This window comes from Urtica dioica, chromosome 2 (genome assembly GCF_054948205.1).
Source record: "Urtica dioica subsp. dioica isolate 48M chromosome 2, U.dioica_male_clone48M_v1_H2, whole genome shotgun sequence".
NCBI classification, from domain to species: domain Eukaryota; kingdom Viridiplantae; phylum Streptophyta; class Magnoliopsida; order Rosales; family Urticaceae; genus Urtica; species Urtica dioica.
The window spans coordinates 55,165,306-55,237,045 of NC_142757.1; the positions used below are offsets into that span (position 1 = coordinate 55,165,306).

Here is a 71,740-nt window from a genome sequence, read left to right on the forward strand (position 1 = left end):
GCACTTCACTCCTATCTTGCACCAAACACCATCTAAACTTGGCTGCCGCGTCATCATCATCGGTTATTAGTTCCCAAATTTTCAAAAAATCATGGGGTGGAAGCTCGCACATTATTTGGTTCAGCAACTGTAAAGTTATATACAAGAATGAAAGCCCCAAATTAAAAGAAAACCACTTCGAAAGAAGTTACAGATATGGAGAAATTTACCCGAATTTATAAACCACTTCGAAAGCAGTAAATTCGAGCAAAACCTATATAAAATCTGAAAACCCTATTTTTCAAATTAAATTCGAGCAAAAACCATATCAAATCCGAAAACCCCAAGTTATAAACACTTGTTACCAATCAAACAATTCCAACAAGAAATCCTAAATTAAACAAGATAGAAGAAGACGAGGAGACATAAGCGACGTCGAGATGATGAACTCACCGAGAAGAGGAGCGGAGACGATGTCCGACGATGAAGCGCGAGCCAATAATGGCGGGTGTTTCACTGGCGGCGAAGAGCAACGAAGAAGAAAGAAATAAAACGTACGAAGAAGAAAGAGACGCGAAAGAAGGAGACGCCAGTTGTACGACACCGGAAATAAAACTGCTTGTTCTCCGCCGCCGTCCATCCGCCGCCGCTCTTCGTGTCCTCCTGAAGCCAGTTGTACGGCACCAGAGATATGTACGACAACGAATAGCGGCGGATGGACGGCGGCGGCGAAGAGCGGCGGTGGATGGACGGCGGCGGCGGCGAAGAGCGGCGGCGGATGGACGGCGGCGGAGAACAAGCAGTTCGAGAACGCCCTGGCCGTGTACGACAAGGAGACGCCAAAGAGGTGGCACAATGTGGCGGCGATGATCCCCGGCACGTCCGTCAGCGACGTCATCAGAAAGTACAAGGAGCTCGAGTATGACGTCCGTCCGTGGCGGCGATAAAATCGTGTCTGAATATTGTCCTTCCGATATTTGGAGAGCCACTTGTTTTCGAGGACAATGGACATGGAATAGAACATGCGATATATTTTAGTTTTGAAGGGTATTTGTTGCCATTTGTTACCTACGGAAGTAAACTCACCACCTTCATTAAGGTGACAAGATGTGATATATATTAGTGTTAAGTTAAGTATATCACAACAATAGAGTAGCTAATTTTTTTATTTCTGAGAAACTTTTGTTTGGTAAGAAAAATGCGGTCAAAAAGTAAGTATATCTCTCATTTACTTTAGGTTGGATTTTAAAGATATGAAAAAAAAAAAGATGTTTCACAAAAAAAGTCGTTGGGGCACATTTTTATCATTTCAAAAATATTATTGGCCGAGAAGCGTACACGACTTTTCATGGTATCAATCATATTGTCGTTTTTTTTTATCTGATCAATCATATTGTTGTCAAAAGTCAAAACTCAGTCATGAATTTTCTAAAAAAAAATATTTATCTGTGTATTATTGGTGGGTATAAATTATAATAATAGTCGTTGTAAATATAGACGAGTGGTGGAACAACGACGTTGAAGAGAGAGAGATGGAAATCATATCTCCGGTGCCGTACAACTGGCTTCAGGAGGACACGAAGAGCGGCGGCGGATGGACGGCGGCGGAGAACAAGCAGTTCGAGAACGCCCTGGCCGTGTACGACAAGGAGACGCCGGAGAGGTGGCACAATGTGGCGGCGATGATCCCCGGCAAGTCTGTCGGCGACGTCATCAGAAAGTACAAGGAGCTCGAGTATGACGTCAGCAACATCGAGGCCGGCCTCGTCCCCGACCCCATCTACGCCACCGCCGCTTTCACCCTCTACTGGGTCGCCGCCGCCGCCGCCCACCCCAAGCGCTCCAAGCCCCTCGATCAAGAGCGCAAAAAAGGCGTTCCCTGGACCGAAGAAGAGCACAAGTAAACCCACTCATCAACTTTCCCTGATTTTTTACAGCCCAATTAATGCCGAGAATTAACAACTTTTTTTTATCATGGATATCAGGCTGTTTCTTATGGGTCTGAAGAAGTACAGGAAAGGCGATTGGAGGAACATCTCGCGGAACTTCGTGGTGACGAGGACGCCGACGCAGGTGGCGAGCCACGCGCAGAAGTATTTCATCCGCCAGGTGTCGGGCGGGAAGGACAAGCGCATAGCGAGCATCCACGACATCACCAACGTCAACCTCAGCGATCCTCGCACGCCCTCGTCGGAGTCCGTGAGGCCCTCGTCTCCGGCGCCTCCTCAGCCGCCGGCGTTATAGTGGAACCAGCCGAGCGGCGCTCAGATGGGCTTTCACGTCGGAAGGGCCAACGTCTTCAACGTCTCGTCCAGTCCGTATGGGATTACCTCGTTTGGGCTCAAAATGCAGGGGCATAGCGGTAATAATAACAACGCCAGTGGCAATAATCGCAAGTCTTACTTTGGACTGTCACGATGTAATTCGGGATGTGGAGTTTGATGCCTGAGATTAGCCGAATTTGGGTCTTGTTATTTAATGGTCCCTTTTAGGAAAAGAAAAAAAAAAATACTACAAATTAATAACCTAAATGAAGCCATAACAATTTCATATTATTTTTCTATTGAATTTTACTTTGATGAATACTGGTAAAACTCTTTAACAAGATGTTTTAAGAAGTCATAACACTATTTTATAACAAAAAATTAGCCAAATTATAAGCCACCGAAAGTATAAGAATTGTTAAATAGTCAATTTTTGTAAATTTTTTGTAAATAGGCACCTCAACTCTTTAACGGCACTCAAAATGATAAAAATACCCAAAAACTTTTCGACCTATTTGGTTTTTTTTGTTTGTCTTTTTGAATGCTGTAAATAAATTGAGGTGACTATTTACAAAAAAAATTAACAAAAAGTTGGCTATTTTACAGAATGCTATAAGTTCCAATGACTATATAGCTAAAAGACTTTACCAATTAATATCTATAGTCAAGTTTACAAGCTCACCGAGCTTAATTTTATCGACCAAGAATTGGAGAACAAAAATGATGATCACTCCCTTGCAACATCTACATCCAACAAAAAACCTAGCCTTTGATTAAACTATTTTTTTATCATTATTTTAAAAGAACATCATACATTTTCTTCGTTTTACTTCTTTTCTTTCATATTTTATCGTAGCATTCTGTGATTGCGTGTGTTGATTGAAAAACTATGGGAAACATTTGCTTTATTTATTTATGAATATGAGACTTGTTTTATATTTTTTTTATCACTTAAAAGTATTTAAAGTATGTTAGATAAGTAACTTTGATTAATTTTAATTTTTTTTTTATAATAAATCTTCATTAACCACGTGCGTAGCACGTGCTTTATATATATCAAGTTTTATTAAAGCGTCTCCAATGGGGAGACTCATTTTGAGAACCCTCAAACTTCAAAATGAGAATTTAAATGTCTTTTTTTTTTCAATGGTGACCTTCAAATTTATCCCAAAAATTTATCTACGTTGTATATTAGTCTTTAATATTTAATAATATTGAATTTTATCATACTTCCATAAATAATAATAATAAAACATACAAAATATAGAGTTACATTAAAATAAAACATAGTTGAAAGAATGAAATTGCATACAAATAATAATAAAGCATGCTTTAAAAACATAAAATTACTCAAATTTATTTTGTTATATTGGGTGTTAATATACTATAAGTCAGAATCCGAAATCACTGTTCATAACGTTTTTAACCAATTACAATACGACACGTAAGCTTTTTTTTTTCTTTTGATTTTTGTACGCTCAATCAAAATGTTCATATCATTTTTGACCAATAAAAATACAACACGTCAGCTTCAACAGAGTTGTTTTATTCACACAAATTCCCAGACCGCAATTTAAACACGCTGATTCATTGTTTCTCAATCGATGCATCTTCTCAATTCAAAAAAATAAAAACCGTTGTTGGGATATAAAGAAACTTTACAATTTGTTGCTTGACACATTAATATCGACGGGAACTCAAGTGATTTTTGAATTGAATACTCTGATTTCTCTTGATTCTTGATTTTGAATTGAATTCTCTACACTTCCACGCGCCGATCGTTACTCGGTTCCGAAGATGACGACGAAACCGACGGCACGGGAATCGGAGACGGCGACGAGGAGGAAAAAGAGTCTCGATCAGGATCATCGGCGAGCCGGAGCCCGACGGAGATAGCGCCGGAAACCGTACCGGAAATGCCGGAACAAGTGACGGTGGCTCCGGAAACGAGTTTTCAATTGGAGGTCAAAAGACTCTCAAAATGAGGTTTTGAGGGCATCGATGGGAACTCTCAATTTGAGGATCCTCAAACCTCAAAATGAGGATTTAAAGGCTCTCAACTCCAAATGGGATCCTCAAATTTATCCATAAAAATGTATTTTATTGCATATTAATCTTTAATATTTAATAATAATGAATATTATTATACCTCCATAAATAATAATAAAACATACAAAACATTAATAAAAACATCAAATTACATACAAATAATAATAAAGTATACTTTAAAACTATAAAATTACTAAAATTTATTTTGTTATTTTGAGTGTTAATGCATTTATTATTGTAGTATTCTTATACTGCTTATGTTAATTTCAATATTAATAGTATGTGTTATGATTTTATTTATTCATCTACTAGGAAAAATATCAAATTATTAAATTAAAAGAACTAAATGACAATATATTTATCATTATATACAAAAAAATAAAATATTTGATCAAATTTAAAAATAAAATATTTGATCAAATTTTGGAAAATGAGATAATTTTAACAACTTATATAAAGAATATGACTAATAAATAATTTAACCATAATTTTTTATGATTCAAATAGTTAACCATCAAATATGAAAGTGCACTATTTGAACCCCCATAATGAGGGTTTAGAGTTTTTCATTGAAGATCTAAAAACTCCCAAAATGAAGGTTTGAGGACATCTATTAAAGATGCTCTTAGATCGTTAAGAGACGATATATTACATTAATATATATATATATATATATATATATATATATATATATATATATATATATATATATAAAAGAGATTGGTAAGAACTAAGAATTAAGAAGCAATTGTTTGACAATTATTCATAGATATGTTTTTCATATATATATATATATACAATATTATGTGTATGTTCTCTTCTCTCAATTCTCTAGTGTGTAGATTTTTATTAAACGGAGAGTTCGAAATTTATATTTTGAATGAAAATAATATCTATCTGCTCATAGAATTTAGCATACCCGTGTCAATCATATACAATATGTACAGTACGTATTTACATTTGTGAACAATGCTCCAAGATGACAATTGTTTTATAAGTATGAGGACATAACTTAATCAACATAAGCTCCTATGACTATCAACGTGAGTTTAATTACGTCTATTAAAAGAACAAAAGTTGTAAAAAAAAAAAAAAAAATTCCAATTTTGTTCGTCAGAAATCAATATAAATTAGACACATAAAACAAGCTATACAACTACACATTATACATATAACTAAAAGGAAGTGAAGAAATACTGTAGCAGTAACAGTACTTTTCTTCTCCAATAGAAAAAGTCCACGTTATGTTCTTCATTTATTGAATGCCACGTTAACTTTTCATTCTTTATTAGAATAATGGCTCAGCTGTGGATGCACTTGATTGGATGTAATGTTTCTGATGTCTCACTCACAAATTTCCTTGCAAATTTCTACCGGGAATCAGCCACAACCCACAACTCTCTCTCTCTCTCTCTCTCATGTACACTGATAATGACTTCCACATGCAATTTTTTATAATAATTTTTTTAAGGTCATTAATAAAAGCTTCTCTTCAAGCTATTTTTTTAATGGTATAATTTTAAATCACAGACATTATGGATCTAAATTTTAATTTTATTAGATAAATATAAAATGAATACGTGATATTAATCTAAATTTTATTCAGTATAATAAATTTACATTTTGACATGAGCAAATAGGTATGACTACAAAGAAATGAAATTAAAGAGGATCCTACATATATATTATAATTTTCTTTGTATGTTATAGATTACTGATCAAAAGTTATAACTTTACATAAAAACCAGAAAGATTGTACAATGTATCTATTACTCAATATTTTGTATACCTCTATATATTTCCTAAATTATAAAAAGCATTTTATCATATACATTTGATGAACTCACTATTATAATATTTTAAGTTGATAATTAATTTTTAATCAATCTCTTACCTCTTTTATAAAATCACTATTCGTAATATGAATTACGAGGCAAATACAACTCATTACAAATATAAAATATAAATTATTAGATATAAATTTAAATTAAATATAATAATAAAAGAAAGACGTACGCGTGATATATCTATATATATATATGGATCTATGTTTATCTATGTATGATGTATTAACCAAAATTTAATTAAATATAATAGTTATTATTATTATTATATATATATATATTATATATATATATATATGAATTAATATTATTATCTTTTTTACTTAAAAAATTTTAAAGACTACAAAAAGACTGTTTTAACCCTATCATTTTTTGTTATTTTTCGAATTGGAATTGTTAGACGTAATATTATTTGTTTTCACTATTTTATTAGTAGACCCCACTAATTTCATTAGCAGTCTTTCCCTCTCACACGCACATTGGTGATAAAATTTTTCTTACCCATTGAGAAATTTATGTGAATAACTGTGAACAATCCAATTACAAAAACAAAAAGCTCTGTTATTATCTGAAGAAAAAAAATTAGCTTATTAATTATCTATCTATATATTCATGTATATGACACAGTATGTATGAGACAAACATATTGCAATTAAAATGTAACCAAATTCCTAAAAATCAATATTTTGTTAGATTACAGGAGATCTCTATTAAATGTAAAAAAAAAAATTTAAACTAATGATAACAATGTATATTTATTTTATACAATCACTAATAAATTATTCTATCAAACACATAAGATGAAATTTGGATAAAAATATTAAGATCCACGCGGACACACATGTTTTTAATAAAAACGAGCCCTATTTAAATATTAAATGTAGTAGTTTAATTTTATTATATATATATTAAATAGCTCAATATTATTATGTTTGTAACAACATTTTAAATATGATTAATTATATGTTTCAATACGAAAATATCTATAATAATATATTGTTATTGTTTAAATTGGAATTTTTTTTTATTCATTCAACAACATATCTTCTTTTTTATAATATGTTATGGTGACATCATTGTTTTTAATAAAAAAAAAATAAATACAACTTACTATAAATATTTGAAAAAAAACTGACTATAAGTATTAAAAATAAAAATTAATAAGAATTAGTTGGAATTTAATATATGTATAGTAATTTAATATAAATAGAATATAATATATATATGAAAATATGCATATATCCACAAAGCTATGTGTTTGTCTATGCATGGTACATATTGAATTCTTATTTTATGTATTGATCAATTATCTTATAATTAGTCATTGTAATCTTTATAAATTTGTAAAATATATTAAAGCATAGTTACTTTTCTTTTGCTAACCCGCGGCAACGACGCGGGCAAACCAACTCGTATAAACTAATCATAAATGTCAATAGCATATGGGCAATTGTGAATGGAGATCGGTTATTACATCACGTGTCCCTCCACTTAAAATGAGGTGGGACCCACTATTAAATGGAGCCGCAAGCTCTCTCGACCGTTGATATTTATCATTTTTTAATTAGTATAGTCATGTCATTAATTTTTAAAACATAAATTTATTATAATAAAATAAAATGATGCAATTTAGAGACGGACACCGACGAAAACACTAAAAGAGGAGAGAGAACTTGAATTCGATAATTGTGTTTACATAGTGAAAAAAGAGTGTGCTCGCATTTTTTTCCCCTATTTCTTAATATAAACAATTCGACTAGGTTTAGATTCTTTCTACTATTCACAAAGCATACCTTATGAGATATTCTAAAATATTATAATTGTAGATAGCTCGATGCCACAAACACTTAGCTAGGCATAGATACATGTAAGGAGGGATCAAATAACAAATCAGTGAAGTTGTTTACTTTTTTCATCTCTTTTTATCCCTCTCGGTCTATTAGGTTTTCATCTATATAAAGCACAATAAATAATTTATCATTAGAGATAAGGCGTTTATTGAGATAGTTCTTAAAAAAAAAATAGTTAGAATTTGGTATCCCATTTTTTTTTATGTGATTCAAAGATCCAACAATGGTCATTCGTAGATCTTATTCAACCAACCTAAGAATAAATAATAAAATGGAAGACGTTGAGTACCATATGAAGTAATTGAGTAAGGTGATTCTTTGTGGATAAGCGAATTTGAAACTCCGACAACGGATTCATTACGAGCTTCGCTTAAGATGTATATAGTTAGTTTCTTGAATAATCAATTTGAAAATCTAAACAATATGTTTATAAGCAAATAAAAACTCTAGAAAATTTGTTTTGGCTCACATTTAGATTTCATTGCATATTTTTTGCAGTCTAAAAACGCAGGTTTATTGCATCATGTGGTACGCTTATTGAAACATTCAAGACTTTTAGAGGTGTGCAAGCGATGCTATAGGACACCTCGTGCGTAATTCAAGCCTAAAACTTTTTTACCTCAAAAAAATTTCCAACAATTATACACAATATAAATGGCTTACTTACAATAATGTAATTAATTGTTTAATGTTTTAGTCGAAATATATGACTTATGAAGTCGTTAGTCTCATAACTTTTGAGACGAAAGACACGGTGACAAAGAAATAAGTTATTTCTAACCAAGACCATTTAAAAAAATGTTTTTATATTGGAAGAAAGAAGAATAAATTTGATGTGGTCTAAAAATCAGATTTCATTAAGTTAATATTAATCGTTCTAATAGATTATATAAGTGTCTCTATAGCTCTACAATTGGCCAATGTAAACAATCGTAACTTATTATTCGGACCACAATTTCTTAAAACTTGAAATTCTCGACAAGATGATTATTTTAACACCCATGACAACTTACTTCTCGTGCGTGATATATTAGTGATTTATAATAGCGAACAATTGATACATTGCAGTGTTTCAAAGTTCAAATAAGTTTTTGGGTAAATCGTCAATATATCATGATAAATCACATATATATATATATATATATATATATATATATATATATATATATATATATTGTATTATTACGAAAACTGAGCAGTGCAAAAATCAAGACGAAGAACATTCAAATAATGTCCCGGCAAAAAAACATTCAAGTTATGATATTCCATTGAATGTGTGCCGTTGGTGTGAATGAATATCCACCTCAAACCCCTTCATTGAATAGTAATAAGAACTTTATTGGCGAATATGAAAAGTGAGTACTTAAGGCCAAATTTGGCTGGATCTTGGTGCATTGATGTTCATGAAACACAAAGCCAAGATGGCCTCACCAACCAGACAACTTGAGCCCACAAGTTGTGAGTAGCTAAGATTTTTATTTTTTTTAATTTTTTAATTTTTATGATTGGCAAAAAGTACTTTGATTTCCAAGCCTCAAACATCCACATCTAAGATACACGTTCAATCCGGGTATTGCTATCTGATCATCTCTATTTGAAGTTTACAAGGATCACTAACCATAAAGTCATAATGATATATCATCCTTCTTCTGATTATTATTGGCCGTAAAAAAAGTTATTATAATTATTCTTTTTCTTTTATTCATATTATCATATATGACCCTTTACATCAAGATATGATTGTTGTTCTATTATAAGGCAAAAGATTGAACATTTTCAGTTTCCAAAAATATTTCTTTTATAGTATAAGCTTTTGACCCTAGGGATTCGTTATTTAATATATCAAATTAACTTTGCTTGAGAATAAGAATACACCGCTGTATATTCTATATAGTATTTATTATTTAGACTTGACAATAAAGTTGTCCCAAATTGGATCACTCCCTCACAAACATGACTCACACATGCAAATTTAATGCTTAAAGTTATGTAGTTAATTAAACATTAAAAGGTTTGATATCTATTTAATGTGTGCTTGGACCTTGGAGTGAACGGTGGTCCATATCGGAGTAGGATTCACGTAAAAGTGACATGAGATTGAGAGTGAAAAAAAAAAAAAAAATTCGAAAATTTACGGGCTCCAAAACAAGAAGAGAATCAAGCTTCTTTGTTTTGGGATATTTTGTGGCTTACTTGTTGGAATTCTCTTGGTTAGCTTGTGACTGTGACCAAATAAATAATGAATAAATAAAATTGACACAAAAGTTTTGATTTGGAGTGTCAAAGCCAAAGACAATTGATCTACTTTGTTGAGGGAAAACAAAAGCTCAATATAAGTCTATAAATAGATTGGAAAAGTATAACTTGTAGCGTGTGGCTAAAATAAAATCAGTAGAAGAAAACATAATATTTTTGTTTTAATTTTTTTTTTTGGGGTTAACAATGACACGAGGATTATCCATTTTGAGATTAAGACGCCACCTTCCTAGTATGTTTGGATAGTTATTATATTTCGGTTTTGCTATTGAAATATCTTTCCAAATGTTCAGTTATAGCAATTTCAAAATACCGCTTAAATACTTTATTATTATTATCATCATTTTTATTATATGTTCCTCTCACACGAAGACTTGCGTAAGAACGAATCTACATTGATTGGTGACTAACGTCTTAGGATAGAACAAGTTTTTTTTTTGGAAAAATTGTATGAAATAACTATTCAAATTATGATTTTTGCAAAATAGTCATAGTTTTTGTTTTGTTTTTGGAGAGAGTAGGAGGGGTAGATATAGAGATAGTGTGTATAATTCATATAATCTTTGATTCTTGGCTAATTTCATGAAAATAAATATAATCTTAGCTAATAATGCATTGTCATTAATGTATAGAAGAGAAATTTAAAAAGTTCCATATTTTTTTCTCTATAAAGATCAAAGTTCCCATTTTCTCCGCCTCAAACATGGGAAATTAGGAAAAAAGTACCAATATCTTCAAATCCCGACCCTCTTTTCTCTCTTCCTCACTCAACTCATATATATAATATAATATTTACGTTATACATACTTACACTTACATAGACGGGCACACAATACAAACCCTTTCTTTCTTCTCTCGATGACTCATTCATTGGTCTCTCCGAAATGAGAAGAAGAAGCGTGAAACTAGAATGACCTTAGTGAAAGACCACCCAAAGGAAAAGAAGAAGAACACAGACGAGAACAACAAGGGTGGTCAAAGTCAAACGAGCTCGATGAGAGTGATAGTGCCTCTTCAAGGTGTGGTTCAGGGCAGAGGAGGTCTCGTCCTCGGCTCTCTCATTCCATGCGCTCTCTATTACTTCCTTCAGCTCTACATCAAGCGCCGCCCGAAATCCGACCCGACCGAACCCTCCGACCCGCCCCAAATTCCCCGAACCACCTCCCGAACCTCCCTCCTCTCGCCGCGTGGCAGCGGCGTCCACGGCGGACCGGCCCACCTCTCCGCGCGCGCCACGTGGGTCCTCAAGAGCCGAGCCTCGCCGTACTACGACGGCCTAAGACGGGCCTCCGAGGATCCGTACGATTGGTCGGGAAACCCGGATGGGGTTATCGAGCTGGGTTTGGCGGATAACAAGGTTGGTTCTTTTTTATCAAGAAATTATTTTTTTGGGGAAATTTTTTATCTGGGGTTGGTTATTTTGGTTTGAATTTTGGTGGGTTTGTGTTTGATTTTGATTTTGACGGGTTTGGATTTTTTTTTTGGTAGTTGTCGATGGGGTTGGTTAGGGATTGGATTGTTGAGAATGGGAAAGAGGCTATTTTGGGGACGGAGATGAGCTTTTCTGGGATCGCCGGATATCAGCCTTTTGACGGTCTTTTTGACTTGAAAGTGGTAAGCTTTATATGAATCTTGTTCGTTTCTCTTGTTGGGTTGTCAATGCAAAGACTTTTCATCTTGTTCATGAGATTTTTTGCGAGTGAGTTTGGAATGTACTTGAAATCTTTTATCGCTTGACAAGACAAAATTGAGAGACTGCGTGTCTATGGGTCTCAGTGACGAAAGTAAAGATCTTTTTTTTTGTGTGAGATGTGATTTAAGATCTTGAATCTTTGACGACCAAAGTGACATTTTTTTGTTCCATTGTCTTTTCATTTTTGTTGGGGAAAAAAACTTTTGCAGGCTGTGGCGGGTTTCATGTCTCGGATCACGGGGAATTCAGTCACTTTCAACCCGTCGCAGATCGTGCTGACAGCTGGCGCGTCTCCGGCGATAGAGATGCTCGGTTTCTGCCTCGCAGACAGCGGAAACGCGTTTCTCGTTCCCACCCCTTGTTCCCCTAGGTATATGAATGTACTCAAGACTTTAGACCCTCTGTCCATTTTTTGTGCGTTTCTGTTTCAATGTCTCTCCGGTTAAATCACAACGCGTCATCGTGTTCTTTTTAGTCGTGATCTTAGCGGACAGATATGGAAGGAAACATCAAAACTGGACAGAATCCGGGTTCTAGAATCAATTGCTAATGTACACTTTTGTTTTCATTCAAGCTAGCCAAAATTTCTCTAAATTCAGTAAAATAGTAAAAAATTTATAAAACTGTTCAAGTAACTTTGTCTATTTTGCTTAACACTTGAAACATTGGCTATATGTTGTATAACTGTTTTAGTACATATGAGAAAGGTTTTTCGCTAGGTTTTGATTTGTATCTGTATTATTGCAGTCTCGACTGCGACGTGAAATGGCGAACGGGTCTCGAGATAATCCCCGTCCCGTGTCGTAGCACTGACAATTTCGGGCTGAGCGTCACCGCTCTCGACCTCGCGTTCAACCAAGCGAAGAAGCGCGGCGCGAGAGTCCGCGGAATCATAATCTCGAACCCGTCGAACCCGGCCGGGAGCGTTCTCTCCCGCAAAACGCTCCGAGACTTGCTCGACTTCGCCCGAGAAAAGAACATCCACATCGTCTCGAACGAGATTTTCGCCGGCTCGTCCCAAGAAGAGTTCGTCAGCATCGCCGAGGTCGTCGATTCCGAAGAAGACCTCGACCGCGACAGGGTCCACGTGGTCTACGGCCTATCGAAAGACCTTTCTATCCCCGGCTTCAGGGTCGGAGCGATCCACTCCTTCAACACGAACGTCTTGGCCGCCGCGAGGAAGCTGAGCCGATTCTCGTCCATCTCGGCTCCGGCGCAGCGATTGCTCGCCTCAATGCTCTCCGATGAGAAGTTCGTCGGAAACTTTGTCGAGGTCAACAGAGAGAGTCTTTCGAGGATGCGTCGGAGATTCACCTCCGGGCTGGAGGGGATCGGGATCCGGTGCGCCGAGAGCGGCGGGGGTTTCTACGTGTGGGCCGATATGAGCCGTTGGATCTCGTCGTACAGCGAGAGGGGCGAGATCGAGCTCTGGGAGCGGCTCTTGACTGTCGCGAAAGTCAACGTGACTCCCGGGTCTTCTTGCCATTGCATCGAGCCGGGGTGGTTCAGATTCTGCTTCACGACGTTGGACGAGAAGGATATCCCGGTCGTCATGGACCGGCTACGGCGAATCACCGGTGATCCTTGTAAATCTCTCAGCTAAGATAAAGGTTTATTATATTCTTTTTCTGTTTATTATTATTTGTTCATTACTGTACAGGATTTTGATTAACATTAAACAGCCAAAAACCAATGCGAAATTGGTTCAAGATTTTGATTTTTTGTTTAGTTCCCTTCTTTTATTGAACACAAGGATTAAAATGTCGATTATTGATGGTTCCATTTACGGCAGTTCTATAATGCAGATTTTCATTTTTCACTGGAATTTCTGAAATCGTCTGTTTTTCATCATTTCCCGGGTTTCTTTGGTTTTCCCATTGAAGTTTCATGGAAATTAAAAGAATACACAAAAACTAGAAAGTCACTGGAGGATATATAGCAGGAACGAAAAAAACCTCCTTTTCGTGAGCTTATAACTGAAGTTTTGGCGGGTTTTTGGTGGCTTTCTAATCCTTGCGTACAAGTGAGAAGAGTGTCTAAGAGAAGATTGGACTCCAATTCACATCTTTCTTTTCTCTTTATTTTATTGATGAATCATTCAGTGTCAGAAAACAATTGATAAACACAAAAAAGAATTTTTCTATTTTCTTTTCCCTATCTAAAAAGAACAATGCCCTTCTAGCTAACTTAGGTACCCACCACTAGTACTACTCTGGTTTCGATCCCGATTGGATTCCGATCCGTTTCTGACAGATTCGAGAAACTGAACCACCTCGGCCATGTTTGGCCTCCTCGAAGGAAGCTCCGACGTACAGATCAGCCCTAGCTTCATGACCTGGACAAGCTCATCCTCGACGATCCTTCCCAAGCTTCGATCGAAGCAATCCGAGGCCGAGTTCCTCTCCAAGACATCCCTAACATACTCGCACAGAACCACGACCTCGTTGACCCTCGGACTCTCCACGGGCTTCCGACCCGTCACGAGCTCCAAGAGAATCACTCCGAAACCGTACACGTCGCACTTCTCGCTCGTCAGCCTCGAGCTCTGGGCTAGCTCGGGAGCCACGTAGCCCACGGCATAGCCCATTGTCGGAAGCAACTTTCCGAGCCCGTAATCCGAGAGCTTGCACTCGAGATTCTCGTCCAAGAGGACGTTGCTCGACTTCACGTCGAGGTGGAGAATCGGGGGCCGAGAATCGTTGTGGAGGAACGAGATCGCCCTCGCGGTCCCCAATGCGATCTGGAACCTCCTTGGCCAGTCTAAATCCGGATCGGCGACGTTTTTGGCGTGTAGCTTGTCGTACAAGTTACCGTTCGGGACGAACTCGGATAAGATCAGCTGCATCGAGGACGACCAATAGTATCCTTGTAGCGCGACTAGGTTCGGGTGTCGGAGGCTTCCGAGCCGTCCGATCTCGTGCTCGAACTCGTCTTGGGTCCGGACCCGTCCCAAAGTCTCGAGCTTTTTCACCGCGATCGAGATTCCACCTTCAAAGGTCGTCTTGAAGACGGTCCCGATCGACCCGGCCCCGATCTCGCATTCCTTGTCGAGCAAGGCTTTGGTCCCGGACTCCCAATCCTCGTATTTCGACGGCAAGCTCTTGCTGAAGAGGACTAGCTTCCCGATGATCACGTTCGACTCGCTCGATCCGAGCGGTGTTGCCTCGACAATCCCCCGATCTCCATCCTCCTCTCTTCTCCTCTTCCTCCTCCGAGCCGCGATGTTCATGATCGAAACCAAACAAACCCCGACGAGGATCGCCGCTGCAGCGACGATCGCGATGATCGCAGAGACTGTCAGATGTTTCTTCTTCTTCTTCGCCTCGTTCTTCTCGCGATCCGAAGCCGAGCATGAGTTTGGTAACGGGTCGCCGCAGAGGAACAGGTTACCGGAGAAAGAGAGGGATCCAAATCTCCGGAGGGTCACGGGGATGGTCCCCGAGAGATTGTTGTAGGAGAGGTTTAGATCTGCAAGAGCCGTTAGATCTCCGAGCGAAGATGGGATCGAGCCGGAGAGAGAATTCTCCGAGAGATCGACAATCCGCAATCTCGAGAGGTTTCCGATTGTTCCCGGGATGGTTCCGGTTAGGCGGTTCCGATGAAGATCAAGAATCTCGAGGTAAGTCATGTTGTAAAGAGCCTCCGGGATTTTCCCTTCCAAAGCATTACCCGAAACATCCCTGCGGTGATGACACAAAGCCATTCAATCAATGGACTGATTTGGTGATTATATTTGCACATTAATTGAATTAACAATTAAGATTGTGTACATCTCGCAATTGAATTAACAAAAGAGCCACAACTGCCAAATTTTCAAAATTCAAAGATTATTAGTGCATAAAAAGAAAGCCAATCTACCAATATCCGCAGAGTTCATGTATCATAGATATAAATAAGTCTCCTTTCATTCATTTACAGTCTGATTTCCTAAGGAAAAAAAAATGAAGGCTTGAGAAGACTTTACAAAGATTACTCACAGTCCGCGGAGAAAGATGGAATTCGTGATCTCGGCTGGAATTTCTCCGACGAGGTTAAGGTTGCGAAGATCGAGAACCTGAAGCAGCTGAATTGAAGCGATCTCCTTAGGAATCTCGCCTCCGATCATCGAGTTATTCCCCAACTGAACCACCAAAAGCCTCTCGAGCCTCGAAAGCTCAGCCGGGATTTTCCCGCTAAGCTCATTAAACCCCAAGTTCAAGATCTTCAACCCTTTGCACTTCGAAACCCCGACCGGAATGTCTCCCCCCAGACCGTTCCCCGAAGCATCGAAGATCTCTAGCCCCTCGCCACATGTCGCGATCTCGGGAATCTCCCCGGTAAACCGGTTGAAAGAGACGTTGAACCGAGATATGTTTCTCGACCCGAGAACCGAAAAAGGAGCCGAGCCCGTGAACGAGTTCTTCCCAAGGTCCAACACTCTCAATCCGTTGCAGCTCGAGAGCTCGCCCGATACACTCCCCGATAAATCATTCCCTCCGAGCGATACGTGATCTAGCCTCGGGATATCACGGCACAGTCCCGAAGGAATCGGACCCTCGAGCCCGTTGGACGAGAAATCGAACCCCTCGAGCTCCGAGCATTTCGTGAGAGACCTCGGGATCGCGCCCGAGAGGGAATTACGCGATAAAGATACAAACTTTAACTTGTAGCAGCGGTCGAAAAGCTCCCCGGGAATCTCTCCGGCGAAGCCGTTCCCGGAGAGATCAAGGAGCCTCATGTTCGGGAGATCTCCGATGAACTTCGGGATCGTCCCCGAGAGCGCGTTGGAGCTGAAGTTGATCTTCCGGAGGCTCTTCAGATCGCCGTACTCCCTCGGAACCTCGCCGCGGAACGAGTTTCCGAAGAGGGTCAAGGCCCTCAGGCTTTTGAGGCTGGAGAGAGAACGACTGAGTTGACCGGTCAAACTGGTGTTCCACAGGGTGATCTTCTCCACGAAGCCGTCGGAGCCACAGGACACGCCTTTGAAGCCCTTGCAAGGATCGCCATTGACGACCCACGAGCTCAGACTTCCGTACGGATCGTCTGTCACGTTTCCTTTGAACTGAAGCAAAATCTCTCTCTCCTCTCCAACAGAGAAAGCCCGGTGGATTAAGGGGACGAAGCAGAGCAAGCAGAGAGGTAATAGAGCGTGACAAGGACTAGAATAACCATGTGATTTTCTCATACTCGAAAAAAAAAAAGTTTAAGAACTACCCGTTTGGCATTTTGGGCTGAGAGTAGATCCGAGAGCTCTTGCGCTCCGACAGTATGTCGTTTCTGGGTATTGGAATTCGAGTTTGACTTGATCGCGGCAAAAAGATTCCATCTTTGGATTGAAATCTCCGAGATAGAAGCGCATTTCGATCAATAGATTCGGAAACTCAGTGACCCATTTTTGTTCTCTCTTCTGGGTTGGACTTATAGATGGAAAGATTTGATCTTTGGGTTCAACACACGGAGAGAGAGAGAGAGAGAGAGAGAGAGAGAGAGTAATGGGAATGGAAATAGTGGAAAAGATAAGTATGGGATTTAATTGCGACGAGAGGGAAAAACAATGGCTTGGCTTACAAAGTAGAACTTAAATTTTTTTTATTATTTAAAAAAAATCACCAGAGCACAGAATGAAGAGCAGTTTGCCACGACCCAACACCCAAGACTCCCAAGTCATTCAGAGAGACAGAGAGAAAAAAAAAAAAAAAAAACTTAAACCACGTGCATGTCCATCTTAGTTTTTAGTTTTTACAGTCTCTCTCTCTCTCTGAGCACTGTGTATGACCTGTCTCTCTCTCTCCAAAGCATTTATTCTGTCTCACCAACCATACCAATAACAGCAATACACACCAAAAAGACCTTCTTCTTCTCACCATCATCACATTTTCTATATGAACACAAAGTTTTTCCTTTCCTTTTTCTATTATATAAAGTTATGAACCCATCAAATATTTAACTTTAGAAATAGCAATAGAGAAGAGTAAAGAAAGACTCTTTCTTCTCTAAAGAATTTCCTTTTCTTTTGAGCTTTGAACGTTTCTTCTCTTCTGGCCGTTTTCCATCGAGGACACAATTCACTTTTTATTTTTAAATTATTTATTTAATTATATATGAATTTTTGAGGTAAATTTGATTATTTATGTGTCAAAATTATTTTTCCACACATTAAATGCTAATTTTCTAATCACACATTAAATTATTTTTCCTAGATTCTTGTATGTTTCCTCATTTTTATTTTTGTCATTAAATTGAAGAGAAACATTTATGTTCCTGATAAATCAATATTAATTATGGCAGATGAGACATCAATGTAGGTGCTTTCAAGAAAATAGAGACCGACTATATGGTCCATAAGTTTATACAGATTACAAATACAAAACAATTTAGAAAAAAAAAAAGAGTATAAATAAATTACTAAAAAGGAGTGTAACAAGGACATTTATTCCAGTTGGAAAATAAATATAGAATCCTTGTGGGAAAAAAAACACTACAAGGTCCAACAAAACCCAGCTCATTGATGCCACGTGACAACTTTATAATTTATTATATGAAAAACTGTATTTATTTATTCCCCCTTGTAACGTTGCTCTTTTTCCTCATTCAAACCTTTGTCTACATGCATTTGTTGACTAGACATAGATGTGAAGAATCTACTATCAAAATATGAACATATTAACAGTGAACCAGGAACGGCTAGAATGACATTTATTTTTTCATTTATAAAAAAAAACATAAAATAAATGAGTTTTAAAAGAAGTGCAAGAAGAAGAAGCTATATTTATTGAGAGCCGTTGAATGAAAAATAACTGATTGGCGGGTGATGAACACTTAGTTAATTGATCTTCAAGATAAAAAAAATGATCATATTGTCCTATGAAGCAAGGCTAAAATGATTTAATTTTTTGGTTTATTCATATTGAGGTTTGCAAAGCTCTTTATGTGTCGGGTGTTCTTATTCATTTTTATTAAGCGATCAATAAATATGGAAGCTCATAAATTAGCTCGTACTTTTTGTTTTTTCTTCTTCTTATTTCTTAATTTATGCAATTGGATTTGTAAGGAAATTGCATTTTATTTATATTTATTTATTATGGAAGGAAGGAAATTGCCTTAATTCAACGGAGTGAAGCTGTGAAAACACGGCCATTACAGCTGTCAAGGGCTTATTGGTGGTCCCAAACAAGCGTATCACAGCCATACGAATTTTTTTTTTTTAAAGGGCTTTTCCTTTGATTTAAAACTTGTTTTGTTCTCTATTTTAAATCGTCATTAAATTGGCATCAACGTCACAGAACACTAAAAAAAGAAGAGCACTTTGAGGCGCTTTTAATATTGCCCTACGTACCGGGCAACAATACAAACTCCCACTTGTATCTATGTACAAATTGTACTACTAAATAATACACCAATTATTTCTTGGCCAAATATAAATAATTAATGGTTTGAAACCTTGGACGCTAAAGTGTTGTATCACAATTCACAACTATGGTGAAATATCATGACGCGTTGAAATAAGATTGTTATGGCGGTACATATTTTGGTAGAGATTATGGAATCTTTGGTTAGAGTTTTACTTTTACTTTATTTAATTAAATTATTTATGAAAAAAAAATATTAATGATGATTATATAAATGAAACGTCAAGGTTATGTTCTTCTTTTCTCCTTGATTGCAAGTAAAACGGCTACTACTTAGTTATTGACTATCTTGTCTATAAAGTTAAGTTACCAAAAAAAAGAGGGTTATATAATTATTAATTAACCTACAATACTTTAAGAGTTAAGTGAAGGCAAGTCATTTATAATTAGTCAAATGGTTTATACATGCTCATGCGTCATCAACATATCATAGGGGAAGAAATCCGTGAATTTAGACAAATACGATAATATATCTAACAAAGTTGCTTTTTTTTTTTTTTTTTTTTTTTTTTCTGTTTGTTATTATTTACCATAACTCAAGATTCAGCGTAAAGCCTGAGCACAGGATCCGAACAGAAATACCTTATAAGTTTATAGCAAACACTACAAGGCAGATATGAAAATATATGTAAAACTGATAGTTAATTAAGGATAGTAAAGAACATAGAAAGAACGCGGAGACAAAAGTAAATAAATGAAAGTAAACTTATTAGTTTGGTCAACCCACGAATTATAAAAAAAAAAAAAAAAATATTCAGTACATTAAACATATATAAGATCTTCACTGATCAAACATTTATGCCCCACTCATTAATTTTCTGCACAGTAATTAATTTTAGCTATAATTTGTGTATCAACTAGACTATGCTAAGAACCACAACCTCTACTTTGGAGGTAGTGTAGAATTATCAACTATGCTATGTTAGGAACCACATTTTTATGTTGTTGTTAACATTTTTTGACGATGAATATAAGAATTCACCACTTTAAAAAAATCACGTGGTCAAAAATATATTATTGAAACTTGGTACTTGCATATGTTTTTATAAATTTTTTACTTTTTCCATTCATTTTAGACAAAACTTGACTATTTTGCAAATCCATAATTTTTAATTCTTTATTTTAATCATAACAAAATGTCATCTTTTTTGTCGAAGGCGAGTAAGGTATTGCGGCTAGACTAGCCGCCGCTGAGCACTCTAAATCCAAAAAATAAAAAAATTTGTTTAGGATTCTTTTTAAATTTTGGGACTTCTTCGGATACGAAGACAAATTTGAGGATGAGATAATGATTAGGTTTCTTTTTAGGGTTTAATTTAATTTCAAAGATCTCTGCTTTTGGTAAGTGATTTTGATGGGAATCGCTGGTGGTGGAAGTTTCAGATGACAATGAAAACCCCATTGATAGTGCTCGGTATGAATAATTTCATTTGAAAAATTTTGTGCTACAAAATGACGACTCACCCGAATTCATTAAGGGTCTTAGGCGAATTAATATTTTGGGATCCTTCGATAATAGTATAAATTTAAATATAAAAGAAAAAATTTAAAAATTTAAATATTTTGGGCATACACATAATATATGTTTAAAATTTTGGGGACCAACCAAATCAGAGGCTCTAGGCACCGGCCTCGCTCGCCTATAGTCAGGCCGGCTCTGGCTCTCTCTTTGATATGCTCCTAGAATAATTTTTGAGACCTTGGACAAAAATATGAAACATTGATTATCTGTTTGTAAAAAAAAAAAATCTTAAAGAATGATGGTGATTGGTCATGTTTCATAATCGTAAATTTCAAGCTCTAGAGCTTTATTTGTATGTTGGCCAGAGCAAGTTTTGTATAATTATATGTGCACAAGGCTGTAGAGATTCCGATCCGATGGACTTTATTTGTCTATAATCTTTAGTCTTTTGAGGAGATGATATATGAAAAAATAGGAATAATTCTAAAACTATGAAGATTTAATTTTTTTTTTTTTTTACCAAATTCATTAATTATTTTTTTATTTTACAACTATGACAGTTTGTCAGTAAACAATGTTGTTATTGATATGTTTGTAAAAACACAATTATTTATTGACAAATTTTGTCAATAGTTATAGTTTTGAAATTAGAAGCAGTTACTGGATATAAGTAGGAGACGAAACGAATAATGTGTATGTAAATCTGGTTTAGTGACACATAATTATATATACAATTATGGGAATTTTTTTGTAGTAATTTGTCCACACCAACTGAGTCTTAACGTTTAAAAGCTGAAGCTAAACGTTTTCAAATTTGGGGAACACTTTGTTAATTAAGTTAAAATTAGGAAGACTTTTTGTAATTAATTCATTAAATAATTATATAATGCATCACGTATAACTAATGCTTATCGGCCTTCTACATATGCATAGCATAAACATATATAATTCGGCTCTTTTTATCTCTCTCACATACACACACACACACACACAATATATGAAAAATCATTAATACTTATCATTTATATTTCAAAACTAGACCTAGTTAACCACAATAAAATGCGCTGTGTACTTCAACTACAAGGTATTGTAAGTCTATAGGAATCCAACCTGCAAATTCAAGAATATTGATATCTATAAAGATATGTCAATGTAGCTATAAAACAAATTTGATTCCCTACACATAGAGAGAGAGAGAGAGTACACACATTCGTGCAAAACATATTTTACTCCATAGATACATTGTATGGAATGCAAAAAGTATAGAATTAATAGAGGTACCAAATCGCCGAGTCGAAAAAGACGAGGTTTTTAGTGAATTTTGAGTGAAAACGGTCCAACAACTAAAATTGCATATTTTCATCCTATCGTTGGACCTTTTTCAATCGAATTTTTATTTTGGAATATCTAAGTGCTTTGGTTCATGCTTTAATTCTCTTTTAATTTATTCATTTTTCTTTATCGGGGTATCAAGGACTAATTACCTTATATATATTTTATTTTACATTCAGTTTAGAGAAATAAAAAATCAAACCTAGTGATTTCCTCTATTTGAGTTTATTTTATGTCTTTCTTACCAAATTCCGGTTTACACTAATTATTTAGAGAGAGTAAACATATACATGTTCTCAATATAATGGAAAACTAACAAATCGAGAAATATGACATAAAATCATTGGGTGTGCTGTTTCATATATATGGTGAAATCAAGTTTCTCGAAGCAGCATTATTAAATAGAAAATCTATTAAGTTATACACCGTAGCTCACTGATTATGTCAATAAGGTAAACAAAAATAGTGAAAGGAAACAACCCAACACACAGACGTAAATAATGTCTGTAAAAGGACAAAAATGACTTCAAAGTTAAAACATGAATGAGCCAAAAAAAAAAAAAAGAAGCATGATCTGGATGACAACTATTATAGCACATGAGAAAGATCCGAATACAAGTCATTTATGCTTTGACATTATTATCCAATCCAAGGTTTTCTTTTAAAGGATATAAATTTCATGTTATGCTTTCTTATACACCTAACCCAATACATTTATTCTCATCAATCATATTCATACGTACATACATTTATATATACGCACATACATTTTATATTATAGCTTCCTTCTGTTGGTAGTGTTGCGATATAGAATCTGGATATGTTATCTTATTGTTTGAATAACGTGTAGTAACGCTTAGGATATATATCAATTAAAATACTCGGATTAAAAAAATTAAAAATCATAAAAAATGACACCAGAACAAATATTCCTTTGCAAAACTGGAAACCAAAAAAATAATATTGCGTGTATTTGTTTTACTTTTGTCCAAGGAAAAGTATATCAACAATTTAATAAGTCATGAAGAGTCAATCAACATCTAAAAACTTGCATTATAAAAAAATACTAAACCGTCCAAAAAAATTTCCACTACAAGATAATTAGTTTAAATTATCGTTTGTCTGTGTCGTTACTCGTTACCCTTTCAATCAATCAATAAAAGAAAAAGAACACAAAATGTTCATCACTACAATCAAACTTTATCTGGTCAATTCCAAGTCAACTCAAACCCTTTCCTTTATATTTCCAGAGATGAATGCATTTTAAACAGCCAAAGAGATTGAAGAAGAAACAAATAAATTTTATTTCTTCCAAGAGGAACGAACAATATTATATAGCTGTGTGAATAATCATGTTAAAAACAATGTCATGGTCTCTCTCTCTCTCTCTCTCTCTCTCTCTCTCTTCAGTGTCACTCTTTTCCCCAATGTTTTTTTTTTTTTTTTCTTTTTTCTTTTCTCTATACAATCTTTTACATTCAAGTAAAAAATCAAATCCCCACTCCAATTCTTGTCCCCATAGATGAAGCAGATTTATAAATGAAACTTCATCCAAATCAAATTCTTGAGTCTCATCATCATCACCAAGCTCAATTGAGGCTCTTTTTTTTTTTTTTTTATTTATTTTAATTACTGCAAGAGCAATTCGTCTTCGCTCTGAATATGCTTGAGCTTCCTTTTGGCGTATACGGTGAAAAAGGTCGTGGTGGCCGCGGCAGCCAAAAAGCCAACTCCGGTGCAGATTATCTGAGGCGCCGAAAGGCCGTGCCTCTCCACCGACGCATCGGCTATCGCTCGTATTACGATCCCGCTGCGAGATTCGACAAAAGGGCATTATTGTAAATAGAGAGTTCTCTGGTCATAAGAAAGCAACATAGGTGAAAATGCATGAAAGTTGGATCAAATGGAAGATGAATGGGAAAAGAAAAAGAAAACAAAATTGCAATCAAACGCCCATCACAGAACGAGAAAGATATTGCTTTAAGATAAAGCTATTGTAAAAAGAAAAAAAAAAAGATTTCTTGGGGTACAAGAAAACAACATTGGTGAAGAGTGTGTTCTGTTTCTTCAAGTAACTAATGTTAGTTTTCTTTACGCATGAAATGCATGAATAGAGGGACAAGATAAACCAAATGAGCTTCATAAGCATTTAAAACGTCACTCTTAACTTCTTTAACTGCTAAAGAAGATGAAAAAAAAAGCAACGACCAAACTCATCACAGAACCAAAAAAAATATATAAAAAAAAGCGTTGAAATAAAGCTATAATCCAATGGTGACAAGGATATGATAGAAATTTGTCTAATGAAATTATGAGAGACTACCTAATGACAACGCAGTAAACAGCCTAAAAAACAGAAAGCAAAGTGAGAGATAGGAAAAGGGTTGATAAAAAAAAAAAAAATGTAACGTACGTGTATATGGTAACGAATATTTCTGGCACCATTCCGACCAATGACCCGAAAAAGTAGGGGACGTATTTCACGTCGGTCGCTACGGCGCAGTAATTGTAGATTATGTACGGGAACGGAGAGACTCGGATCAGCATCACCGCCCGAAACTGATGGAACCAGTTTCCTTCTCCGGCGGACCTCAGAATCGAGGCTCTCTTCGGGTACTTCTCCAACCAACCCTACGAAATCAATCAAATTTCAAATCAAGACATGTTAGTAAGAATCAATCTAAACATCTTAATCAGATGAATTTGTGGATAAAAAAAAACACTCACTTGGATTTTGTGGTGGAAGAGAGAGCCGATGAAGTACGGGAGAGAAACTCCGATGGAAGCTCCGGCGATGATGAGAAGAAACCCGAAGCCGTAGCCGAAAGTCATTCCGGCGACCCACATTGACGGAGAAGAGGGTATGAGAATGGTCGGAAATATCGCCACCGAAGCAAAAACCAGAATCGCCAGAGCCGGGCGACTGAAAGTCTTCGTTTCCCAATCTATCAGAGGAATTATCCCCTGCAAATTGACCGTAAAAAAACCCTAACTCGTAAATAAAGCTGCAAACTTTACCCTCACACGGTTCCGTAAAATTGGGCGTTTTCACTCAGATCCCCAAACATAATATCGACATTAGTAATGCGCGATTAATTGGATTCAATTTCCTCTCAAACCGAGAAACCCTAATTTAAGAACAGAGGAGCGATAATTCATTGTTATTAATTTATTTATTTCCTCGGAACGTGATTAAAAAAAAAAAAGAAGCGAACCTTATCCATGACGAAAGGACCGACCCATTTGACGCAAACTCCGGCGATGAGACCAGCGCAAGCGATCAACAGAACCAGTCTAGCCCAGTACCACCACGGATTGACGCCGGCGACGATCGCCGGCGGCGATTTTTCCGGCTCGAGTATGGAATCCTCGGGTCCAATGGCCAGCTTAACGTAATCACCGTTACCGGCGGAGAATCTACGCCCTAGCTCCGGTACCACCTCGTCTCGACCGTCTTCCTCGTGATATGTCATTTAATCAAGCCCCGAACAAAAGCCTTCGATCTCGCCGGAGAAATCGCGAATCAGGAACCCTAGGTTGAGAGAATCGAAGGCTTTTGATCGATCGGAGCTGAGGATTGTATTGATGAGGAGAGACTGGTCTGAGCGAGAGAGGTTATCAATGAATGAATTGAAAAAGAATAATAAAAAGAAGAGAGAAACTCTCAGAGGCACACAATCTTATGTGACGCTTTAGCGAAATATATAATAGTAATGAGAATAAAAAAAGAAAAGAAAAAAAGGTTATATTAGCAAATTAAGTCCTTGAACTTACCTTACTTTTACAATCTCCATCTTTTTGTTGGAAGTTTTGGGAAAATGGCTCCATTTTGTAAGAAGATATTTTGTTATTATGGGTACTTGATATTTTCTAAGTTAGATTATTTCCATTTTTGGGTTTCAGATGGTGGAAAAAAATCTTGATATGTCTAAAAAAAGAAACTGTGATAATTTTGAAGACTTGAATATTTATCAGCACCACTCAATTTTATTAAGAACAATATCACTCATATCTAAATTGACTAAATTAATATTTTATTTTATAAATTGAAATAAATTTAATTTGAGATCTTCTCGATTTAATTATGTAACCAACTATATACAATTATCGTTACATAAACTCGTCAACAATTTTATATTATTTGATCAACTACAGTCTACAGAGATATTAATCGTGTTATTATAGTTTAACCTACAAATACAAAAGCTTTTAACAAAATAAATAACTTACAAGGATGCTTTTTAAAAAAAAAACTTATTTAAAAGATAATATATAAATAAATTATATTTAATAATTTTTTTAGAAATATTTTTAAATGGGTTGGTGAATAAAATTATTCGATTGACAATGATTTTTAAGATTAAGGGTCGAATTACTGAAACGTAAAAAGCCAAAGAGTAAATAGCACAATACAATAAGTTAAGGGACCATTGGACAAACGTATATAGCATAAAAAGAAGAATAAAACAACACATAAAACGACGTCGTTATAAACGAGTCTGTGTTTTGTGGAACGCGTTTGTCGTCTAACGGCTATTGGACGACATTTTTTTGTGGTGGGACCACTCTCTCAAAGTGGGTCCCACGAGGCAACGAGTCAGTTCTGTCTTCACTATCGAGTTGACTCACTGAGCTCACTTCAATTCTTGTGTAACGTATACTTATAACCGGACGACAGATATGTGAACACGTAAGCAATACGTGGGATAAGAAGAATGTAGATGCGACACGTGGAAGATGAGCTGGCAAAAAGCAAGCGAAAGTGGTCGGTGGAGCCAGAGAATCTGTTTTTGGTAAGCGCGTTGAAGTTGAACTTGGCTGAGTTTAATTCAAGTGAACAAAATTTAAAAAAAAAAAAAAAGTAAAATAAATATTTCAATTATTGAGCAATTATCGTGTCTGGGTGGGGTTTCTTATGTTATTATTATTTTACAACTTGATAAAGTATCGGATAAGATTAACGTTAAATCTCAAAAGTTATACATGAACAGAAAGAATTAGTTCTAGTGAATTATTGATTGTCGTTTCAAGAATCAAGATACAACAATAGATTAAAACAAAAAAAAAAGTCATATTTCAGATTGAGCTTTTTCTGTTACATTTATAAACGAACTTGGGCCATCTAGTCTAGGTGTCATATATTTAAATATTTATCTCAGGAACGAATAGGATATATAATGTTTTGTTTTTGCGTAATATACAAAAAAATGAAACGCCGACGAAGGTTGAAGAAAAACGACAATATACTGAGAAATGACAGTATTTATAATATGCTATACTCATAATCTGCGGGAGTTCTTTGATTTAAAATGACAGTAATTGTCTTATAGTTTTAATTTATATAATGATATGTTTTTATTTATTTATAAGTATATCATACATTCACATAAAAATTGACATATTGATAATTTGGATAATGATGTAATAACAGTGATGCTACATACAAATCCTACTTGCTTGCTTTAAAAATAAAAAACTACAGCTCCTAGTATTTAGTATTTATATATATAATTCCTAGTATATATATATACAAATAATTGGTTGCGTAATCATCTAAAACACTAGCAATTTAATTTTAACTAACATTACGTAAATTTCATGTAAATAGTCATATTGCTCATGTGACAACTTATTAATTGAATTAAGTTTACATTTTGCCCTTATTTAATTCAGGCAGATTTTTTTAATATATATATATATATATATATATATATATATACACACACACAAATCTACTTGCTTAAAACCAGGTGTAACCATTAAATCATAGAACTAACCATCTTTGAAAACATTTGAGTCGTCTTTGACTTCTATGTGAAACTTTTAACGTGCCTATTGTTTATAAGTCCAGCAAAAAAACATATAGCCTAAAGAGGAAACAACTTTTAATAATAATAAAAAAAAAGTAGATGAATTTGAATTACCAATTACAATTGAAAGACTAAAATAGAGAAAATCACTACAATCAAACTGCAATAGAGCCGAACTTTGACTATATGCTCTTCAACAAAACCTTGAGCAAAAACGTACCCACAATCAAACACCTACGACAACCATGAAATGATTAAGAGGCAAGCCAACTTATAATAATACCGGTAAATTCTTGAAGACCGTTACCGTTAAGTTAGCTCTTACTAAATGGTGGAGTTGCTCGCAATAAATTTTCAAGAAGAATTACATAATTCCAAATTCGTAGGTAGGAAAAAAAAATGTGCCACTCAATTGCAATCTCCATTGGGATTTGTGTGAAAACTACAAAAAAAAAAAACCCTATAATACTATTCATGATTTGTAAGAGATTGATCACGAAATTTTGTATATCGTGATTTTAAAATTTTGTTACAGATTTATCATGGAATAAGAAGACGAAAAAAAATTATAAGAAAATAATTCTCTCACTTGATTTTAGTAGAACTGTGAAATTTTATTTTGTTTTGTTGATTTTGATAAAATGATATGAATTCAGTAATATTTGTATAAAAATCTTTAACTTACTGTTCCAATAAATCCGCTTCTATACAAGAATTACGAAAATAAATAATAGAAAAATTATACGGAGTAGGTCACTTGAAACGTTGAGATTTCAAAATAGCCAATATTTCAATAATTTTTTAAAAAAATAGTCAAATTTGATATATATGGAAGTTTTCAGTTTTCGTTTTCACAAAGTTCTATACTAATTTTATCCATGTTGATAAAATGTATATTTTTTTAACAATAATAATAAATTTGGTCCTTTTTATCTCTATATATAAATATTTGATACATTAGTAGAATAAAAGAGTTGAATATATATATATATATATATATATATAATATATATATGTTTTCCATTCATATATCACGGCATTAAAGTTGTGATATTTGAATGCTTTTCCCATTTAATTATGAATAGTAGTCTAATTAGACCATTCTTGATCGAGCGGATCAAAGGATATATTGCCAATTGCTTATATCTCCAAGGAAATATACAACGTTGATTCTTTGGCTACGAATTACGGCCATTTGCTTCTCCGAGAAAATTTCAAACCCTAGATGTTTTGAAAAAAAAGGTAAATAGACTCTACAAAATCAAAGCTCTTTGTTTCTCTTTAGACAAAAGACTCTCATTCTATTATATCTAACTACCGTCACAAGTTTTTCTCTCTCCGCTCCGAGGTGTTTTCATGGTGAAGAAGACTGCCTCAGATCCGGCTTAAAATTATGGGTCTGAACCCGCTAGTGTTCTACGGTGGTTCATGCGTGGTCTTCCTCTGCCTCCACCGCTGAATAACGTCGACAAAAGGATCACCCTAACATGATCATCTCATGGCTATTGAGAATTTTTTTTTTTTTTTTTTTTTTTTTTTGTATTTGACAAACTTTTAAGTTTATTTTTTGGTATGCGAGAATCAAAGAAGAAGAAGAACGAGATATATATTCGGAAGAAGAAAAAACAAGGTTTACTCTGAATAATTTGGAGATATTTACCCAAATTATTTTTGTTGGGTTTGTTTGCAGTTAATAATTGTTAATTTGTGTTTATTTGTATTAATGTCGGTAAATTTGTGCAAAAATGCAGCGCGCTTGAATAAAACTGGGAGACTACGATGTAGCTTTCGAACGTCATAGTGAATGCTAAAAATTGGAGAGAGAGAGAGAGAGAGAGAGAGAGAGAGAGAGAGAGAGAGAGAGAGAGAGAGAGAGAGAGATCATTAAACATGGTTATGGTCAACTTATTTAATGACTTGTTTTTATTTTTAATTCTTAAATGTTTAATGAAGGGTATTTTTGACATTTGGTCCTCGTTAATATAAGTTAATGAATATTTTGTAAAATTAACAAAATTTAGGCTATTTAACAAAATTTAAGTTTGCTATTGGCTAGTTATCTATAGAGCCCTAAATAATATATATATATATATATATATATATATATGTATATATATATATGTGTATATATATATATATATATATATATAACACGAAAATAATGTATTCTATGAGAAAATATATAGTAATAATAGTATTTTTATCAAATACGAGCTACAAGCAAATTTAACACCTTTTAGAAGTATAAAAGTTTTGTTCGATTAGTCCTTGAGTGCTCGGCTTTAAATTATCCTACTACGAGAAAAAAAAAATCTTTATCTTGATAATTGGTTAAGTTTGAGTTGATATTCGCAAATTTCAATTCAAAAGGCTGAAGGTTTTACGAATTTGAATAAACTCCACAACCTCGACAATATTACTCACCTTATACATTCTAACATTTATCTCTATATATACTTTCAAGTCATGAAATCCAACCGTTTGTCTAAATTTCACCGATGATCTTTCAAAATCCATCACAAGACTATTATTTATAGATTCCACACCAATTCAGTAATCTATAAATTTATCACAACAAGAAGAGGAAGGCAACGATGTAACTCAATCTTTGTCCCACCATAATAAAGAAGAGAATGAGTAATACGTAGGAGCAAGAAATGTCACAAAAGGATGATTAAAAAAATACTTTGATCAACATTCCACATTCTTGACGATGTCGATAACAAGAGAACCAACCACCAAAAAGATGAACATAAGGGCTTGATTACACTGGTGAAAATATGATTGTGTCTCCAACTTAGCTCAAAGGCGTGGAAAAGATGTTGTAAAATCACTACCTTAATTAAAGATTGAATGATTAGATAATGATGTTCCAGAATGATAAGTCTATTATTCATAAAAGTTTGGATGTTTAGAAAATCGTTTTGCATCAAAGATGTGCCACCCATATAATAAACTTAATAGAGCGATGCTGACCGGCTCGATGAGGTCTGCCGCGAGCTCGGCGAGGCCCGAGGGCTTCGTGGACTCGAGGCTCGGCGGTTGATTGTTAAAACATTGAAGTCGTCCATGTGATTAATTTTGTACCTTACTGCAAAGCTATTTATTTATTTATTATAATATAATGTAGGTAAATGGATAATGATGATTTGAAGCGTGAAGGCCAATAGAGAAAATAAGCAAATATATATGAATGTTTAGTTTGGGCTAAACCTGAATTGTACTTGATGAACTGTTGTAAACGACATTCCATAAAGGAAACGACAGAAAAAATAAAAACCTGCTTGAAAAACGGCACACAAAAATGGAGCGACGAAAACGGCAGGCATAAATAAACATAACTGGGACCCAGTTCTTAAAAACCTGCTTGAAACTCTTTTGGTTATTTGGTGAGGAATATTGGGCTGTACGTGGGTTAGCTTTTTTTTTCTTTTAGGGTTTCTAATACATGAAAATGATGGTTAATATGTAGGTTATAAATTCAGTCATGCAGTGATACATTCTACATCAGTTTTGTAGCATTCTACAACAGTTTTGCAGCGTTGTAGAAGTCCAATTTTATAAATTCAGCCAAAAATTCTGGAACGTTCGAGATCCTTCCGGAACGTGCAGGACCGCGGGCATCAAGATCAAACCAAGCAGCAGCTCGAGATAATGTGATGTTTCGTTCTCCGCACGGAGGCAGCGCTGAGGGTGCCGACATTGAGATGTCGAAGCTGCTGAATTTGGTGATGTGTCCCGACAATAACAGGTGCGATTTCGGTGTGAGCTCGTACTTGTACACATTAATATGTAGTTTATTAAAGAGTCAATGAAGTAAATAGCAACATTTACAGTTTGATATTGCTAAATAGTTAACGTTTCGTAAATTTTAAATAAATAGTTACTTTCATATAATTACAGAAGTAAATTTTAGGTAAATAATCATTTTCATTTATTAGGCCACGTCATCTTTAACTAAGACTTAAAAAACGTTGACGATATAACAATTTCAAACGTTTTAATTTACTATTTACCTAGTTTTTAGTCTATTAAATTCAGTCATGCAGTGATACGTTATAGACTAAATTGTGTTGTGGTGAAGAGAGTTTCAAATGCATAAAACTAAAAAAAACGTTTAAAGTTTAAACTATATTTATATACTTTGCATGTGCATTGATTGTCCATATTAGTCTTGACAGAGCCGGCTCAACGAATTTGGGGGCCTTGGGCGAGAGGCAAAAAAATGCCTTTTATAATTGTATTTAATATATATATATATATATATATATATTATAAATTTTACCATTAAACAAAACATTAACTATGAAATTAGAAGATAACTCAATTTAATTACAAAAACAAGTCATATTACAAAATAAAAAGCAACAAAATTACACAAAATCTACTTAAAAATATAGCACTAATGACTAATATGTTGACAAAAATAAATAAAAATAGACACACAAACAAACTAACATAAAAATAACAATACACATAGAAAGTAAAGAAATAAACTAATAATAATTAGCGGTAAAGAATGATAAAACTTGGATATAGAAGATAATATCTTTTTTTTTTTTTATTTTATCTATTTTTTGACCTCTTTCTTCTCTTGAACTTTTGATCAATGTTTTTTTTTTTTTTTTTTTTTTTTCTATTTGGTATTATAAAATATTTTGAATCGAAACTGTATAATTAGGAGAACACTTTAATGTTGTAAAGAAAACGTTTGGTTTCTCAATATAATACCAATGCATTTTTTAACATTTAAAAAACTATTATTAGCTTTAAAATCAGCCCTCCTTTTGCTAGAGAACGCTTTATTGTTAATGGGCTGTTGCTGACTTTAAAAAAAAACTTTAAAATCAGCCAAATAATAACGCTTTATTGCTGACTTTTCTTGGTTGAGAGATATTTTGGGCTTTTTTCTTGTTAATAGGCTGTTGCTAGAGAAAACTTTCAATTAACATGAGTTTCTTTATCAATCCAGACTTACGTTTTTTTTTCATTTATTTAATATATAAACTAATAGCAGCATAACATCAAATCTAAAATTGGGCCTTCTTTAAGAGGGGGCCTTGGGCCGTTGCCCCTCTCGACTCTAATAACGCTTTATTGCTGACTTTTCTTGGTTGAGAGATATTTTGGGCTTTTTTCTTGTTAATGGGCTGTTGCTAGAGAAAACTTTACATATTTCCGCTAGATTATTTGGCGTCCAGTTTACTGCAAAGAATTCGAGGAGAGTCGAGACATGCCTTGGGTTGCACGCAAGAGGTTCCCGAGAATAGACCTAACATTGAACAAGTTGTTCAACGGCTCACCAAAGAATAATGCCCTCAAATGATGATTTAAACATTGAAGTGCATGTGGTCAGGGATGACAATTTGACCCGTTACCCACGTTCCGGCCCGTTATCCGATTTTATCGGGTCGGGTAATATCCGTTCTTTTTGGATGGTAATACCCGTTAAGGTTTTAACGGGTCCGGGTACGGGTAACGGAATAGTCATCCCGTACCCGCTTACCCGGGACCCGGTCCGTTAACTTTTAAATATTTAAACATATAATAAATTATTATATGTTTACCTAATTAGATGACCCAATTTGCAATGAAGACTTTTTTTGTATTTTTTATTTATTTAAATTTTAATGTTCTTTATATTGTAGTAGCATTTTTATATTTTTCACTTAAATTTTATTATTTTTAAACTTTACATAGTTGATGGATTTTTATTTTGTAAGCGGGTAAGCGGGTCTACCCGACCCGCTACCATTTTTTTAAACCGGGTAAACGGGTAACATGTCCAATATTTTTAACCCGCTACCCTCACGTGTCCTTACAACATCCTTTTGCCGTTTCCCTATTTACTTTTGTTGCTTCTCTTTTGTTCCCATGTTTTTGTTTTTGCCATCACGCGATGCTATCCCATTTTTCTTCTTTCTCATTCTATATCCAATACTTTCATTTCAAATCTCATGTTTATCTTTTCCTATTAAAGTCCGTATATTGTTGTCCATAAAAATTATTTTCATGCCTACTCTTTTTTTTAAGGGTTTTCATGCCTACTCTCTGAACTTGTACATCGAAAATAATATATATATATATATATATATATATATATATATATATATATATAATTTTATTTATGTAAAGAAAAAAAAATCTTCAATTTGAATGTACCAAGTGAAGTCCAAAGTAGCAAGACACGATAATTCATTTCATTAATTAGTTTCGATATCAATGTTTAGTTTAGGCTGCTGACCTGAACTATAACTTTATGAATTGTTTGTAAACGACATTCTAGGAAGGAAACGAAAGCCAAAATGAAGAGTGAGCACATTGTACAAGCAGTAGATTTTATTTCTTATTTATTTTTTGGGCTGAGGCCACCACCACCACCCAAGTAAAGAATAAATTCAAAGGTATTATGGGCGTTTCGATTATTTTATTTTTGCTGATAAAGTTAACCAAAAATCATAAAATAGGTTATGTTTCACATATATTTTTAAGGTATAAACATGCTATTAATAGTAATCTAAAGAGGGACATTTCTAGAAATTATAGAAATGGCAGCCACATTTCAATTAATGGCAAATGAAGGTAATTACATTTGATAGTTTCCTAACAACAACATGAAACACGTACGAGAAAGAGAGAGAGAATATTGCACCACATAATACAGGGAATATGTTTTCTGATTTAATCTCAGCAGGCTTTTCTTTTTGGCTGAGACCAACACCACCACCTCAAGAAAAGAATTTATATAAAAATAAAAAAAGTCCAAAAATTATTCCTTTCAAAGCAAGATCAGTGTATTTGTGATCCCACTCGTTAGGGTGACAATGTGGCTTTAAAGCCTTAACCTTGACATCCTCTTTACCTTTTATCTCTTCAAGCCTCACGATTCCGAGTCCGAACTTCTTGCCATAACAAATTGGACAAAAAAAAATATGTGTCGAGCAAAAGCCAAAGAGTGAAGATCACACAGTGAACCAAAAAATTATTAGAAAAACTGTTTGTGCGTTATTTATTTATTTATTTTTTTTGCTTTAAGACCAAATATATATTTGAGCACAAGGAGATGCATCTCTACTCTATTATTTGATTATTGTTACTACAAGTAAAAAAGACGAAGCAAGTTCTCAATAAATCTACGTCTATATAAACAGACTGTTGTACATTTTCTTCCTCTTGTTTTGATCATGGCCAGAGAAGAAACAACACACGACCAAACGGAAACAACAGCCGAAAATGGTCACGCATCAAACAAGAGTAAAACAGAGCTGCTACTTGATGACTTGGAGAAACAAAAATACACATGGCCAATAGAATTCGGAGCTTCCATAGCGGACCCAGTCGAAGCTTACGAAGAGGACAAATCATCAAAAGTACGTGTCAAGATCCAGAACGTTCCGAATAGCATAAAGCTTGATTCACGCTCGCAACGAAGAGAGCAGTATTACACGCCGAGGGAGATCTCAATCGGTCCCATCCACGCTCGCAACGAAAAGCTCGCCAAGAGAGACCTCAAGCTCCGACTCGCCAAGAGATTCGTGGAAATTTCCAAAAAAAGCCCGACCTTCCAAAAGGAGGAAGTGCTCGGCTTTGTCGAAGCTGAGTTGGAGGCGATCAAGGAATGCTACGAAGAGAGCGTGGTCGAGCCATTCGATGACGATGAACTGCTGAGTCTATTGTTTCTTGACGCTTGCTTTGTTTTGCAGTTCATCTTCGACATGTCTTGGATGAGGAGGAGTGGGCTCCTGAATTCTATGGAGCAAGACCTGTTCCTTCTCGAGAATCAACTTCCGTGGCACCTCCTCAACATTCTCATAAACTGCAGCGCCAAAAAAGAGGAGTTGGAGAGAAGCATCTTCAGCTTCATGGCTAACAACGTGGTGTCGCCGAAAATTCAGCTTATTAGAGTCCGACGTGACTTTCTGGAAAAGGAGAAACCTCTCCACCTCCTTGACCTTTTCCGAACACAGCTTTTGCATCCGCTCAGCACTAGCATCCGCAGGCGCAGAATGTTATTGGGAGATCGGAGATCCTTTCGGAACATGCAAGACCTGAAAACCGCGGGGATCAAGGTCAAGTCCAGCAAGACCTCAACATTATCCAACGTTTCGTTCTCCGGGTCTTGTTTCTTCAACGCGACGCTGAGGCTGCCGCCGCTGACTGTGGACAGATCGACGGTGAGGAGGCTGATGAATTTGGTGGCGTACGAGATGTGCCCCGGCAATGAAGAGTGCGGTTTCGGGGTGAGCTCGTACCTGTGGCTCATTGACTCGCTTGTGGACACAGAGCAGGACGTGCGCGACCTGAGGGAGACCAACGTGCTGCGCAACCGCCTCGGCAGCGACGAGGACGTGGCCAGGCTCTTCAACGAGATTGGCTCGAGCCTGGTGGTCCCCAGCGACGTCTACGAGTATTTGCAAGCACAGATACAGAAGCACTATGAGAGCAAGTTGGCGCGGTGGTGGGCCCAGTTCTACCAAGACTACTTCAGCAGCCCGTGGAAAGTGTTGGCCTTGATCGTTGGGGCGCTCGTGCTCCTTTTCGGCGGTGTCTCCGCTTATTACGCTATGTTTCCACCTCAAAATGGCAAATAGTCAAATCATCCAAACCACCAAGAAGTCATACATGAGTTTGTGTTTTCCTCTTCTTTTTTTATTTATTTATAATTATTATCGTGAGTCTGTGTTAATTTGCAATTTGGTCTCATTTTCTCATCTTATTAAAAAAAAAAAAAAATTTGAAAAAGAAGGTTGTTTCATTTCTTTGGATAAGAAGGTTTGTTTTTAAGTTGTGTTGTCGAGATTATTATTGGCGTGTAAGCTAGAGAAAAGAAGTGGTTTTCATTTTCTTTGGGAAAATAAAAAGTTTGTTTGAAGTATTGTGGTGTAATCAATTCCCAAACAATCATATTCTCCTATAATTATCATGTTTATATTTGTTTGGTTTGAAAGATTATTGCAATGTTTAATAGAATTTTTTTTTTTCAAATAGTGGCTTAATTCCATTCAAAAATAGTGAAAATTGGAGTTTGATTAACTGAAAATTGAATTACAATGTAGAGAGGAGGAAAAAAAATAATGTGTGTCACGTAATCAATTCCCAAAATCATATTCTCCTATATTTATAGTGTGTCCTTTGGTTTTATTTGGTTTGAAAGGCTGTAATATGTGGCTGTTTTAGATCTTTTCTAGAATAGTCAAATTTGGAGAATGATTAACTGAAAAACTAAAGTACAATGGAAAAGAAAATTAACAAATGTTTAGTTTGGGCTAACCTGAATTATAATTCAGGAACTGTTGTAAACGACATTCAAGAAAGGTAGGGAAAACAAACTCGTAGAAACCTTGAACAAAAGAGCTTGAAAAACAGCAGACAAAAATTGATTCGAAAAAAAACTAAAATCAGAAAGTTAATATATATATATATATATATATATATATATATATATATATGTTAATCGCGTTTTTGGATTAGCACTAAGAACCGTCCGTGGTTCGATCTAGAGCCGGACCCTATGACCGCACGTAGGTTGAGTTTGGTGAAGTTCTTCTCTTCTCGTCGTGTTTGTGTTATTCGGATCTTCGGGTTTCTGAGTCCTTGAGTTTCCGGATCTTGGAATCTTTCGTGTTCTTCGTTGAGGTCTTGAGTCTTTGCTTCTTTGAGTGTTCAACCCTTTGAATCTTTCATGTTCTTCATGTTTCTCACGTGTTCGTGTTCTTTATGTTCATCGTGTTCTTCGAATCTTCTAGTGTCCGGGAATATGTGTTTTGAGGCTATGCATAAAGATGCTCCTGTGTCTACGAGGGCATGCACATGAAATTTCTTATGTCCTTTGTGTTTGAATCCTACTGGTATGTAAATCGAGTTTGGGTTCGTGATGTTATGTACACTATGGATTCTATTCATCTTCTTCGCTTTCTTGTGAAGAGGATCCCGTGGATTCTTGACTGAACCTAATTTCTTCATCTGTAGTTTCCTCCTCTGATTCGGAAGAATCTACATAGAAAATTTCTTCCTCTTCTCCTATTTGATTGTCTTCTATAGGGTATATATCTAGCATTCTTAATTCTTCTAGATATTTTATTTTGTTTTTCCAGTGGTTTTGGTTGTTTTGTCGGGTCGCTCTTACCGGGCATTCGTTTGCATAGTGTCCTTGCTCATTACAGAGCCAACACCTGCAGTCCTTTCCCTTTCCTTTCGGGCATGGGGGTTTTTTCTTCCATTCAGGTTTTTTCCTAAAGAATTTCTTTCTGAATTGGGGTTTTCTGTATGAATTGTTGAAATCTTTTTTGTACCTTTCTGTGGAGTATTTCTTGAATCTTCGGTACTTCTTATTTCCGTATTTGTTGTAAGGTTTTTTGTAGTAGTAGTTCTTGGATGGTTCTCTTCTTTTTTCTTTCTGCTTTTTACATCCAAAATCCTTTATTGTGAATTCCTGTTTTTCACAACAATATCCTTTCTTTAAAACCTTCCCGACCTTCTTCTTCTCCGTTATTTCCTTACAGGTCATGAGAAGTTTTCCCCTTATCGATCTTATGGCTCCTCCAATTGTTTGGGGATAGGTCGAATTTGGGAAACTTGCCTTTAGGTTTATTCCAAAACCGTGTGGCATCTTATCAAATATAAGATCTCTATACCTGGGTTGTAGCGTTCGGTCGCTTACTTTGTAGTAGTTCTTCAGGTATTCGCATATAAATGCTTCTAGCTCACAGAGGTTGCAGAGCCTCATGTTGTCTAGCCTGAAGATTGCTTCTTGTTGTTCAATGCTATTTGCTTCTTCTAAAAAAGCGTTATAGTCTTTTCCTAAGAATTCCGAATCAACTTATATATAAAATCCGATTACGTTTTCGATTATCGAGAAATATGTAAATAATAATCTACAATACACAAAATATCTAATAAAACACTAGTCGTCATAATATTTTTCTTGTTTTGTTTGGGTTGCTAAGTATTTTATGGAGGTTGATGTTAAAAAATAATAAATAAAAGAGCGTGGTTTTGATTTTTCTTAGAAAATGAGGAAAAATCAAAATCCATGTGTATTTTTTTTTTCGCTAATTGATTTCGAATTTTTGTATGACTTACAGACGCAATAAGGAATTTTTATTTTCACTCATTTTTTTTTTTCCAACTATTTTAAGTAAAATCCAGGTTCCAAACATAGCATTGAAGAGTTAGGGAAATAACCATGTTGGTATCACCAATGTTGAGTGAAGTACTTGGAAGATCAAAACCTTCAACCTGAAAAACGCGCAAGAAAAAATTAAACAAAAGGCTTTTAGAAAAAAAGAAAAAAAATGCCATTTTAGATGTTTCTCTGAATTCTTAGTAGAATGTTCTAAGGTATGTGCACAAGATAAGATATTTGAATTTGAGCAAATTTCTTTACGTAATCTATTTACGAGATACACAGTTACTTCTATCGCACACATCATCTAATCAAAGATGAACCACTGTTGCGAATTTTCTCGCACACGCAAGTGCACGTGGTCGCAATAGTAATAAATCATAAGAACGAGTCGATCCCACGAGGACTAGCTAAATTGAAGATTCAAGATTCACAAGTTTGAATGAGAACCCAAAAATAATGATAGAAGGTTTGTCATAAAATTATCTAGCAAGTAAATAAAATAAACAACAAAACTAAAGAACGGTTTTACAATTATGAAGACGGAGGACTATGGTTTCACGAGTTCAATCTACGGTTCGGATTCACGGAAATTACGCATGATTATTGTTGTTCATATATTACTACTCGTACTCACGCTAATCGTATCACTAAATCTCTCTCGAACATCTAGCAACCTAAACTCAATGCCGGAGTTTTATCTCTCGATCTCAACTCCTAAAAAGCACGGCAAGCATTCACAACAAGAGTACACACACGAGTCTAAAACAGCCTAGCTATCTCTAGCCTAGGAATGTATTTTAGTAATCCAAAACAAAAGCACAACAATCTAATCTTTCTCAAGCATTAGAATTGAACATAAAACATGCATAAGGTAGCTAATCTCATACAAGGCATTAAACATGTAATTGAACTAAGCAACATGACAAGAGCAACAACAATAAAATCAATCTATTTAGGAATCCATAACCGTCAAGAACTCGCTACACCATAGCTCTATGGAGGCTTAGTTCATGGTGATACAAAGAACAAAGCAAACATAAATCAAGAACAATGAAACCAAAATAATCTTCATAAATAAATGGAGTTCAAGAGATAGAGGAAGAGGATAAAACTATGGTGGTGGTGGCTGGACGAATTCCGGTGAGATGGCACTCCGATCTCCTTCTTCTCCAAAGCAAAACCAAGAGAAACTCTAAGGAAAAAAATGAAGAACAAAGAAAAGCTCTCTCTCACATGAGATGAGATGAGATCCCCCAAACCCTAGCATGCCTTAGTATGATTGTATTTGTGTTTTTAAAGATGAATGGGGTCATTTTCGGAGCCATCTGGACCTTTCATTTTGATCCAATGGCCAAAATCCGCTCAGAAACGCAACATTGGAAAAAGCTGATTTCGGGACCGCGCGGCGCGCACTTTTGTCTGCGCGGCGCGCAGATCATTTTTTCAGCTTCGTGCGGTTCGCGCGTACGACTCTGGAGGCAAAAACGGCGAAATTTTCGTCCGCGCGGCGCGCGCTTCCCGGTTCGCTGCACACCGTTTTTTAAACGGTCGTAACTCCTAGCTCCGATGTCCGATTTCTGCAAATAAACATGCGTTGGAAAGCTAAGAGGGAGCTCTATCCAATTCTGGAAGTGGATCATCCAGAATCATCATTTTAAAATCCCAAAATCCTGCCGAAGAGGACGTCGTTCCTTGTTTCGCTCCAAGTTGTCCAAATGTGTATGAATCTCCTTGAAATTGTTCGGAATCGTCACATGATGCGCTAATAACCTCCTCAAGACCCAATTGACCTTTTAAACCTGAAAATCACTCACAAACATACAAAAACTATCAAAAACACTTGAGAACTCGTTAGTTTTTAGTCTGGGAAATAGGAGTTTTACGCGTAATAAACGCACCTATCAACCACCTTCCCAAAAAACATTTCTCAAACATTCTCGATGACAAACGACATCTTATTTTCTAAATGGAACATAACATACATTTGAATTGATACTATATACCAAACTAAAACCATTTTCCGATATTAAATACAAATACGCTTGACCAATCAAGTAGATTAACCCCATAGAGCATCACATATTTTAAGAGAGCGCATTTTTCTTCTTTTTTTTTTAGAAACTACCAAATAGAGCATCCAATTAATTTCACATTTTTATTCATTTTTAAATCTATAACCAATTAATTAATGTCACATTTTTATTCATTTCTAACAAAAATTAAATCCAATTTCAATTTCAATTTCAATCCATAACCAATTAATTAATTTCACATAAACTACCTAATTTTTGTAAACTAATTCATTAATTTAAGTTTGTTAGCTTTAGAGAATCGGTCGAAATTGGATGCGAATTAAGCGACAAACTATATCGATCTCCTAACGTCGAGGCCAACTACACAAAATTAAACAATTTTAAATTTTCTAATCGTAATTAACAAAATTACATTTCCTAATTTATTAATCTCTAATCTACTATACTTATATACATATTTAATCTCTAATCCTAAATTACAATTTTAAATTATCAAACATCCTAAATTATATCGTAATTAAATCCTAAATACTAAATTATATAATAAATTATATACTAAATACTTATATCCTAAATAATTATATATATAACTAATTATGTAAATACTTATATCCTATATAATTATAACTAATTATATAAATACTTATATCCTTAATTATATACTAAATTATGTAAAATATAACTTATATATATATATATATATATATATATAAAAACTTACTGGCGGTGGCGGATCGAGGAAGAGCCGTGCAGGCGGAGGAAGAGGCGGACGAGCTGGACTTCGGCGTCGGCGGCGGAACGGCGGAGGATAGCGGTGGACGGCGACGAGCTTCGGAGAGACAGATCTGAGGGGAGAGAGAGAGAGACGTGAGGAGAGAGAGATGTGAGGAGAGAGAGACATGAGGAGAGAGCGACTTACCGGAGCTTCGGGGACGGCGGACGACGGCGGAGGACGGAGGTTCGTCGGAGGAGAACTGGGTTTTTGGGAGAGAGTGGAGAAATTTTAATTTTTAGGTCTGGGAAAAATGGGGGAAACTAATACGCGATCTGGTATTTAAAGACATTTACCGACGATTAAATCGTCGCTAAATGTTTAAAATTCGTAGCTAAATGAACTTAAATTTTCAGCTCATAACCAGGCATTTAGCGATGATTTAATCGTCGCTGATAGTTTTTTTACACATTTAGCGATGATTTTATCGTCGCTAAATCATTTCATTTAAATTATTTTGGGGGGATTTTTCCCTCTTTAAATTTCGTTAAAATTTGAAATTAATTCGATATTAATTCCAAATTATTAGCGACGATAATATCGTCGCTAATTGTTTTCCCGCGAACTTAGCGACGAATAGATATAATTAGCGACGAAAATATCGTCGCTAATTGTCTTTGCCGCGAAACTTTAGAAGTTTTGGCACCAAATAATTAGTGACGATAAATTCGTCGCTAAAAGGGTGATTAGCGACGAAAAATTAGCGACGATTAAGTCGTCGCTAATACTTCCGTAGCTAAATGTCATATTTCTAGTAGTGAGTAGTGTTTTGTCTAAACATTAAGTATTTTTGCCACCATTTTCCCTTTAAAATAAATTGATAATTTGGCTACTATTTTAATCTCCCCTTTTAATAGAGCCAGATACTAATAAATCTCTAAAATAAAAAGACCAAATACTCGAGCACAATGAGGTGTGTTTTATTAATGCTTCTACTTTTGTTTATAATATTGACATCTCCATCAAAGCTCATCAAAATCAGACTCAGGTATTTCCTCTATATAAGTTTTCACTTGCAAACCTTGTACAAGTATATAAGAAAGACAAAGCAAGTTGTTAAATAAATCTACGTCTATACACGTTGTACATTTTCTTCCTCTTGTTTAAATCATGACCAAAGAAAAAAAAGACAATGAGATTGAATCAGCTCACGCTTTCAAAAGAAAGGAAACAGACTTGCTACGTGACTTGGAGAAACAAGAATGATAATGAGAAGCCAAGCCGAATCATCAAGAGTATGCGGAAAGATATATTATTTTTATTTATTTGTTTGTTTATTTTATTGTCATCTCCATCAAAGTTCATCAAAATCATACTCCCGTATTTCATCTGTATAAGTAAGTCTTCACTTGCAAACTTGGACACGTACGTAAATATACATGTTTTACATTTTGTTCCTCTTGTTTAGATCACATTAACTACCAAAGAAGAAGATTAAAATGAGATCAAATCAACCGACGATGAAACAGAAACAGATCTCGAGCCCAAAGGAATGGGAATAGATCACCGGAAGATGAAAAGGCATTCTTCAGTCAATTCAGCAAGAGTATGTCCAAAGATATATTATTGTTATTTATTTATTTATTTGTTTGTTTATATTGTCTCATCTCCGTCAAAATAAATATACTAATCATACGTGAAATTCTGATTAGTCACAAGGACAAGATGTCGCACACAATGTATTGACAATGAGTCCGACAACTTGCTTGCACACAGATAATGGATAAACAACAAACAGTGCGATAAAGAAGATACACACGATATGGTTACCCAGTTCGGTGTAATACACCTACGTCTGGGGGCACTCTGCCAGTGGAAATGATTTCACTATTTTGTAGTCAATAGTACACGCAAGGTTTATATAGATTACAATCATCAAATCAATAAAACCTAGAGACTATTACCACCAGTGAATACCTAGCCAGGGACTCCCCTGGATTTGAGCTCCGTCTCAATTCCACCCTTCGAGCAACCGCTTGTGCTCGGATGACTCTCAGTCTTCAACCGTTCGTGAGCCTTCAATCATGAGAACACAGAACCCAACTCTCACATACACTCAATCTTTGTGGAATAGTGTTTGAGAGAATACACCGCGATTAACAAAACATAAAGCCTCTCAGTCCGCCGGTCTTGCACGTCTAAGAGCTCTAAGTGTTTTATCAAAAGCGTCAAAGCTGCTAAGGGGAAGCGCATGGCTTTTATAGCAGCTGTACAGGCCTGGAAGTGCATCTAGGGTTTCCTTACCCAGCCTCATACGAATATCTCATAATAAAGTCACCAGCGAGACAATCAGACAATACTGGAAACTTGCCTGAAATAAAGACTGCACACAGGAGGAAGGATGTCACACCAGAAGAATGAGCATGACGACCGACATCTTTCCAAACAACTTGCACAAAAAAATATGTCCAAAGATATATTATTGTTATTTATTTATTTATTTGTTTGTTTATATTGTCTCATCTCCGTCAAAATAAATATACTAATCATACGGATAAAAGCTCAAAACATCAGGAGGGAAAAAATGCTATATATAAATTTGCAAAATGAGAAATTAAAACATAAATTTGAATGAAAGTGGTACAGTTTATTTGCATGTTAAAATAAATAAATAAATAAATAAATAAGACAAACATTCGAGCACAATGAGCTGTGTCTCTCTGACTCTAATAGTGTTTCTACTTTTGATTATTATTATTTATTTATTTAGTTTCAGCGCTTCATTAAAGCTCATCGATCAACTCCAGTATGTCATCCAATTAGTTTTCACTTGCAAACTTGAACAATTAAAAAGCTCTTCCTCTTGTTTATACGCATTATACACTTTCTTCCTCTTGTTTAGATCATGATAAAAGAAGAAGATGACAATGAGATTGAAACAGACCAAAAAGCTCACGTGTTCAGCGGAAACCAAATCGACTTGCTAAGTTACTGTAATGATTTATAGTGACGTGTTTTTTACTCCTCGAACTTTTAATTAGTGGTCTAAAATCTAAAAACATAATTATTATCATTTTGCAGTACGATGCCTTCCTCGCAATTCAACACCACTTCACGTACCAATAAATTATTATTATACGACATCTTGACTCATCATTTTCATGAGCATATATTAGGTGTTTAGAGCATCTTTAATGATCTTCACCGCCCGAGTCAACGTTTGAGTTTGGTTAGTCAGTGTAATTTTTCTTTATCTCCATCAACGCCCATGAAAATCAGCCTAGGGTATTTCATCCCAGCATTCACTTGCAAGCTTGGACAAGAAAAAAAGACAAAGCAAGTTGATGTATAAATCTATGTGTATAACTGATTGTACATTTTCTACCTCCGGTTTAGACCTTGACCTATGGAGAAGAACGCATTGCCCAAACTCACGTGTTCAACGGAAAGGAAATAGACTTGCTAAGTGACTTGGAGAAAATACCGAGAGAGATCAGTTATGACGCGATAGCGAGATGCCAAGCCAGAGCAGACCATGAATCATCAAGTGTCTGTGCAAAGATCCAGATGGTTCCAAGCAACATGAGGCTTGGGGACGGCAAAGATTACTACACGCCGTGTGAGATCTCAATCGGTCCCATCCACGGCACCAAAGAAAAGCTTGCACAGAGAGACCTCAAGCTTCGAGCGGCAGCGAATTTCGTGTTTAATACCAGAAGAAGCATGGAAAATCTTCTCATCCTCATCAAAGGCGACTTGGACGCTATCAAGAAATGCTACGAAGAGACCGTAGTCGAGCCTGTTAGAGTAAACAACACGGAAAACCAGAAATCACGCAGCAAAACAGATCAAAACGCAAACAACGAAATAACTTCCTGCGCAAGCAATCGAGAGAGATTGAGCGCCAAGAACAGATGAAGAAAGAAAACGACGCAGATGATTTATCCTGGTTCGGATCGATACGATCCTACTCCAACTAGGGCACGAGAACTCAAACTCCACTATGTTCAGAGATCCCAATCTCGTTCTTCTCTCTCTAGAAAACTCTCTCAAATGATTCTCTCTTATTCTTCTTCTGTTTGTTACTCACGAATGTATCTGATGATCGCTCAAGGCTTAGCCTTCTAGTACTTATAGCTCGGCACTAGACCTGAGACAGTTATTCCTAACTGCCTTGCTGACATGGCTAATCTTGAGGGCGCTAAACGAGTTTGGGATCAACAGAGGGCTCCAAAATTCTATCCAGGAAGACTTGTTCCTCTTCGAGAATCAACTACTGTGGCGGCTCCTGGAGATTCTCATAAACTTTGGCAAATTTATGCATCTGAAGGATCATATCTGCGAGTTCATGGCCTACAACCTAATATCGCCGGTGGGTCACTATATGAAACGACAATATCTGACAAGTCAGAGAGACTGGCTTTCCTTTGTCGAAAAGGTGAAACCTGCCCACTTGCTTGACCTTCTCCGAGCGGAGCTTTTGTAACCACATGGAAAAAAATCGCGTAGGCCGGCTTGATATTTTTTTTGTCAATTTTTTTAAAATTCACACTTGTAAAATTTTTCTAGGTAATCTCAATTGTACGAAATACTTAACAGTAAAATTGTTGCTTCATGAGAAAAATGTTTACCACCAAATCAACAATTTTCTGATTTAAACAACAAAATTCGAATATCGGACACTTAAGAATCCGTTTATAACTAATTTAGTGATTATTTTTGCACATCAATTTATATTTTTAGAAAGAGAAAAATAAAATTATAATTTGCGGCATGTCGCACATTCGATATCTTGTCGAAAATTTGACGAGCAAAAAACATCAAATTTTCAATTCAAATTCCAAAAGAATAATATCGTTTATTTAAACAACAAAATTCGAATACCACACACTTAAAAAATTCGTTTATATTTTTATTTAGTCACTGCATTTGATATTTTTTCAAAAATTCGACGAGCCGCGAGTCCCAAATTTTCAAAATTCAAGTTCCAAAAGAAGAAGAAGAAGAAAATAAGTAGCCAAATACTATAGATATAAATAAGTTTATTTTTTTCCTTTCCTACTAACTTTGTCTTCTTGAAAAAAAAAATGAAGGTTTTAGAAGACTTAAGAAAGGGTTTCAACCTGAAAACAACCCTGGGCTCTGCGGCGTCGGCTTCTCACAGTTGAGGCTATGCACTCCTTTCGACAATGTCCGTGTCGACGACTCTGCTTCCGGCCCCGAAGCCGAAGAAAACGGCTCGGACTCGAATCTGAAACCCGAGTCCGCAAATGTCAACCCATGCCATGCCTGCGAAAAGTCAACCCACTTCTCTCGAAAGTTTTAAATTTGTAGGAATGAGAACTCTACAAGTGGCCAATAACTAGTTTACGAGAGTGGGGATCGCCACCGAGTTATGAATAGCATGTCGCTTGGATACTGAACCGATATGAGACGATATGAGACATTATGATAATACATGTCTCGGTTGTATCTTATGAAGCCGCTTTGGGGTGAATTCTTGAAGACCGTCTTTGTTAAATTATCTCATGAAACAATTGAGGCGCTCACAATAAATTTTCAAAAAGAATTTGAGAATTTACATTCGTGGACAAGTAATAATTTTTTTTTCTCACGCTGTAATTAAGAAATTTTAATTCCAAATGTGTGAAACTCCGCAAAATACAACAACTATCTGTTATATGTAAAAAGAATATTGAAATAAATTCTGTGCATTTTTACATTAAATACCGTTATAACCACTACACATAGAAAACAAACTTATCAAATAGAGCCTCAATGAACAAGAAAACTGCGTTGCACCAAGATAACCGAGAGAGACGTTGCACCTTTTTTTGTGTCTACAGAGACGCTAGCTACCATAAAATTATGAAGATCGTTGTACCATAGAGTTGCGGTCTCTACATGACTCTAATTGACGTCGTGGGGCAACATAAAAATCTACAGCCGACGATAGTGATCATGTGTTTAGACTCGAGATAATTTTTTTCCTTTGTTTTTCAAAGATAAAACATATATTTTTTTTTTAAATGCAAAGAGTTTTCAGTAGATATAAGGTAAATTTTTTTAAGGGAGAATAACAACTTATGAAGTATATCTAAGTCGAAATAAATCTAACTCTAAAAACATATAATCATTTATTTTGTGCATGCTCATTAAAAATAAAGAACAAATACCACATTCCGAGCGCTTATAATTATAACAAATAATTGACTGCTTAAGCCACGGAATGTATAGCAATTTAATTTTAGCCAACCTTTCGTTAATTTCCCGTAAATAGTCATCTTGCTTACGTGGCAGCTTATTAATTGAATTAGTTTTACATTTTTGCCCTTACGCTATTTTAATTAGGCAGTTTTTTTTTTAAATTGCGAATTAAGTATTGAAACCGAATAGGGAAGTTTTCAAATTTGAAATTTGAATTTTGAGCAGATTTTGAAAGTTCTCAACCCATTAATTGTTATGTTTTTGGAAGTTTTTAGCGTTGACTTTAGGTAATTAGTTTCTATTTTCGTGGCAATTTATATGGATAAACTTTGTAAATATATTCTTCATTTATTGATATTATTTTGTCTTCCATATATTCATAATTTTCAGAATTTTCGTGCCCAAAATATTTTCAGAAATTTTTTCAGTTTATTTACACGATTATACTTTAAATATTCTTTGTATTTACAATGAATATACTGTAAATATGCTTTGTTTTTACAATGAATATACTGTAAATAAGCTTCATATTTACACGAATATACTGTAAATAAAGCGTCGTATTTACACAGACATACTGTAAAAAAAAAACTGTTCTTCGCGGAGTCCATAATATCGATCGGGACCTTTGGACGCAGATTCTTCTCTTCTCGGAAAATTCAAATAGGGAGCACGAGAGAAAAAAAAAATCAGAGCCTGCGATTGAAATTAAGCCTTCAATTTTAACCAACAAAAATCAATTTAACAACTTCAATTCATCCAAAGCTTAACCAAGCAAGAACGATACAATCATTATCGAAAAAGCCCCAATTTTATTGCAATTCGGAACCCAAACCCTTGGGTTCAAGAGATTCACGGGAAATACCTTCTCAATTTGATGAATTCCGACGGTCCTCTTTGATTCCAGCCGAACTCCTCGTCAATCTCTTCTCGGCAACTCCCGGCGACTCCCCGGTCCGAGCGCGCGCGGGTTTTGGGTCCGCTCATGACGGGGTGTTTGGTGGTGGTCCGGTCGAGCGTTCTCTTCTTCCTCGAGCTCTCACTCCCCCCCTCTCTCTCTCTCTCTCTCTCTCTCTTGGCTCTCTTCCATCTTTTTTTTTTTTAAACAATAAATGAGAGCGGTTGCGTGTGAAGTGTGAACGCATCTATATGGTTTTAATTACCTCCTCTTTTTGCGTGAGCATTAATGACGAAATCTTTGAGATTATTATGTGTAAATGCGCTGATATAAAATGAGCGGGAATAACAAAAGGCAGTCTCGTCCTATTTTCGCTGTAAATAAATCCTCATAGCTATTTACCATTATTAACAAAATGTGGGCTAAATATAAATTGTTTATTATCAGGAGGCTATTTAGTTTAATTACCCTAATTATAAAGCTCTTCTTTCATATGCCATTTATGTTTAGGACGCTTTGAGTGATTTTTTTTCCGTAAAAATGTACATAATTTTTATATTGTTAACGAATAACTTTTGAATTTCGTGTAGAAACTAAAATCCCATATATGACACGTATAAACTAATTTTCTCTTGTAATTTCCATTTTATTCTTGCTCCATCAAATTCGCTTCTTAACCCGTTGACTTACAGTTCCAACAAATCCACTTCTTTTGACACGAACTACCAAAAAAAAAACAAAATTAATAAAAAAAAGTAAACTCAGTGGAGTCTTGTTAGAATTTTGAAACTCCCTCACACACACAAACACATACACTCAGAGAGAGACACAGAGAAATGCGTTTGAACGCCATTGACGGTCGATTTCAGACGGCCAAAACTCATCGTCTTCAAAATCTTCCGCGCTTCTCTCCGACGAGATTCTCCGGGAACCCGCCGCCGAGGCTCGACATTCCGGCATCCGATTTGCTCTCTCTATCTCGTCGAAACGCCTCAATTCGTCTCTGTCTCAACCGTCCGATAATTCCTCGTTAGTTTCTAGACGAACTATTTAAGCTTATCGATCATACGATCTCTCTTTCTGAATCGGATCACTCATTCTTGCTTTCGAAAGGTCTGTGTACAGTTCGCCGCAGATGTTTCTCCGAGAACGCCTCTGCTTCTCTCGAATCAGATTCGAATCAAAATTCCGAAAAAACAGAGGTACTTTCTTTATATTATTCTCTTATTCAATCAAATTGAAAAGCTGTGCCTTGACATTATTATCAACCCTAGGCTAGTGGAAATCGTAAAGTAACCACCTTTTATTAGAAAGTTGGGATTTTTATTCTATTTTATTCATTAAATTTAACGTTCTGAACTCAGAGTTTCAGAACTCAATCTTGAACTGAATTCCGACTCAATTTTGTATGGATTTCAGAGAATTGGTGAAAAAGAGTTTTCGGTTATCGAGATTTTGAAGAAATCGAACTCATTTTTGCCTCACGTAGTCCTTGCCACCACTCTCTTGGCTCTGGTTTATCCACCTTCGTTCACATGGTTCACAACCAGGTCTGATTCTATAGAAAATAGAACCAAAAAACACAACATAATTGTCTGTTTCTTGGGGATTAATCCGGAAAAGAAAATGTTTTGATCAGGTACTACGCTCCTGCTTTGGGCTTTTTGATGTTCGCGGTCGGTGTGAATTCAAGCGAAAAGGACTTTGTCGAAGCGTTTAAGAGACCCGCGGCGATACTCTCGGGATACGCGGGCCAGTTTTTGGTGAAGCCGATTCTCGGGTACCTCTTTGGGGTTCTCTCGGTCGCCTTGTTCGCTCTTCCGACCCCAATTGGTGAGTCTCAGATGAGATTGAGATGAGATGAAATGTTGTTGGTCTATAAGTAGAAGTGCTAAAGAATCAACTTTTTTTTTTCGGAGGGAATGAATTGGTTTTGCGTAAGGGTTTAGATTATCTTCTCTTTTTCGTGTCATTCTTCTATCGAAGCATTTGAAGACTTCGCGAGCCTGATTGAGCAGAGCCAGAGGACACGTGTTTGGCTCCCGAATTATGTAAAAAACCGAGTTCGAAAAATGTTACCTGAGTTTTTAATTTTTATTTTAAGGTGTGGGGATTATTTTTCTACTTTCTAAAGAGTAATTAGTTTGACTGTTTAGTAGTCTATAATTACATAGAGGTATGAAAGGAAATAATTTTTTAGGACGAAAATGAATTAGAGCTTTCTGGGGAGGGTTACGGGCAGTCGGGCAAATTTGAAACGAAAAAAAAAATTAGTTTTGAGCTAAATATATAAAAATTTGAAAAAATTTACAATTTTCATTAGTTCCTGGGGGCATTTGTTACAGGTTTCTTATCTTGTCTTTTAGCGTCGTTCTATCAACGGATATTCGAACCCCGAATTATTACAAAAGCCGGCCTAAACCCAAGTGTTTTTTTTTTTTCATTATACCTTTTTTTAGGGGTGGGGATTATGTTGGTGTCTTGTGTGAGCGGAGCTCAGTTATCGAACTACGCGACGTTCCTAACGGACCCGAAATTGGCGCCGCTTAGCATCGTTATGACGTCGCTTTCGACGGCGACAGCTGTCGTTGTGACACCGTTGCTGTCGTTGCTTCTGATCGGAAAGAGACTCCCCGTCGACGTCGTCGGAATGGTCTCCAGCATCCTCCAAATCGTCATCACGCCCATCGCCTCAGGCCTGCTTCTCAATCGGTAATTGTCGCTTCCAAAATAGTCCCTGAATTTTTACACGACTCGCATTTTGCTACCTAAACTTGTTTTTTGTTTTTGTTTTTTAATATAAGCAAAACAAGTTATTAAGTTTGTAGATATGTTTTAGGTTTGTAGATATGTTTATGAAAAACACTAAAAATGCTATAATTCACTGATTGGAGGACTATTTTGAAATAAAAGAAATTAGTTTAGGGACCAAAGTGCCACTCGCTCGTTCCAAACTTTGTCAGTCTGTTTGTGTTTATTTTGTGCAGATAGTCCCCAAGTTATTACAGAGTTGCATTTTGATGCCTAAACTAATTTTTTTTAATGATGCTTTAATAAAATGCTAAAAATGTCAATAGCTAAAGGACTATTTCGCCAAAATAAATTAGTTTAGGGACCAAAATTTTCACTTGCTCACGTAATAGTTCATTGCACTAAAATGCTTTTTTTGTTATTAGGTTAAAAAAAGTTTCTAATATGCCCCTCTAATTTATTTTATTACTTCACCCTCAATCAAAAGTTTAGTTTTTTTGGCCCCAATTTTTTTCTTTTTCGACTTTTTTGCCCCTCTAAGTTTGTTTTCCCGCTCCTGCGTTCAGGTTCTTTCCTCGGGTATGTGACGCGATTCGTCCGTTTCTGCCTCCACTATCGGTGTTTGTAACGTCGCTCTGCGTCGGAGCGCCGCTCGCGATAAACATCGATTCGGTTCTCTCTCCGTTCGGAGCGACCGTCGTGTTTATAATCTTCGCATTTCACTTGTCGGCGTTCATAGCCGGTTACTCTCTCACCGGAGTCGTGTTTCGTGGATCGCCGGACGTCAAAGCCCTCCAAAGAACACTCTCCTATGAGACTGGTTTGGTCTCTATTCTCTGTCTTGTCTTCTAAGACACATACTATATATATAGAAATTTGTAACTAACTAGGTCACTTTGAACATGTGATTTTGGATCTAGCATATGTTTGATAATTTTTAGGGATATAGTCAAATGGCTTATGTGGCAATAATTAAGGTCTGATTTGCCTTTATTTATTAACAAATTCGTCATTTCTCTCTTATTTTTTTTCAAATAATTTTTTTTCATCAAAACTTCAAAAATTCGCATATTTCTCATACGAACTCGAAATTGAGTGATTTCTGATCCTACAAATTCGTGGCGTCGAGATCTTAAAAAATAGACTCATTGTGTTTGATGAAAAATTATGTTTAATGCATCATATTTACGTTTCCATTTATTTTATTTTTTTTTATAATTTCAAAAAAATTCAATTATTTCCATATTTAAGATAGAAACGTGATTTTTCTACATCTATGTAATTAAATTATATAATGTTTTGGATTAGGAATGCAAAGCAGTCTTCTAGCCCTTGCACTAGCCAACCGGTTCTTCCAAGACCCGCTAGTTGGAGTTCCTCCGGCGATCTCCGTGAGTCTTTTTTCTTCTTCTTTTATTTCCGATAATAAAATCAATTAATTTGAATACCTTTTGTTTGACACGCACGTTACGGGTGTGTTTGATTTCGCAGACGGTAATGATGTCGCTGATGGGGTTCTCTCTTGTCATGTTTTGGAATAAGACGAGAGACACTGATTTCGCTCGTAGCGAATCCGAGTCCTCTTTCTAATTTTTTCGGTCTTATTCCATGGACGGACGGAGTATAAGCCCGGGGAGCTATAGCCTTCTCATTTTTTTATCATACCTTTTGTTAGTTAGTTTTTATATTTTCATCCTTTATTTTACATTAAAAATTTACAAATTAGCCTATCCGCAAATTTCTTGCTCACTAGTCCCCTAATTCCTTGCTACTATTTGTTAATTAATTGAAATGCTCTTCAGGTCTTTGGGGGCCGTTTGGTTTAGTTTTCTAAACTCGTTTTCTGTTTTTAAATTCTGTTTTCTGATTCTAATTTTTAAATTTTAAAAACAGATTTAGAATTACGTTACATAATATTTTAAATGTTGTTTGGTTATGTTTTTCATTCAATTGTATAGAGATAAAATAGAAAACAACTTTTCATTGTTTTCTGTTTTCTAAACAAATTTCAAAGAAAACAGAAACATGATTCTAAATCAGTTTTCTGAATTTATAACCAAACAGTTTTTCTAAAACTGTTTTCTAGAATTTAGAATCAGAAAACAGAAAACAGAGATAGAAAACATAACCAAACGGGGCCTAGGTTTTGCTGGCGGATTGTAACTATGTACTAGTATTTTATTATTATTATTATTATTATTATTTTTAGCCCCGGTTGACCCGATGCTCTGATTCTTTCTTATGCGACTTATATTTAGAATATCACGAAGAATTAAATCTTGCTTGCCAACAAAGAAATCAGTAAGACGTGGCTCATACGATAAGAATGTGAAGAGGTAGGCCGAGACAAGGTCATCATCGAGATAAAAAAAAAGCTTCAGAGCCACTGCTCGTCGGAGACTGTGTTCGTCTTTCTCTCCTCAGCCGTTAATCCATTCTCCGGCCTCTTGAACTTGAATGGAATGATCGTCGTCTCAGTAATATAATCACACACACAAAACTTTTTCTGCAATAACCCTTGCCTTTTTTTTTTTATATATAAAAAAGAGTATTTCTTTTCCTTAACTCACGATAGTAGAATATGAAATTTGTGACTTGTAATCTCGACTTAGTTAAGTGCAGTTTTCTTTATTTTTTTGTATGTGCCTTTTTGTTTTTATTGAAGCTGATGAAGAAGTTTTTTGGTTATTTTTAGTGTTATCAGACGTTCCTTGGTTTACAAGTTATTTGCGTTTCAGTGTTTATTGTTGTCGTTTTTATTTTCTTCTTTGGCTGTCGTTTTTCTTATAACCACGACTTTGTATTTAATGACTGAGAATCTTTTCAGTCAAATCAATCAAAGAATTCTTTTCATTCTCTTCGTATCTTCTTCTCTTCTTCTCTTTCTCGGATTCTCAAAGTCAATATGGTATCAGAGCTATTCCGCATCTGAGAATTCCGATCTTTCTTCTCCTTTTTCGATCTTTAGATTTCAGTAACTATCCGCGTCCATGGGAGAACCTGAATCAAGATTGACGGAGCTTCCGATCTCCGGTATTCCCGGAGCTGTTCGACCTAGATCGACAATTGAAGATCAATCTTCACCATACTACCTTCATCACTCTGATTCTTCAGGAGGAAGTCTCGTTTCCAATGTCTTGACAGGAACGAACTACATGCCTTGGAGTCGGTCGATGCTCATCGTTCTTGAAGCCAAGAACAAGCTCGGATTCATTGATGGATCCATACCGAAACCCTCGCCTGAAGATCCAGAGCTCCTACGTCTATGGAGTCGCAACAATAGCACTATCATCGCCTGGATCATGAATTCGGTCTCGAAGGAGATCGCATCAAGCATACTCTTTGGAGGAACCGCTATGGATATCTGGAATGATTTGAAGGATCGCTTCCAACAGAGCAATGGTCCAAGAATCTTCCAGCTGAGACGAGAGTTCATCAATCTTTCTCAAGATCATCAGACTATTGGAGTGTACTTCACAAGACTCAAGTCTGTTCATCAAGATTTGTGCGATTTCAAGCCAGAATGTACTTGTGTTTGTACATGTGGAGGTAAGGCAAAATTGGCTGAATATGCAGAATCGGAGTATGTCATGCAGTTTCTCATGGGATTGAATGAGAATTACACACACGCTCGAGGACAAGTTCTCCTTATGGAGCCTATGCCTCCTATTAGCAAGGTCTATGCCATGCTTTCTCAAGAAGAAACTCAGAGATCAGTTCGATCCGAATCTCAGTCAAGCAATGATCAATCCAACTCTCTTGCAATGGCTGTCAGAGACGATTCCAAGAAATTCAAGCCAATGTGTACTCATTGTAAGATCCTTGGTCACACAGTGGACAAATGTTACAAGCTACATGGCTATCCTCCAGGGTACAAATTCAAGAACAAAGGCCAAGCAAATGTGGTGGAAGGACAAGGCAGTGGTGGTGGTTCTAATGGAGCCTCAGCCGTTGCGTCTCAATCTCTGAGTGCTGATCAGATCCACCAGCTTATCAACCATCTGTCAAACCAACTCACCGCCTCAGTCAATGCAAATCAACCTGCTTCTGGAGAAGTCAACATGACCTCGTTCAATACAGGTTTTTGCGGTTTGGTCAATTCTTCCTCATCTTTGAATTTTGCCTGTGATTCTTGGATCCTAGACTCAGGTGCTACTAGGCATATTTGTGCCAAGAAATCTCTGTTCTCTGATCTTAGAACTTTGCAAAATTCTATAGTTTCTCTTCCAAATCATACTAGTATTCCTGTTGAAATGATAGGAACTGTCAAATTGCATGAGAATTTAGTACTATACAATGTCTTATATGTTCCTTGCTTTAAGTACAATTTGATTTCTGTGAAGGCCTTGACAAAGGAATCTAATGTAATAGTCTCTCTCTATGATAACTATTACTTACTACAGGATTCCAGGACATTGAGGATGATTGGCAGGGGTAAGAGTGATGGTGACCTCTACATCATCTCCAAGAACAATCTCTTCACTTCTCCAACATACCATGTTGTGAATCAAGCTTCTGTCTCACCACATACCTGGCATCAAAGGCTAGGACACCTATCAAATAAGAGACTGAATTTTCTGAAACATCGGTTAGATTGTTCCATTGATGATGTAGATAATGAACCTTGCAATGTTTGCCCCTTGGCTAAGCAACATCGTTTGCCTTTTACTTCTCATAATAATTTTTCTAAGGCTGTGTTTGATCTTGTGCACTGTGATATATGGGGACCGTATAAGGTTCAATCACGTCTAGGACACAGATTTTTCCTTACTATTGTTGATGATGCCTCTAGATTTTGTTGGATTTTCCTTATGAAGCAAAAGTCTGATGTTCATACTATAATTCCCCGGTTTTGTGCTTATGTCAAAAATCAATTTTCTGCTAATATAAAAATGTTTAGGTCTGATAATGCTCATGAACTTGCCTTTACTGATTACTTCTCTAAGCAGGGGATTATCCACCAATACTCTTGCGTGGAGACTCCACAACAGAATTCTGTTGTGGAGAGAAAGCATCAACACTTGCTGAATGTTGCAAGATCCTTACTTTTCCAATCTCATTTCCCTTTGAGGTTTTGGGGTGATTGTGTTTTAACAGCCACGTATATCATAAATAGGATTCCTTCTCCTATTTTGTTGAACAAGAGTCCTTATGAGATTTTGTACAATAAGGAACCTATATATAGTCATATGCGTGTGTTTGGCTGTTTGTGTTTTGCTTCCACTTTGAAAGCTCACAGGACTAAGTTTGATCCGAGGGCCAGGAGATGTTCCTTGATAGGGTATCCACAAGGTGTCAAAGGATACAAGCTTCTTGATATGAACACCATGGAAGTGTTTGTTTCAAGAGATGTTGTTTTCCATGAGAAATATTTCCCTTTTCATAATATCAGTAATCCTGATACTAGAACTGATCCTTTTGAAGACAGTCCTATCCCTATCCTTGTGCCTAATGTGATCCCTGCTCCTCATACTGGGATTGGGGACAATGAAAACTCTGAGGAACCTACTCCAGGAGATATTAGATTGGAGACTCATACTCACAATGACAAGGTCATTTCTGATACTGGAGAAGCTGAAACCACCATTATTCATGAACCTCAAGACTTGGCAGTAAGAAGGTCTTCTAGAACTCATACACCACCAAGTTACTTGAGAGACTATCATTGTAATCTCATTAAGAAAGGTGAAAGTTTTCTCTCCAAGCATAGTCTTGATAAGGTCTTGAATTATGAGAATTTATCCATTCCTTTCAAAAATTTTGTACTGTCTGTTTCAGCATATAGTGTGCCACAACATTACCACACTGCAGTCAAAGAGAAAGTCTGGAGAGATGCCATGCAGGAGGAGATTGAAGCCATGCATAACAACAACACATGGTCCATAGTCCCACTTCCTGAGGGCAAGACTCCTATTGGATGCAGGTGGATTTACACCAACAAACTGAACTCAGATGGAACCTTGGCTAGAAGAAAAGCAAGACTAGTAGCTAAAGGCTATACTCAAAAAGAGGGAGTTGACTTTCTTGACACTTTCTCACCTGTTGCTAAGTTAGTTTCAGTTAAATTTCTGCTTAGTCTAGCTGCTTCACAAGGATGGTTTCTTTCTCAATTAGATATCAGCAATGCTTTTCTAAATGGGAATTTATATGAGGAAGTCTACATGGACTTACCTATGGGATATATTAAACAGGAGGAGCACAAAGACTCGAATGTGAGACTTGTTTGCAGGTTACATAAGTCTATATATGGACTTAAACAGGCTTCAAGACAATGGAACTTGAAATTCACTGAGTCAGTTGTTCAAGCTGGTTTCACTCAATCCAGGTGTGATTATTCCATTTATACTCGTGGTTCTGGTAACAATTTCATTGTCATTCTCTTATATGTTGATGACATCATTATTGCCAGTCCTAATGCTTCTCTTATCACTGATGTTAAAAACATGCTGAGTAACAATTTCAAACTGAAGGATTTGGGTGATCTGAGATATTTTTTAGGTCTTGAAATTGCAAGATCCAAGGCAGGGATTGTTATATGTCAAAGACAATATGCTTTACAAATTTTGCAGGATGCAGGGTTCATTGAATCCAAACCAGTGAAGACTCCTATGAATCCAAAAATTTCTTTATCCTTGGATGATGGAGATTTACTTCCTGAATCTACTGAGTATAGAAGACTGATTGGTCGTCTATTGTATTTAACCATTACTCGACCTGATATTTCCTATGCTGTGCATTGTTTGAGTCAATTTGTTCATTCTCCTAGAACTGCTCATTTACAGGCTGTTCATCATTTGCTTAGATATATTAAAGCCACTCCTGGTCTTGGTTTATTTTATCCTTCTAATTCTTCTACTCAACTAAGAGCTTTTTCTGATGCTGATTGGGCAACTTGCTCTGACACTAGAAGGTCAGTGACTGGCTATTGTGTCTTTGTAGGTGACTCTCTTGTTGCTTGGAAGTCTAAGAAGCAAACCACGGTTTCCAGGAGTTCTGCTGAAGCTGAGTACAGATCATTAGCAGCTGCGATGAGTGAAGTGATATGGCTGCAGCAGTTGATGAAGGAGTTTCAGGTCAACACAGGTGCTACCTCAGTGATCTATTGTGACAATCAGGCTGCACTCCACATAGCCTCGAATCCAATTTTTCATGAGCGTACGAAGCACATTGAGATCGATTTACACTTTGTTCGTGATCATCTCCAACAAGGTTCTATAAAGCTGCTTCCTATCAGGACTCAGCATCAAGTAGCTGATATTTTCACTAAGCCATTGGCTTCTCCGGCTCTACTTCATCTGACATCCAAGATGAACTTGAAGAACATCTTCAGTTCAACTTGAGGAGGAGTATTGAAGCTGATGAAGAAGTTTTTTGGTTATTTTTAGTGTTATCAGACGTTCCTTGGTTTACAAGTTATTTGCGTTTCAGTGTTTATTGTTGTCGTTTTTATTTTCTTCTTTGGCTGTCGTTTTTCTTATAACCACAGCGACTTTGTATTTAATGACTGAGAATCTTTTCAGTCAAATCAATCAAAGAATTCTTTTCATTCTCTTCGTATCTTCTTCTCTTCTTCTCTTTCTCGGATTCTCAAAGTCAATAGTTTTCATTAAAGCCATGTTAATGATATTAGATCGTGGTGTATTAGTGAAGTAGACTTGGATTATAGGAAAACCGAAAAATTCTTAACCAAAATGGTCGATTTTTCATTCATCATGAAACTCCTCCGTTACAATGAGACTTAAAGCATATTTATAAAAAAAAAAAAAAAAAAAAAAAAAAAAAAAACCCTAATACCAGTTTAATACCAGAAATTAAATATAATAAATATTAGATAGTCTAATACGTTTGTTACTTAAATAAACGTAATCGTAATTATATATATAGAACATAATATACGTAGCGGAAAATTATAATATCTCTATTTATGTATAAAGAATACTAATACGTAACTAACTATTAGTACCATATATATTATAAAATAAAATATTTAGATTTTCTATTAACATGCACTGCATCAATTAGGAAATGTTGTGCAAGTGGTTAGAAAAACGTGGGTCAGTGGCTTCTATATCTTGAAACCTTTCAGAGTTTAGCAATAAAAAATTAGTTTAGTGAAGATATATTAGTTAGTAATTTTGCTAAACATTATAGTGTACACGTTGATATGTAATTCATTAGTGGTGTTGGTCCACAGGAACTGAAAATAAACATAGTTTGTCCATGAAGATATTACTTATTAATTTGGTTTTGCTAAACTTCTGTATGTAGGAGAAATATATGTAAGTTAAATATCCACATCGCAATGAATTGATTAGCCCAAAGGTTGTTACAAAAGCTATAGCTAATCGCATTGAAGGAGTTCTTCTCTCAATCATCTCCGAGACTCGAAAACCTTCGTCCCCGGTAGGCTTTATCTCGCGGATAATGAGCTCATCAATAACCAATCATCTTGAAACGGACTCACTTCCGATACAGTTCACGGAATCGAAAATTTCATTTCCATTGTTCATGGAACTAGAAATTCCAATACATCTCCAGTATTGTTCAATGTTTTTTTTTGTTATAATAGGATATATTTTAGATTTAATTTTATCTTTTTTTTAGTGACTAGTTTCATAACAAATAAGGAAAGTTTCATTTTGGTTTGACCGGAATTTCAGTCCTTCACGGCCGGAAGCCTAAGGACTAAAATGTCATATTATTAGAAGTAAAATTCCATTTACTTCCATATGTTTGGGTTTAGTTCCAAGCATGGGAGGGCTGATAACACTTTTTTATTAAAAAAAAATGGTTTGTTTTGTCACTAATTATACTCCACTCTAGCAAAATATAAATATGAATGTCATCTACCTATAAATGGAACTATATATTAAACGCATTTCCATCGTTATTTATGAACTTAAGCCAAACTCACTCATCAGGTGGTCCCTAAGGCATGTTGAAAAAAAAAAAAAAAAAAAAAAAAAAAACATACTGAAGTTTTTTTAAAGCAAATACACACCATTTTTTTTTCATTGAAGATAACAAGATTAGAGTTCGTCCTATTTTGATTTGAACACAAAAGTTCAATCATCCATAACGGAAAAGATTAGAAGAAATAAAAAAATAAATAAACCCTTACATTACAATCTAACACTATGACACGAATCTCTCAAGCTACACCTTCATAGTTTCGAACTTGTGCGAAAACCGTCCATCGATTTGTACGAACGATCACATTTCTCAAACTTGGAAATCAGAGCTTTCAGAGAGTCATCATCTTTCATCAGCGATAAGCGTCCCTAACATGGATTCATACATATCACTAATCGGATTTTAAACCTCCATTTTGCCTTTCGGAGCTTTCTTCTTTCAACTGAAACAGAGCAACAAACCATCTTGATGGTAACTATTGACAGACTTAAATAGGCCAAGGGAGTCACTGTTTTTTTTTAACATGTATTGGAAGCAAAGACAAAGGCTTACCTTTTGTAGGATCTTCTTTTGGTAACGATAGCCCTGAAAAAGTTTCGGCCAAAAAAAAAAAAAAATCATTTTCATTGGCCATATCATGTGGGTTTATTTTTTCATATTATAAAATAGGCTGTTCATAATTTATTTTATGATTTTAGAAGTAAAATATATGTTTCAGGCTGTAAAGACTTAACCTGTATATCACACACACACACACACACACACATATATATATATATATATATATATACCTTGTCAGTTCCATATATGTAATCACAATAAGTGAAAACTGAAGCAAAATTGCTATGGCTTTGTCCTCCAACATAGTGATGGTAATCATGATGCTCAGCTCCTCCGTAAAAAGGAATAAATTTGGTTATGCTCCAAGGAAAGTCATACCTGCAAAAAAAGGAACAGTTTTGTACAAATCAAAAGCCAAAACAGGGAAATAAACTATACCATCCTTAATTTTCCTAATGGACATTCAACCCAAACCTCTGAGCTGTAAAAACAACATTGCTTGTACCATAATTCTAAAATAATTCTTTATGCATATCCTAAAATGTCACAAATAGTCTAATAACACCATAAATAAATAACAAAGAGGAGAAAGAAAAGAACCCACGTACCTAACTTCGAAAGATTCCTAATAAAACCCCGATTAAGATAAACCAAAACCAAAACCAAACCAAGCAAAAACAAAAAAAAGGTGATTATTATACTAATCCATGTCTCCATCAAAAAAAGAAAAGAAAAAGACAATCCCAACTCCAACCTATAAAGATCCTACATATCAAAAGTACATCACATGTGACTTCCAATCTCACTCCTAAACAATTATAAAGGCCTCTGTGTCATATGACTCATGAGTCATGATTCAGTCACAATCCAAAAAACACACAATATAATAAGTAGATTTCAATTTCAAACAAACAAACAAAGGAAAGGCAAAAATATACGAGCACGCGTACCCGCTGTGAGTGTCGATGGCCTCGATCTGCCTGAGAGCGATCCAGAGCCAGAACGTGATCATGTGGCCGGGGACGATGGCGGGCCCGAGGAACGACGGGATTCCGAGGATCAGAACCTCGGCCCAGTGAGCGTACGGTGCGGCGAAACCCACCGGAGCGGTGTACTCGTGGTGGACCTTGTGGATATTCTCGTAGCCCCACTTGTTGTGAAGAAATCTGTGGATCCAATAGTTCGTGTAGTCTTCGATCACGAAGTAGACGAACAATTGGGACAGAATTTCCCATCCCGACGGCAATGGCAGCCCCGATCGAATCCCTATCATCTGCTCGGAAGAATTCCCGAATCAAACACCAAAAAAAAAAAATTCAAAATGCAATCTACTATTTTGTTGTAACATTTTCTCTCGGAATCTATATTCCTAAAAAAAAATTTCCGAAATCTGAACAGTACAAGAAAAACAGAGGATTATCCTGTTCCAAACTGTATTGAACGAATCGAAATATGTACTGATTGGATCGAGATTTATCGAGTGCATTGAACAAAATTGATAACCTGATCGAATTGAAAGTAATGTGAGAGAGACAGAGAGAGAGAGAGAGACCTAATTTAATGCCTATCATCTGCTCAATCCCAAGCCAAACACAAAATTACAGACATTTAAACAGAATTTTACGGAATCAAGGAACCGAAGCTTTATCTATCGCATGCATTGAAGAAGACTAGAAAACTAAATCGAATCGAAAGCAATGAGAGAGAGAGAGAGAGAGAGATTGACCTTACCTTGATGGAAGGGAAAGAGACGAGCTGAAGAGGACCGATGACGAGGAAGAACATCCGAAGCACCGTCTTGTAGCAAGAGAGCATATCGGATAAAGAAAGCCTGACCTTCGGCTGAATCTTGAACCTCTCGATTCCGGCGGCGCAGAGGAGCTCGGCGGCGGCGATGGGAACCGGAGCGATCGAGAAGAGGACGAAGAGGAAGAGGATGTTGTGGCAGTAGAGAAAGTAGTCGGACTTCGTCGCCGAGTAGTCGAACCAGAGAGTCTCCGCCGCCGTGAGGTTCCGGCCGAGCGCCGCCGCGGCCTCCGTCACCGTCGCGTACGGCATCATTGTTTTTGGCGGCGATCGAGGGAATATATGTGTAAATGTACGTATTTGGGGAAAATGAGCGGTGAGAATGGAGGGGAATTATTGATTCGGTTGGCTTTAAATATGCGGGAACTTCTTTAAAACCCAAAGCCCCTGCTAAGCTGTTCACCACCATTGTTCAGGGCTATTTTCGTCATTCACTCTTCTATTATACTAACAATAAAAAAATGGATGGAAGAAAAAGTACTATATATATAATATAGATAAGGTGTGACATTTTTAACGTTTACGTCAAAATTCGAGGCACGCATGTTCATTATATTTTGTGACATTTTTGTTGTTCGCTTGTGTGATATGTGATGCACATTAATTAATATGTAAAATTATTTGTTTAATCGAACTAGATTATTGAATCTGGTAAACTAAAAAGAAATGGTAAAATTTTAATATGATGTTTAAGGAGTCAAAATATTATTAACTACGTCAAGTAAAAGAACGTTTAGATGTTCTCATATACAAGCCCCATTAATTTCGTATTCAAGTACAACATTTGAGATTTGAGCTAAATCATTGTTATTATTAGCATACGACTATATGCAAATGAAACATTATTACTATAAATTGTGATGTTTTTTTGTTTGATTGAAATGGTATTATTATAACATGGCTTTTATTTTTGTAGCATGTTCAATAAATAGTGGTAATGTTTACAATATATAACACATCACTATTTTTTTTTCTCAGAATGTAACATCACTATCAATAGTGGTGAATAGTTTTGCTATTGTCAACAAGGTTCGGCTGAAGAGTACAAAGGAATTGACCTATGAACGCAATAATAAGTTAGGCATTTTCGTGAAAACTAATTATATTAATAGCAAAGTGTTTGAATTTATTTATTTAGGACCATCTTTGGATAAATGTTTGACGCAGGCTTAAATTTTATAGGGCTACCAAACACTTTGTCGTTTTCTTTGGTCAAAATGTGGTAATTACTTTTTGTATTCTTGTTGATTTGTGGCCAATTAATGCCACCTAGGTTTATAGGTGCCATTAACTAATAATGAAAATAGTTACAAAGTTATCATCTTAATCGTGTAAATCTCCTAAAATAGACCCCAAAAAAACGTTGGAGCTAGAAATTTACTCATGACCACTTTAGGTTTATGTGTCCCGGTAACTAATTATGAAAATAATTACAAAGAACATCTTAATCATTTAAGGAAAAATGGTATAAAATAGCCAATTCAAACTATGACTTTTGCAAAATAGCCATAGTTTCATTAGGTATAGCAAAATAGCCAATTGAGAGTACTACGACTTTTAATCCTGCCTCGATTAATTTTAATCCAGCTTTCATAAAGCTTACATTCTGTCTTTATAATTCGTTGGGATTAAATTTAATCCAGCTTAGATTAATTTTACTTTGGCTAGTTTACTTATAGTTGACAAACTATGGCTATTTTGCAAAAGCTTAAGTTCTATTTGGCTATATAGCCGCTTGACCCATCATTTAAATATCCTAAAAAGACACACATACACACACAAAACAACGTTAGAGAAATTTACACAACAAATGAGAAAGATTTAAAATTTAGCTTTGTAATATTGCATGACTAAATTCTAAGGAGAAATTTCATAATATAGACTTCATAAGATAGAAAATATAAAAAATAAACCTCTTATTTGTAAAATATCTAAAAATGAATATTTGATTACAACACAGAAAAAAAATACCTTTTAACACATTCAAATTTAATATTTTTTTTAAACTCTGCTATTAAAAAATATTAAATTTCATTGTAATTTATCAAAATTGAGGAAACAACGACTTTTTTTTTTTTTTTTTTGCAACAACGACTAAAATAAGATGTTGTTGCTTGTAATTCAATTGAATTTCGAAAAATTATAATCATATTTAAAGGTTATTATAGTAATTCATCGTAACTTATTGTATTTTATGAAAATTTATTTGAATTAAAAGCAACAGCGACTCTTTTATAGTCGATGTTGCAAAAAAAAATGGTCGTTGTTTTCTCAATTTACTTTAATTTTGATAAATTACAATAGATTACTATGAAATTTAACATTTTTCAAAGATAGTGCTTAATCAATAACTATATTTGTCCCTTTAATCAATACTTACGATAAAATAATATTTTTGTCTATTTTTATGCTAAAAATTTATTTTTAGATATTTTGTAAGTGAATAATCCAATATTAATATTAAATCTATACTGTCACGTGCAATGTTCATGCATGCACGACTATATACGTAGAGAGATGAATTAAAACAAGTGTAGGGTAAAGGGAGAGAATTGGAAATGGTAAAGACACGGAGTGAGAGTCGGAAGAACTGATCAGAATTAATGTGAGAGATCAGAGAACTGTGAAGTAACATGTATGATCTTATTTATTCTTTCTTTTTATAAAATAAAAATGAGTAATCAGAAGTATATATTTTGTCGTATAACACTTGGTGCTTTCCAACTTCACACCTAACCACGTGCACTCTTCCTTTTATCCTTAATACACATGCTCGTGTGTCGACGAATAAATACCCACATATATATTATACTCACCCACGTAAAAGATTGACATTTGAACTTTTATAAGCAATAAAAATTTAATTTATATTGTTATATAATTATTTAAACTAGTATATATCTTAGCTGTTTGTCGTTCGGAATTCGACAATAAATATCATGTTAGTTGATGTTGAGAATCCAAAGTCAAATAATCACGAAACTCTTAAAGAAAAAAATCTATCTATTTTATTTTTATTGGTCTCACATTCACGTCATAAACGATCCGATTCAAGAACAAAAAGGAGATGACAATAATAAATCTATTTTATGCATCTGACCCGCCGGCAAATGGTGGCGTGGACGAACCTGCATTGGGGTTTAATTTGGATTAAGGTTTAAATTGCTCTTTTTTCTTCCCATTTACTTAGGTACCTGCATTGTCCATTGCCTATCTCCACGATCGATTCTTCTTCTCGGTCACTTTTTTTTTTCTTTCCTTTTTCTCGTTCTGGTCAGCCTTGCAGGTGCTTACTAAGGATTTCTGATCAGTTCGGCTTAATCGAGTTTAGGGTTTAAGTTGCTCGTCGTTCTTGGCTCGTCACTCTCAACATCACATCGACAGATTATTCTCACCGTCGCGTTTGGCTTGCCGTTCTTGTTGTTTGACATGTTCAGGTATGTTATGTTATTTTCAAAACAATTTTGTTCATGATTTTGTTGCTCATTTGTTACATTGTTAATTTAGTAAAATGTCTAATTTTCATTCTTGCATTGTTATATTAAAAAAATATGTTTTCTCGGACAAAAATATATTTAAACTTAGAGACAATTAAATGAGAAAATTATAATGCCATGGTTCCTCTATACGATTGCACTTGGATTTTTTTTTTCAGCCGACCAAATAATACAAATCTTTTACACCTTATTGCGATTACACAATAATTTTTTAGCCATCAATGATATTTTTGTCCAACGTTGCGATTACTCAATAATTTTTAGATGTAAAGAATATTAATTTTGGAATCGTGTTTGATGATTGAGTTGCACCTGATCCATTGGCAAATTAACATGGTCATCGACGAACGTCCGGCGTCTGACACGCCAACAAACAGAGGCATCAGCGAAGTTTTGGTACCTGAACCACCGGCAAATGATTGATATATTTTTTTTTTCAGCCTACCAAATAATACAAATCTTTCACAACTTGTTGCGATTAGACAATTATTTTTTAGTCATCAATGATATTTTTGTACAAAGTTGTGATGCATATTAAATTTTTAGATGTGAATGATATTGATTTTGAAATCGTGTTTTATTATTGAGTTGCACTTTGATTTGAATATGAGAATTTTGTGTTTTTTCCAATCGCAGCGCAGATGGAAAGCGGATATTTCGCAATTGGAGAAGTAAGAACCGAATGATGTTTATGACAGTTGCACCGACTAACCTTCGCCACCTGTTCCACCGGCAAATGATGGCAATGACGGACCTTCGACACCTGACCCGCCGACACACGGTGACATCGACGGACCTTCGGCACTTGATCCGCCGGCAAACAGAGGCATTGACGAATGTCCGACGCTTGACGAGAGGCATCGACGAATCTCTGGAACCTAACCATCTGGCAAATGATTATTTTTTTAGTGTTTTTCATTCGTCCGACCAAATTATATAAGTCTTTAACATCTTGTTGCGATTACACAATATTTTTTTTAGCCATCAATGATATTTTTGTCTAACGTTACGATTACACAATAATTTTTTGGATGTGAATGATATTGATTTGGAATCGTGTTTGATGATATAATTGCACGTTAGTTTGAATATGGGATTCTTAGCTTTGTTTCAATTGCAGCGCAGATGGAAAACGAAAATTTTGCAATTGGAAAGCAGGAATCGAATGATACTTATGACGTTGATAATTATTGGAGAAAACTCTATATGGAGGTATTTTTTTCTTCCCTTCAATTTTTCAGTATCATTTTTATTTTGTTTTTTAAATTTTTATATTTTAGCACTTCACGTTCGAGGTTTTTTTTATCGTGCCGGCAAACGGTGGCATCGACAGACGTTCCGCACCTAATCTACTGACACACTGTGGCGTCGAGGACTATCGGCACCTGATCCACTGACAAACAGAGGCATCAACGAATTTCTGGTACCTGACCCATCGGCAAATGATTATTATTTTTTTATTTTTTTCAGCCTACCTAATAATACAAATCATTTACACGTTGTTGCGATTAGACAATTATTTTTTAGTCATCTATGATATTTTTGTACAAAGATGCGATGCATATTAATTTATAGATGTGAAGGATATTTATTTTGGAACCATGTTTGATTATTGAGTTGTACTTTGGTTTGACTATGAGAATTTTGTGTTTGTTCCAATCGCAGCGCATATGGAAAGTGGATATTTTGCAGTTGGAGAAGCAAGAATCGAAGTGATTGAATGAGACTGGATAAGAGGCTCTGATGCTTATGACGTTGATGATTATTTGCGAAAACTCTATATCGAGGTATTTTTCTTCCGTTAAATTTTTCATTAGAGTTTTTATTCTTTTTTTTTTAAGTTTTATGTTTTAACATTTCACGCTCTCGAGGCTAGGTTCTTGTTCCTATTTGCGAATGGATGAAAAGCTTTATACGCTGCTAAGAAAAAGCTCGTCAACACAAATGTCCAATATTTTGCGGCACTCAGAAACATAGAAAAGACACTTGCATCCGAGTTTTGGAGAAAAAAAATGACCAATCTGTTATACAAGTCAACACAAATGGAGAACAATTTGAAGGGTAAAATAATATATTAATTGTAATTTATTTGTATTATAATATTTCTTATTTTTGGACCAATTCATTTTAAAATATCTTTTCAAGTACTCTCTGATTTACGACATGGAGGTTGAAGGGTAAGATAATATATTTAATTTTAATGTATGTATTATAAAATATTTATCATTTTTGTACTAGTGAATTTTAATATATATTTTCAAGTACTTTCTTGCTTTTGACATGGAGGGCGAATTGAATTGGGAGACGAACTTTGAGCTAAGCGCAATTCGTTGCTAATTTTTGAACAACGGGAGCTCGGCGGATACAAAAGCAAGACTTTATATCGATGGTCAACTTGACGGCTACTTCGGAACCCTTCATGCTTTTAGGCTCGAGAAAAGCAAGAAGCAATGCGAGCAATGAGAGTGGAAATCGGTGTTTCACCATAGTTACTGGTTGAAAATGCCTTAATAGACGAGACGGATAACGAGATTGATGCAGAGGACGCGGCTGATTTCAGGTACTCTCTTGCTTTTCAGGTACTCTCTTTTCAGGTACCACTGGTAAATGATTATTTTTTTTAATGTTTTTTTTTCGTCCGACCAAATAATAAGTCTTTAACACCTTGTTACGATTACACAATAATTTTTTAGCCATCAATAATTAAAGTTTTATGTTTTAATATATTAATTGTAATTTATTTGTATTATAATATTTCTTATTTTTGGACCAATTCATTTTAAAATATCTTTTCAAGTACTCTCTGATTTACGACATGGAGGTTGAAGGGTAAGCTAATATATTTAATTTTAATGTATGTATTATAAAATATTTATCATTTTTGTACTAGTGAATTTTAATATATATTTTCAAGTACTTTCTTGCTTTTGACATGGAGGGCGAATTGAATTGGGGGACGAACTTTGAGCTAAGCGCAATTCGTTGCTAATTTTCGAACAACGGGAGCTCGGCGGATACAAAAGCAAGTCTTTATATTGATGGTCAACTTGACGGCTACTTCGGAACCCTTCATGCTTTTAGGCTCGAGAAAAGCAAGAAGCAATGCGAGCAATGAGAGTGGAAATCGGTGTTTCACCATAGTTACTGGTTGAAAATGCCTTAATAGACGAGACGGATAACGAGATTGATGCAGAGGACGCGGCTGATTTCAGGTACTCTCTTGCTTTCCAGGTACTCTCTTTTCAGGTACCACTGGTAAATGATTATTTTTTTTAATGTTTTTTTTTTCGTCCGACCAAATAATAAGTCTTTAACACCTTGTTACGATTACACAATAATTTTTTAGCCATCAATAATTAAAGTTTTATGTTTTAATATATTAATTGTAATTTATTTGTATTATAATATTTCTTATTTTTGGACCAATTCATTTTAAAATATCTTTTCAAGTACTCTCTGATTTACGACATGGAGGTTGAAGGGTAAGCTAATATATTTAATTTTAATGTATGTATTATAAAATATTTATCATTTTTGTACTAGTGAATTTTAATATATATTTTCAAGTACTTTCTTGCTTTTGACATGGAGGGCGAATTGAATTGGGGGACGAACTTTGAGCTAAGCGCAATTCGTTGCTAATTTTCGAACAACGGGAGCTCGGCGGATACAAAAGCAAGTCTTTATATTGATGGTCAACTTGACGGCTACTTCGGAACCCTTCATGCTTTTAGGCTCGAGAAAAGCAAGAAGCAATGCGAGCAATGAGAGTGGAAATCGGTGTTTCACCATAGTTACTGGTTGAAAATGCCTTAATAGACGAGACGGATAACGAGATTGATGCAGAGGACGCGGCTGATTTCAGGTACTCTCTTGCTTTTCAGGTACTCTCTTTTCAGGTACCACTGGTAAATGATTATTTTTTTTAATGTTTTTTTTTTCGTCCGACCAAATAATAAGTCTTTAACACCTTGTTACGATTACACAATAATTTTTTAGCCATCAATAATTAAAGTTTTATGTTTTAATATATTAATTGTAATTTATTTGTATTATAATATTTCTTATTTTTGGACCAATTCATTTTAAAATATCTTTTCAAGTACTCTCTGATTTACGACATGGAGGTTGAAGGGTAAGCTAATATATTTAATTTTAATGTATGTATTATAAAATATTTATCATTTTTGTACTAGTGAATTTTAATATATATTTTCAAGTACTTTCTTGCTTTTGACATGGAGGGCGAATTGAATTGGGGGACGAACTTTGAGCTAAGCGCAATTCGTTGCTAATTTTCGAACAACGGGAGCTCGGCGGATACAAAAGCAAGTCTTTATATCGATGGTCAACTTGACGGCTACTTCGGAACCCTTCATGCTTTTAGGCTCGAGAAAAGCAAGAAGCAATGCGAGCAATGAGAGTGGAAATCGGTGTTTCACCATAGTTACTGGTTGGAAATGCCTTAATAGACGAGACGGATAACGAGATTGATGCAGAGGACGCGGCTGATTTCAGGTACTCTCTTGCTTTTCAGGTACTCTCTTTTCAGGTACCACTGGTAAATGATTATTTTTTTAATGTTTTTTTTTTCGTCCGACAAAAGAATAAGTCTTTAACACCTTGTTACGATTACACAATAATTTTTTAGCCATCAATAATTGAAGTTTTATGTTTTAATATTTCACGTTCGAGGCTAGGTTCTTGTTCTCGTTTGCGAATGAGTGGAAAGCTAAATACGCTGCTAAGAAAAAGCTCGTTGACACAAATGTCCAATTTTTTTTCACACTCAGAAACAAAGAAAAGACACTTGCATCCGAGTTTAGGCGGAAGAAATGACCAATTTGTTATACAGGTCAACAAAAATGGAGAACAACGGATAAAATAATATATTAATTGTAATTTATTTGATTTAAAATAGTTCTTATTTTAAAATATATTTTCAAGTACTCTCTGACTTCCGACATGGAGGTTGAAGGGTAAGATAATATATTTAATTTTAATGTATGTATTATAAAACATTTCTTATTTTTGTACTAGTGAATTTTAATATATATTTTCAAGCACTCTCTTGCTTTTGACATGGAGGGCGAACTGAATTGGGGGACGAACTTTGAGCTAAGCGTAATTCGTTGCCAATTTTCGAACAACGGGAGCTCGGTGGATACTTTTGCAAGACTTTATATCGATGTTCAACTTGACGGTTACTTCGGCATCCTTTATGGTTTTAGGCTCGAGGAAAACAAGAAGCAATGCCAACAATGAGAGTGGAAATCAGTGTTTCACCACAGTTACTGGTTGGATAGG

General features: G+C 35.5%; 6 protein-coding genes and 1 pseudogene across 7 annotated transcripts; 4 read left to right on the forward strand and 3 right to left on the reverse strand.

The window, feature by feature from the left end:
• Positions 1–1,507: 1,507 nt before the first annotated feature.
• On the forward strand, positions 1,508–2,421 carry LOC149405850 (transcription factor DIVARICATA pseudogene; annotated as a pseudogene).
• An 8,451-nt stretch (positions 2,422–10,872) lies between these two features.
• LOC149405851 (putative aminotransferase ACS12) lies at positions 10,873–13,654 on the forward strand. Its single transcript, XM_089630180.1, has 4 exons — positions 10,873–11,599; positions 11,731–11,856; positions 12,145–12,305; positions 12,683–13,654. The coding sequence occupies exons 1-4, from the start codon at positions 11,153–11,155 to the stop codon at positions 13,536–13,538; spliced, it is 1,590 nt and encodes a 529-aa protein (XP_089486306.1). The 5' UTR covers positions 10,873–11,152; the 3' UTR covers positions 13,539–13,654.
• Positions 13,655–13,871: 217 nt separating this feature from the next.
• Positions 13,872–17,552, reverse strand: LOC149405852 (Leucine-rich repeat protein kinase family protein). The gene is made up of 2 exons (XM_089630168.1): positions 15,913–17,552; positions 13,872–15,615 (listed from the first exon to the last, which is right to left on the reverse strand). Exons 1-2 carry the CDS (start codon positions 17,097–17,099, stop codon positions 14,118–14,120), a joined length of 2,685 nt encoding a protein of 894 aa, XP_089486294.1. The 5' UTR covers positions 17,100–17,552; the 3' UTR covers positions 13,872–14,117.
• A 6,167-nt stretch (positions 17,553–23,719) lies between these two features.
• LOC149405853 (SNARE associated Golgi protein family) lies at positions 23,720–25,805 on the reverse strand. The gene is made up of 4 exons (XM_089630198.1): positions 25,333–25,805; positions 24,845–25,081; positions 24,531–24,748; positions 23,720–23,927 (listed from the first exon to the last, which is right to left on the reverse strand). The coding sequence occupies exons 1-4, from the start codon at positions 25,588–25,590 to the stop codon at positions 23,747–23,749; spliced, it is 894 nt and encodes a 297-aa protein (XP_089486324.1). The 5' UTR covers positions 25,591–25,805; the 3' UTR covers positions 23,720–23,746.
• Positions 25,806–35,111: 9,306 nt separating this feature from the next.
• LOC149405854 (UPF0481 protein At3g47200-like) lies at positions 35,112–36,758 on the forward strand. The gene has a single exon (XM_089607885.1). It carries the CDS (start codon positions 35,112–35,114, stop codon positions 36,516–36,518), a length of 1,407 nt encoding a protein of 468 aa, XP_089464011.1. The 3' UTR covers positions 36,519–36,758.
• Positions 36,759–49,622: 12,864 nt separating this feature from the next.
• Positions 49,623–53,549, forward strand: LOC149405855 (putative sodium/metabolite cotransporter BASS6, chloroplastic). Of its 2 annotated transcripts, none has more exons than XM_089601259.1 (8): positions 49,623–49,934; positions 50,019–50,107; positions 50,325–50,455; positions 50,545–50,738; positions 51,365–51,617; positions 52,223–52,476; positions 52,965–53,047; positions 53,148–53,549. In XM_089601259.1, exons 1-8 carry the CDS (start codon positions 49,742–49,744, stop codon positions 53,244–53,246), a joined length of 1,296 nt encoding a protein of 431 aa, XP_089457385.1. In that variant the 5' UTR covers positions 49,623–49,741; the 3' UTR covers positions 53,247–53,549. The 2 variants fall into 2 exon arrangements, with proteins under 2 accessions (XP_089457385.1, XP_089457389.1); XM_089601263.1 differs by having other exon boundaries at positions 50,031–50,107.
• Positions 53,550–60,615: 7,066 nt separating this feature from the next.
• Positions 60,616–63,290, reverse strand: LOC149405856 (methylsterol monooxygenase 1-1-like). The gene is made up of 5 exons (XM_089630248.1): positions 62,862–63,290; positions 62,081–62,403; positions 61,361–61,508; positions 61,122–61,154; positions 60,616–61,011 (listed from the first exon to the last, which is right to left on the reverse strand). Exons 1-5 carry the CDS (start codon positions 63,189–63,191, stop codon positions 60,961–60,963), a joined length of 885 nt encoding a protein of 294 aa, XP_089486374.1. The 5' UTR covers positions 63,192–63,290; the 3' UTR covers positions 60,616–60,960.
• Between the last annotated feature and the right edge of the window lie 8,450 nt (positions 63,291–71,740).

Bases quoted from the DNA above. Each gene is read 5' to 3' on its own strand.
- LOC149405851 (XM_089630180.1), top strand. From the start codon at position 11,153: ATGACCTTAGTGAAAGACCACCCAAAGGAAAAGAAGAAGAACACAGAC. The intron at 11,857-12,144 runs GTAAGCTTTATA...AAACTTTTGCAG, and splicing joins GTCTTTTTGACTTGAAAGTG to GCTGTGGCGGGTTTCATGTC. The intron at 12,306-12,682 runs GTATATGAATGT...GTATTATTGCAG, and splicing joins CCCACCCCTTGTTCCCCTAG to TCTCGACTGCGACGTGAAAT.
- LOC149405852 (XM_089630168.1), bottom strand. From the start codon at position 17,099: ATGAGAAAATCACATGGTTATTCTAGTCCTTGTCACGCTCTATTACCT. The intron at 15,616-15,912 runs GTGAGTAATCTT...TCATCACCGCAG, and splicing joins TCCATCTTTCTCCGCGGACT to GGATGTTTCGGGTAATGCTT.
- LOC149405853 (XM_089630198.1), bottom strand. From the start codon at position 25,590: ATGACATATCACGAGGAAGACGGTCGAGACGAGGTGGTACCGGAGCTA. The intron at 25,082-25,332 runs GTTCGCTTCTTT...GTCAATTTGCAG, and splicing joins GTCCTTTCGTCATGGATAAG to GGGATAATTCCTCTGATAGA. The intron at 23,928-24,530 runs GTACGTTACATT...CGAATCTCGCAG, and splicing joins ATATTCGTTACCATATACAC to CGGGATCGTAATACGAGCGA.
- LOC149405854 (XM_089607885.1), top strand. From the start codon at position 35,112: ATGGCCAGAGAAGAAACAACACACGACCAAACGGAAACAACAGCCGAA.
- LOC149405855 (XM_089601259.1), top strand. From the start codon at position 49,742: ATGCGTTTGAACGCCATTGACGGTCGATTTCAGACGGCCAAAACTCAT. The intron at 49,935-50,018 runs GTTAGTTTCTAG...TGCTTTCGAAAG, and splicing joins CAACCGTCCGATAATTCCTC to GTCTGTGTACAGTTCGCCGC. The intron at 50,108-50,324 runs GTACTTTCTTTA...TATGGATTTCAG, and splicing joins AAAATTCCGAAAAAACAGAG to AGAATTGGTGAAAAAGAGTT.
- LOC149405856 (XM_089630248.1), bottom strand. From the start codon at position 63,191: ATGATGCCGTACGCGACGGTGACGGAGGCCGCGGCGGCGCTCGGCCGG. The intron at 61,155-61,360 runs GTATATATATAT...AAACTTTTTCAG, and splicing joins ACATATATGGAACTGACAAG to GGCTATCGTTACCAAAAGAA. The intron at 61,012-61,121 runs GTAAGCCTTTGT...GCTCTGTTTCAG, and splicing joins AAAAGAAGATCCTACAAAAG to TTGAAAGAAGAAAGCTCCGA.